The sequence below is a fragment of the Eupeodes corollae genome, chromosome 1, assembly GCF_945859685.1.
Source record: "Eupeodes corollae chromosome 1, idEupCoro1.1, whole genome shotgun sequence".
Lineage (NCBI taxonomy): Eukaryota > Metazoa > Arthropoda > Insecta > Diptera > Syrphidae > Eupeodes > Eupeodes corollae.
The window spans coordinates 13,852,500-13,923,337 of record NC_079147.1 but is presented as its reverse complement, the minus strand read 5'-3'; the positions used below and the strand labels follow the sequence as shown (position 1 = coordinate 13,923,337).

The following is a 70,838-nucleotide window of genomic DNA, read 5'->3' as shown; positions in this document are numbered from 1 at the left end:
AAGTTAAAAATTAATCGAATTCTACGTAAATACACAAGAATTGAAAGGGCAGGATATTTTGAAAATAAAATTAAAGCATACAATATGCAAATTGTTTAGTTACTCAACGAAAGTGAGTATTCTGATTGAGTCCTACGCAAAAAGTCGCTGGAGCAATTCGAAGAGAACTTATACATTTGTAAACATATTATTTAGTGAGGCAGCACATTTCCGTATTGATGGTTACGTTAACAGACAAAATATGCGATAATGGTGCTCCAACAACACCATAGTTTGGTGATCCATTTCAGCGAGCGAATTAAATGGCCCATACTATATTTTAAACAGCAGTGAAACTGTCACTTCTTCGGTGTTTCGGTGTTTCTGTTATCGCAATTGCAGCGTTGCCTAATTCATATCCCAAAAATGTTGTAACAATAAATTATTAATAACTCAATTTTTGACAAGTTACCCGTTTATGGCACAAATTAGGCTTGGTGAATAATATCTACAGAAATACTACCGACAAAAGTTAAAGTAAAATCTTACTACGGATTGGTTTTTTGACATTTAAACGAGTTTCGAATGGATCTTATGTGATTTCGTTCACAATGTTGGTAGGATTGATATTGCATTTGTATTTCGATGGCTGTGTTCCTTTCGTTGAGTAGTTGTGCATTTAGAATCATGTGTTTTCCATTGGATAAAAAAATCAAATTGTTACTGTTGATATTATTTAGTTTTGTTAATGAGAATGGACTTAACTCCTCCACACAGTTTTTTCTTTACACATTTTGATTCAACTCGTATCCCCAACCGAAATCGGGTTCGAATCAAGCTAATTTCAATTTCATTCAGGTATATAAAGAATTGAGGCGAACTTTAAGCCCGCTTCAACACCACATGCTAATTTAGTAGTCTTCGATCAAACCCACTCCTTGAAGTTTTAATTTTATGTCAAAGCTCCAATTGTTAAATGAAGTTTTTTTTTATAGAATCTAAATTTCCAGATGTTTTCTTACCATTTCTTCTTGAAAATTGTCCACTTTATTAGTTTTAGTTAGTTTTTTTTCCTGAAGTTAATTTTAACTTTGATTTTCACAACATTTTCTTCTATTTGTGTTCTTATTATTATTACGCTGACAGGTCTTCTTTAAGTTGAACCAATTTTTAAATATAAAAATCTGGCTACTGTCGTTGGGTTTTATTGGAAAATTTCTTCTATACTATTTATAGAATGCAAGAAAAACACCGGTATTGTATGTGTATATACGATTATTTAAAATCTTTTGTAATATTGATGAACGAATAAAAAATCATGGTACTCTCTCGGCTGAAAAAATTGGAAAAAGGCAACAATTCAAATACCAGTATTTCTAATATTACGGAAGCATTATTTTCTAAGAGTTGTACCCGTAGCATGATGGTTAGTGCGTTGGACTGTCATGCAAGGGGTCTTGGGTTCAATCCCTGCCTGTGCCACCTTAATTTATAAAAATTAATTTTCGCGGGTACTGCCTCTTGCGAGGAATTGACAAATCCTTCAAGAGTAATTCTTGTCATGAAAAAGTGCTTTCTCAAACTAGCCGTTCGGATTCGGCCTTAAATTGTAGGTCCCTTCCATTCCTGACAACATTACTCGCACACATGAATGGTTGAGAGTTGTAAGTCACTAGGCCCTGGTTCACAACGGACTGTTGCGCCACCCCATTTGATTTGATTATTTTCTAAGAAACTTAATTTTAACTTTAAAGATTATTTTAAATAATTTCTAAGAGCCACAAAAATACTTCTTTGAACATCCGCCTTATAATGTTTTCCAAACTATAACTCTTACATGCCTTTCAGTGTTAAATGACAAAGTTTTGCAAAAAAAAGTTTCTTCTAAAACGCTTCTAAAGTCTCACAATAACTTGATAGGAAAATATGTTCAAGGACCAGTCGATAATATCGATATAAAATTATATGTGAAAATATAAAAACATTCCTTTTAATTTAAGAACAAGTAAACTCATTAAAAAAAAAACATTGCAGATATATAAAAAGGTACATACAAAAATATACGAAATACGAAGAAATCAAAGTCTCAATTGGCTATTAAATTATTATTATTGACAGATCGATAAGATCACGATTGAGAACGTTGAATAATTTATAGACATATTATACATCAACTCACATATATTCAGATGGCAGGCCACATTCAATCTGTCATGTTGTTAAAGTCCAACTTACAAATGTATCTTAATAATTAATTACTATAGAATCCGGAAAAAAAAACACATCTTTTCCTCTCTTACTCGTACCTACATTTGTTTGGCATTTAAGAGTAATGTAAGCAAAAAGTAAACCTACACTTAATTAATTTGTTCCATCACATGCTATTCGTCAAGTTGAACTTGTATGGTTCTAATCCAAGTGGGGTAATCTATCTTTGAAAGAAACCACAAAAAAATAACCACGTTAAGAAAATAAAAGAATCATCGCAATGTTTCGGTATAGAAACCCACAAAGAGATGAAATTGTTTTTGTACGTTAAAACGTTGCACGTCTTTACCACAAAACGTTGCCACATTCACCTGTCTATCTTTTATCCTTTAGGTATACAGCAACTTGATTGCTGGAGCATGTTTTATTTCTATTGTTTCTTTTTTGTATGGATGAAGGAAGTGGGGATGCTTACTTACGGAAGTAAGTACCTATGCAATACCATGGTTATATTTACTTTTTTCTTCTCTTCTCCATCTCCAACTCTAGCGCCATTTTCATTCGACTTTTATATCCGGAACGAAAAAGAAAGAACAACAGACGGAAGTAATTGGATTAAGTTGTGAAGTATACGCGTGCAAACACCAAAACGGGTCGATAAAGTTATAAACATTTCACTAAATGGAATGAGTTCACAAATCCGCAAAGGAGATAAAAAGTTCCTTCATCCTCCAAAATGATTATAATAATCAGATATTAAAATATTAAAAGCCAACATAAATTTACACAAATAAATTATTAAATATAAACGACAAACACCCGTCGGCTGCGGCAGCGTCGGAAAAAACAAACCTTTTTGTATTTTTGGTAAAACACAATTTGTAATTAAAATCTTACCCCTATTTAATGAGCGAGGGTGCTGTAATTAGCACTTAAGACATTTCAATTTGCCAAAGGAAGTAAGTATGGTCATTCCCATTAAAATTCAAAGTGATTCGTTTGAGAAATTTTGTGGTGAGCGGCCGACGCTACGGCGACGCCGACGACAAATCCAAATCCACAAAAGGATTTTCTGTTTCATGTTTTCTTCACTACAAACCCGTTTTTAGGATATTAAGATTTCAGAAGATTAAATCTTAAAGAAAATTTTTCTAAGTATAATTTTATTGAAGAATTATTTTAAGACTGTTTCAATATAATAGTTAAAGAGTGCGTGAAAGACTTTTGATTCACCAATTTTCATAACTTAATTACATAAAATGACAAGAATATTGAAATTTGTTCGGAAAAGTTAAGAAATGTTTAGTACTTTTGCCGGTTGGTCATGAATATCAGTTTTGACAACTTTTAAGTCAATGTTGTCATTGTATTCCGTTCAACGACAAAACATTTGCAAATAGAAACTTATTTTCGGATACCATTTTCTATATTTCGACCAATTTCCTCTTCTTGTTTTATGAGCAATGCCTTGAATAAATTTGTTTAACTGGCTCCGTAAGTAAAGGTCAACTTAGCCCAGTTTTACAATTTAGGCAAGAACACACGGTTAAATTTAAAACTCTGAACTGGCCACATAGATGCAGCGTTTTGACTGAGAGTTGAAGGTCTAACTTAAGGTCATGGTATAAAACTTTAAAATATTTAAGTGAAAAAATGCAAAAGTCAAATAGAAAACAGGTTTTAGAAGATTCGTCTAAAATATACTTTTTCTCAAGTTAATGAGAAGGATTCTTGCACCTCTTTTCTTTTTTTAAATTGTGAATCCTTTGTTAAAAAGAAATTTGATCTGAGTCAGAAGGTGTCGATGGTATATCCAATATTGTACTATGACGTTACCTCAGGAAGCTGTGGACATTTATACTACTATGTTCAACAACGTTCTGAATAAAGCATATATCCGGTCCGTTGGAAGACAGCTGTGGTACATTCTGTCCCGAAAAAGGGAAAGGAAAACTCCAATCCGGCGAATCTCCGGTCGATAAGTCTTCTGCTGGGTATCAGTAAGGTATTCGAGAAGGTTATAAATAGAGCTCTGTCTAAGTGGGCTGAGAACAACAAAATAATTTCGGATAATCAGTTCGGCTTTATGGCGAGACTTGACACTATTCATGTTGCGTCCAAGCTTGTTTGTGATATCCAGTTGGACAAATCTAAAAGACAATTTACGGGTTCTTGTCTGGTTGAATTGGAGAAGGCGTTAAACACCGTATGGTTAAAGGGTCTTTATGAAAGTGAGCCAGACTTGTCATAAGTAAACCACTTTTGTATACGTTGAAAATCAACTTTCAGAAATTCGAAACTATTCTGTTCAGGAGCATCAAGAGATACGAAAAAGAACTGGACAAATATAGTGGTCGTTGGACCAAATCGACAGCCACTGGCGAATAAAAGTGTAGTAAAGTACCTTGGTCTCTGGTGGGATCAGTACTTGTTCTTCGACAGACATGTGAGTGCTGCTCTGTCCAGAGCTAGGGAAGCCTTTGCCCTGACAATTTTTTTTTTAGCAGCCATCTTGACAGCAAGGTGGAGGTGATTTGATACATGGCCCTTTTCTTTCTTTCTTTCTTTCTTTCTTTCTTTCTTTCAGCTTTCCTCTATTTATCGGTTCCGCTAATCGACCACGTCAGCCGTAAAACTGTAGATAGGTTACTCCTTTACAGTCGAGAGGTCCTAGCACTGGACGGTGCCGAGCGCCTTCAGTTCATTAGGACTGTTTCCGATAGGGACCGAAGAGATAGGATTAAGCAGGAGATTCAGTTTTGGTGGTTTTAAATTGAGAATGTCACTACTAATAATACCTTTATTTTGTATAGAAAGAATTTATGCCTCCGTTCTCTACGTTATGACTTAGATGCTTATACGATAATTACTATTAGTGTCTTTTTGAACACATCACATAACCGAAAATCTTAAAGACAACAAACACCTTAAAATATTTTAGTTCTAGTGGTTGTGATGAATTTTGAAAAAAAAAATGGTTTAAATCTCTTTCCATACTTTAAATTATCTTTAAAATTTGATTGTTGTTTTCGAAGTTTCCTGACAAATTAAAATGTCCCTACGTCTTGACTATTTTCAAAAAGGGGAATAAAAAGATAAAAACAATATTTCAATGTCTTTTGAAAAAGTTATAAAAACAAGAATTCTGAATTAACTACAAAATATAATTTCTTTCAACTTGGTTTAAGGGAAGGCATGTTAACTAAAGATGCTCTTTAAGTCTTCAGTTTTATTATTTACAAAAGTTTAGATGACAAACAAGTCTGTGCTTGACTTTTGTCGATATTTGGTAGCTATATCCTTATAGATAAGTGTTACATATCGTTGCTTTTTGTAGCTTTAAGTTGTGTTAGCTTTGCTTCTTACCTCGAGGATATGTGTCAGAAATTCAGAAAAAATTGTAATTTAAATGATTCTGGTTGTTTCGTTAGTACGAAACTTTATAAAATGAATATAAAATCTTAAACATTGAATTTAACTTTAAATTAAAATACATTTATATCAGTTAAAAAATTGCACTATTGTGAACTGAATTGTATGAATTGTGAACTGTATTGGTATAAATTTCAAACTTCCCGCCCATCCGGCCATATTTTATTTAAAATTTAAAATTAAGAAGAAAAAAAAAGAAAATGAAATGAAATAAAACCATTCCACACGATAGTTCCGCACACTCAACACGCATTTTCTTTAATCCGCATTTAGTCGCTTAAGTTTAAATTCTCTTTAATTTGTTATTTAACATCTCAAGTAAGAGCTAATTTACAAAAAAGCTTGTTAAATTTTCACTGGTTTTAATAATGAGGAAGCTCTTTAAGTTTAAGACCTAAGGGCTTTGCATTTTCTTAAGTTAACCAATTCATTATGCTCTCAACGGTCAGAAAGAAACCAGACAGCTTTTGTGTATGATCTAGATATTTCTTATAATTCTTCTAGTGCTCTCCATTTTGTTGGTAATACTTGCACGATATCCGCTTATCGAGTTTCTGGTTCGTAATTCAGAAGCTAGTTATCAGTATCAATATCAGAGGTAATATTTTTGACTATAATTGTAATTGTAATAGAAGTAACATTGAAAGTAGCATAAGTTGTGGTGGCTTTGCTATCGAAGTAGTAAGCAAGTCCAAATACTTAAAAGTGTTTATAGATCAAAATTTGAATTGGATAGACCAAATTTCATATTTAAAACACCATTTTTGTATGAAATGTCTTTTTCCTTCTCTAGAGAACATATTTGAATGACCGAAAACTCTTGAATGGTCTTGAACTCTAAAATCGGTTTACTATGTAACTTTTCATTCTATGACTTCTATATGGTATTACTTTTTATAGTGCCACTTATACGACTTACCTTAAATGCTTTTCGCTTTCTTCTTAAAGCAAATCACAGAAGACCATGTAAGTCGCTTTTCAGGAACTTAAAGATTTTTCCATTAAAGCATTTGTTTTACTTCAATGTCTTCCAAATTTTCTTCTCAAGGAATGGTTATTTTCGAAGTGCTTTAGCTGACGCATATTATTTCGTTGTTCAACAACTATCATGAGATCAATAAATAAAGGAACAATTTAAGTAATAGTTAGTTACACTTTTTATCAATGTTTATAAATATATTGCCCTCATTTGGTTTGAACAATTATTTTACGAATGTAGGTATAATAAAATAATTGATGAAACGTTATTTGTAAGCTGACTAATAGTTTGACTAAAATGTTTGCTCATAATAGTTTTATATGTAGGTTAACTTGAAACCTAAAAATAGATATCTACAAATTACAACATTAAAATAACTCCATCGCATTTTCATATTTTAAAAGCAACAAATTCTTGACGACCTGTCTATAACAATAAAATATTTAAGCGTCTAAGCTTTTACCATATATACACTAAAGACACATTGATTTAATTGACAATTTCTATGTCAACCATACCAAATTATACCTATTAAGGCGTCTCAATTAAATGGTTCTATGAATTTTATTTCGAAATACCATTTCTATAAATTACAGTATGTTGATAGTAATGATAAGCTTCTTTAAAAGGTATGGACTGGTTTTAATGTATTTCAGTAATAATAAATTCAACAACAAAAAAACTAAACTAAACTAAATTTAACTTTTCATTTTGTTCAAAACACAAAGGCAGGTATTTAAGATCATTGTGATTGATAAATATGCTTATACAGTGAAATCTCTCATGAGCGTATGCATGGTGACTCATTCTGAGTCATTCTTTTAAGACATTAATGAAATTTGGGTATTATATTTGTTTCAATATTTGAAAAAGCAAATGTGAAAAGTTGTAAGAACGCTCGGATAATTAATAAAAATATATTGAGAAGTGTCAACTATCAATTGACAGTTGATAAATATCAATTTTAAAGACTTAACTACACGGAAAATGTTAGACTTTTGTGACCATACAAACAAATGTATATTTATAATAATTGTTATTAATTTATCACTTAAAAGTTTATTCTTTCCTTAAAACTGTAAATTTTAAACACTGAATGTCGATATTTTTATCCAATATCAAATTATACCCGTAGCATGATGGTTAGTGCGTAGGACTGTTGGCGATCTGAGAACCGCGGTTTCATGCGGTTCAATGACGATTCCTTGGCAAATGCCATAATCGCCGAGCAAACGGGACCAAGTCTCTTGTTAGTGACGAAGGTTGAGTTTCAGCTTATCTTCAATTCTATAAAAAATAAAAAGTCAGCAGGTGTCGATGGTATATCCAACGTTGTACTAAGACATTTACCGATGGAAGCAATTGACATTTACACCACGCTCTTCAGTGAATGCACTGAATAATGCATATTATCCAGTGCGTTGGAAGACCGCTTCATTCATCCTCTCCCGAAAAAGGGAAAGGACAACTCCCACCCGTCAAATCTTCGGTCGATAAGTCTTTTTCCAAGCATCAGCAAAGTTTTCGAAAAAATCAATAATAGGGCTTTGACTAAGTGGGCTGCGGACAACAAAATAATTCCGGATAATCAGTTCGGGTTCAAGGCGAATCATGACACAATTCAGGCTGCGTCTAAACTCGTTTCTGATATCCAATGGAATAAATCAAAACAACAATGCACAGGTGCTGTCCTGGTTGATTTGGAAAAGGCCTTTGACACCGTATGGTTAGAGGGTCTTTACCTAAAACTGAGCAGACTTGGCATAAGCAAGCCATTGTTGTATATACTTTATGATATGTTTAACGGTAGAAAGTTTGTTGTCAAAAGTGGCAATGTAACTTCTACCACAACATTCTCAATTAAAAATGGTCTTCAACAGGGAGCGGTCAATTCGCCGATTCTCTTCAGCATTTACACCAGCGATCCGATAGGTAGTCTTACAAAGGCAATTGCGTACGCCGACGATCTAATTGCGTACAGAACGGCCCGAAAGGTTGAGGTTATTAGAATTCTCTTGCAGCGTGATTTCGACAATATTCAGCGATATTGCGACGACTGGAAACTGAAAATAAGTGTCCAGAAGTCGGAGAGAATTCTGTTCCGGTCTCCATTGATAACGGCCACGAGGGATACGTGCAAGAATTGGTCATCGTTGATCTACACGGGCAGCCATTAACGAGCAAAAGTGTAGTGAAGTACCTCGGTATCTGGTTAGATCAGTATTTATATTTCGACAGACATATGAATGCTGCTCTGACCAAGGCCAGAGGAGCCTTCGCTCTGACGAAACGGCTGTTTTTTAGCAGTCGGCTTGACTCCAGAGTGAAGGTAATTTGCTACGTGGCCCTCATACGGCCAATGATCATTTATAGTTGTCCTGTGTGATTCAACGTTGCCCCTTCCCAGATGGAGAAGTTTCGGGTGTTCGAGTGGGAGTGTTTACGACGCTGTACCGGCTTATATCGAACAGCCGAATCTGCTTATGTGCATTACTTTTCCAACGAGTTCCTATACAACGGGGCTCTAATCAACAGAATTGACAATTTTGTGATAAAACTCGTTCGAGGTCAAATTGCAAGAGCTATGTCTTCGACCAACAATTTAATTTTCGGGGTGTTCTATCTGAATGAAGAGTATTTTGAAAGTGCACGCTTGAGCGGCTTCATTCCACCAGAGGCATTCCTCTTTCTAGACAAATGCGGTCTGATACAGGATAGATTGGCAGTTCCGTTAATCTACCACGTCAGACGGAGAACCGTGGATAGGCGACTCCCGTACAGTCGGGACGTCATGGCACAAGGCGGAGCAGAGCTCCTTCGATTCAGTAGGGCTGTGTCCGAACGGGACCGAACTGATAGGGTGAAGCAGGAGAACCAGTTTTGGTGGCTCCAATCGGCACTTGATATTGGGTAGTCGGGATGGGGTTTTAAGCCTTGGCCGGCTTGCATACTTGTTTTATAGTTTTAGGGTTTAGTTTTAAGTAGAATATGCATGGTGGCACAACAAAAATACAAAAAAAAAAATAAAAAAATAAAAAACAATAAAAATAAAAAAAAATGGAATATATAAAAAAAAACAAAATTAAAAAAAAAAAAACTTACAAAAAAAAGACAGTAAAATATAAAAACAAAACAAAAACGTAAGATTTGCTGCTGTGGTTGTTCTAGTTTTAAGTAGTTTATAGTTAGAATAGGTAGTTTAAGTTAGTTTTAAGTTTTATATTAGGGACCTTATTTAAGTAGTTTTTAAGCAAAACTAAAAAGGATATTGATATCAGTTTTTTTTTAAATTTTCTAATTAATACAAAAATAAATAAAATTAAATTGAAGTTAAATAAATCTTACCTAAGGCCGAAAGGCTTTATAATTAAGTATTATTCTTTAACTTACAGTGTCCGTATGGGAACATTAAGTTAGTTGTAAGTTATGTATAATAAGGCTAGTTTTATGAATTTTTGTCTAGCATAAGAATGAATTAATAAAAATGAATTTAAAAAAAAAAAGTGCGTTGGACTATCATGCAAGGGGTCTTAAGTTCAATCCCTGTATGTGCCACCTAACTTTTTTCACGGGTACTGCCGAGGAATCGACAAATTCTCCAAGAGTAATGAAAAGTCTTCATTTTTTTTAAAAACAGGGAATTGTTTTCGTTTAGTGTTCACCTTAAAGGGAGGTTCTACTGTGACTAAAATCTATTGATTCTTATGTTGTATGCTATTAAGATGTTAGGCACTCCGATTTAACTTTTTCTTCAAGACTTCAAGATCAATAAATTACAAATAAAATCAAGCTTCAGCAGTTAAAACAGTGAGTTGGTAGGTGCATTATACACACAAAAAATACTCACATTATTTAACACGTGTTATAATTTATTCCGTTTTCATTCGCACCTTCGTTAAATTTATCTATAAATGGTGCGGTCTGTGAAGTCTTATAAAATATCCTACAGACTGTTGTTGAGTATATCTTTTTTTATAGGCACACAAAATGTTGTATAAAAACAAACGTTTATCAATTAAGAGCTGAAAAGTTAATAAATTACTTTTTACTGGCGTAAGCATTTTTGCCAAGATAATGAAATGAAAACTCCAACTCCGCCCTCATAATGCCTTCTATATCCAAACCCATGTATGACTATGAGGCCGTGGCTTAGGTAAGGTATGTACATTTATGAATGAATAACACTTCTAAATTTTGAATTAAGCTGTTATCTTTTATTTGAAAATTGGTTAAGGCTGAGGGGGTATATCTTATACCTTTGTTGGGTACATAAATAGATATACCTTCCTTATAGATAGATACTTTTTAACTTTACCTACCTTAAGTCCTATACACACAAAAAGTATCTTGGGATTTTGTCCAAAAATATAATGTTTCTAAAACAAAGATAGAAGAAAATAAATCTTCGAGCTAATTGATTAGGACGTTGTAAAATGTTGTGGCATTAGCCATTGCACTTTGATAAATTGCTTTTGTTTGGTTTTCAGCATCTTATGGATAAACTTATTATGTTAAGGTATATTGTTTGGTTATGGAAAAGGTATGAATATGTATGTTCAGAATATCTTAAGTAAAACATATACATATATAGTTAGACTTAAAAGTTTACAAATAAATTGGGGTCTGTTTATAAAGTTCTTAAGAGTAATTGCATATGGAAAGGTAGTTTATCATTTTTGTATACCTATTTTAGGGTTAATACTCAATTTGGGAGTAAGAAATTAATTAAGCAAATTTTTGACTTCGAAATATGGAGACATGAAAATGAAAATCTTTGGTGGTTTTTGGGGTTATCGTAATGGTTTTTAGAATTTTTTTAAGGGAGTAAAATTTAATTTATTTGATTTATTAAAAATTTTAATGACATTGTTTTAACATAATCTAATATATAAACGTGAACGTTTCATCAATACCCACTTAAGGGCAAGTATTAATAAGTCCCTCCTTTCAAAGGCTCAACACGCGTACAACAAAGGGAAATCAGTTGAAACGGCTCTACGCATTATAGTACGTACAATCTAATATTCCCTCCATCATAAAAGTACACCTTAGTTGCCTTCCTAGACATGCAGATGCTGATAAGCGGGATTATCAATTCGAAACTGGGGGATTTTACTGCATAAAGGGGTGTCAGTAGAGGTACGCCACAAGGTGGTGTCCTATCCCCTCTCCTCTGGAACTTAGTAATAAACGAATTACTAGAAAGAGAGGGATACAGAGTGTTTGTTAATGGGGACGATGTTGCTTTTGCTATTGTAATGGGTAAACATCCCAATATACTAAAAGAACTCTTACAAAACGCTTTAAATAAGCTCACCAGATGGGCAAATCGGTGTGGACTAGGCGTTAACCCACCCTTGTCCTCTTCACAGGAAATACAAAGTCCCACTCATTGACCCCCCCCCCTCATAAGCGGTGTACCACTTAAATTCTCTGAACAAGCAAAATACTTGGGTCTCATTTTTGATAAGAAATTAAGTTGGAAACCGTATATTCAAGAGGGAATTAACAAGGCCATAGTAACCCTGTTCTCCTGTAAAAAGGCCATGGTAATAAATGGGGCCTACAGCCCCGCATTACACACTGGCTATATATCTCGGTCATAAGGCCGATCCTTATTTATGGAGTAGCGGTATGGTGGACGGCGCTAGATATAGCGACAAATCGCTATAAACTCAGCAAAGTCCAACAGCCTGCCTGTGTATGGGAGGAGCACTTCGCTCTACCCCCTCCTCCTCACTTGATGTTCTGTTCTATCTAATACCGCTGGACATTTTCAGCAAGCAAACGGCAGCTAATACAGCTATATGGCTTCAAGTCTCCTCTCTGTGAATCAATAATGGAAATTGCCACACCACTATTTTGAACTCGTTCAGAACTATAAACAGACTACACCATACCACAGTTTATTAACTAAAGCTTCAAAGTGACTATACTTCCCAGGTCTTCTTGGGAGAATACATCATTTTTAAACGATCATCCTATAAACTTTTATACAGACGGATCAAAACCGGAGGATGGGGTTGTAGGAGGCGTATACTCAGATAGAGTAAACTTTAGTCTCTCCTTTCGTCTACCCGATCATTGTAGCGTGTTCCAAGCTGAAATCCTGGCTTCAAAAATAGTCCTATCATGGCTTAGAGAAAACGTTATATCAACTAATAATATACGCAACTTCTCGGATAGCCAAACTGCGTTAAAGTCGCTGGACTCTGTCTCCACTAACTCACTAACAGCCCTAAATTGTCGATAATCTCTTACGGAGATTGTTACACAGTTCAACATTCAACTTTTCTGGCTGCTGGGCCATAGAAACATTCCAGGAAATTGCAAAGCTGACGAACTTGCAAAAAGCGAAACAACTTTATCTCTGCTGGCTCACACTGCTAGCATAGGTATCTTGCTTTAGCATGGGTTTACATGTAGCTAAGGGAGAAAACAAACTTCAGGTGGAATAACACCTCCACCTGCTATCACAAAGACGTAGAATCCACCTTGGGCTTGTAGACTACTACTTCAACGATACCATCGTTCTAAAAAATCCGAACTTTATTTGTCTCCTACGCTTCATGCGGTTATCCAATTAGTTCTACGAGTTAAGCTGATCAACTGATCCATGTGGTATCACAACGGACTTACAATTTCTTGGAATTTCTTTGTTGTGCCATCTTCATTGAAGATGATCGACAGATATGAACTGTTAAAGAGTTTGTAGAGACAGAGTCCAGAGATTTGATAGCGGGCTTACTATCTGAGAAAATACGGATATCAGATGTTGATATCACGTTTTCTTTAAGCCAGGACAACCCTTCTTTTATCGCCAAAAGTTCCGCCTGGAAAACGCTTCAATGATTACGAAGGCGGAATAAGAGACTTAATAGCAGTCGGTCAGAGTAGACACACCTCCACTAACCCCTTCATTTGTTTTGACCCAGCATTTTAAACATGGACTGACTCGTCTTCCAGGAATGCTCTATTGTCCCAAAAAGATTCGGAAAGTATAGAAACCTGGAAGTTTCTATCAAATTGCAGTTGGGGGATGGTGCAGTCTTTGTACTTTAGAATTAATTCCAAATACTTAAGAATTACGGAGTGCCCAATATTGTTGTTAATCCACTACGATGAACCTTTGAGGCGAATAGCAAAATGTGCAGCTATTAGTTAGATAGGTTTATTAAGAGGTGTAAGCGTACCTATTGCGACAGATGGGGTCGAACGAAGCGGTCCACTTAAATAATAAATTAATACAACTTAAAACCTTAAAAATATAAAATTATATATCATTAATTTTTTGCAATGATTTAGGACAAATAGCAAATGTTAAACAAACAAAATTTCCTACGTCCTTATTTTGAAAACTATAAGAAATAAAATAAATCATTATCAAAGATTGCAGATTGACAAAACACAAATCTCTCTAATAATATTGATTAAATTACCCTAAATCACGCAATCATTGTTGACATCACGATAATATCATAACTTACCCTATTATATGAAAAAAAAACAACAAACTATTTTAATTTGTCATGTGTACTTAAAACTTCTTTTGTAAAGGAAGGTACGTGGAGGATATAAAAATGTAAATAGTTTTCTTTGTTATTTTGTTGCTAAATAAACTATCAAGCTATTAACTAAATTTCTATTTTATTTGTTTTTGTTGTTTATTCTTTTTTACCCTTATAATTGCTTCTATGTGAGTTGAAACGAAATGTAATTTTCGCCTTATCAGTAATCAAATTAAATGACACCCGTGATGATGGAATTTGCTTTCACCGCCAACCACCGCCGCCATATCAGAAGTAAGGGATGGCAGCCATATTTAAATCATTTTTCTTTCTATACGAAAAAAAGCAACCACCCCCGCATTTATGGAACAACAAGAACTTGTATAAAACAAAACCTCATTGAGCAAATGAGGAATTCATGTCAGAACGCCATTTTTGTATAAATGGACATTACATCATGCCAGAGAAAGGGCAAACCGAAAGGCAACCTTCCCCCATATTTGTCATAACAAAAGATTGGTGTGTATAGAAGGTATAACTTTGGTTGGTATCTTAAAGACTCACAAGTTGACATGTTTGGAGAGAATTAAATTGCTCAGCTTATAATCTGTCCACGAGTTAGTATAATGTCTAAAGTAGTAGGTAAAGTGAGTATAGCTATAATGATTAAACTTTCATGTTGTGCAGTTTTAAGGGTTGATAAATATTTAATAAAGGTTTTTATTTAGCCAACCCTTATACATTTAAAACACAAAAACAACACAAAAAAAATACTATAAACTTTATCTAAAAATTCAAAAATGCTTTATACCTGCAGGGTTGAGACTTAAAAAACTGAATTTTCTGTGTGTTGACAAAGCAACATGAGCTTTGCTTTACCCCAATACTTTTCAAGGGTTTTTCAACCCCTATAACGATAATCTACTCCCATTATCTTCTCATAAATATTAAATGACATTTTAAAATGCCGAGGACAAAAAAGTAACAACTTTTATGTTTTTATATATATTTTTAAAGTCTCCCGCTCTATACCGCCACCACCACGTCCGCACTGTGGGGGTGGACATACGACCCAAACCACTTTGCTAAACAAGCGACAAATTCAAAACAAAAGCAAATTATAAACACGTACCATAAGAGAATTACACCGTAAAATGTTCCGTTGAAAGTTGAAATGGCGTCGTCGTCGCTGTCGTTGTCGGTAACGGTGGCGCGGCGGCGGCTGGAGGCTGGCAGTGGTTGCTTTTATATGTTTGAAGTTATATCTCAAACTTTAAACCCATACCCTCTTACACATAACTTAGTTTTTTTTAAGTGGTTTGACACAACTTTTTGGGGGACTGACTTATTGCTACAAACTGTTACAATCTTAGAAATATACAATGAAGTCGAAACTCACCTCCATTTTGTTCTTCGATTTTGAAACCACGTTTTAACTTGAGCATCTGTCATTTTTAAACCTCGCGCCAGTGCAGCTCGTTCCGCCGATGCTAAATACTTTTGTTTGTGAAATCGTTTTTCCAGCTCGGCAACTTGAATGCGGGTAAATGACGTTCGTGGCTTTTTTCGCTTTGGGGGTGTTCGATTTTGATAAGGATGACCGATTCGGCGGGCAATAGGAAACGCAGCTAAAATTAAAAAGAAAATATATTTAAATTTTTAAAGTTATTAATTTATACTTAAACAAAATTAATTTTCTATTTAATCATTTTTCAAAAACATATTTTTATTACTTTCTATAAATAGCCTTGATCCTTATAAACGGGTTAGGGTAACTTTATTTCCACAAATCATAAAACCCCATAACCTGATAATTTATACACCTAACATCAAATGGGTATTTTTAATACACTCATAAACACATATTTTTACGTGACTTGTAAGGAATTTTTCAAATCCCCTTTTAGTGAGAAAAATAGGGTCCAATATATGGACGTATCATAGATTTTATGTAATCATTTAGCCAATAAATCCAGGCCCCCAATAAAAAATCCATATATTGACATTCAAATAAAGTAACATTTTGAAATATGAACGTGTGTCGAACATTCTAAAACCAACCCTTTTCATAAAAATAACCCTAATTTCTTCCCCATTTTAAAAGAAGATATCCACAAAATTTCTTACCACACCACGCAAGCTTATCCATAATCATTTTTTCAATAACACTTTGAATAAAAATCTATTTGCGGGAACACAATTTTCGAAAATGTTTTCAATTCCAGGAAAAGAACCGAAAAAGTTCTCATGTCATCCCCCGGGAAGTGCGGGAGTATGGCAAAACCACATCGTCTTCTGTTTTATATGTGCACACATATATACGAAGCTTTTGCGGGAGGCCTTAGTGATAGGATGTTATTAACCCCAAGGTATTTATTAATATTTACCACTCTTGACGGAGATTCACGAGAGTGATGTTTTCTACCCTCCCCACATATGAGTATAGGTACATGGGGATGATGTCTGCATCTCCATATCCTGGAAAATATCTTGTAGATCCAAAAGTCAATAAAATACCAAAATAAACCTATATTCTCCTGAGGGATGGATAAGTGAAATATGGATTTTTCATTCATGTGAACTTTTTTTCAGGTAGGGGTACATCTTATACCTTCTCGTACCTTTATAAAACTCATGCAAGTCATATAGAAGGTACATTTATGAAGGTCTAGAATTCTGTCCCGAATAAAAAAAAAAAATAAGAAAACATTTTAAATTTGCAAGTCTTGATTTAGACAAATTGAAAACAGAATATAAAATGATATTCCGACACGTTATTTTTATAGCTTACTTGAGGTTTTGAATATAAACATTTTTTTCTCTTATTTTGGTTGAAGCTTGAAATCCATATGGATATGGAGTATAGTCATATCACTTAAGGAACATTAAAAGTTTATAGCATCAGGCTTGGTTTAATGTGGTGCATATGATATTGATGGTTGTTTATATTTAAATAAAAATGTATGTAAGAAGTCAGCAGTGAACTTTTAAGTATAAGGACCTTGTTAATGATTTTATTAATATAATGATAATTATTATCAGAGTGCTTACCAACAATAAAAGTGATGCTTGAGAGGATATTTAATTTCTTGTTTCAAGATCACATTTAATATTATTTTTTAATGTTCGATTAACATTTGTTTGTTTTAAATTTATTGAAGGTTTGTAAAAACGACATATATATGGTGCCCTGTGAAAAAGGTACTTTACGTCCAAATAAAGATGACCTTAAGATCTTTTCAAGAATGTTCAACAAGTACCACGACATGTCTTCAATATTTGAGCTAAATTATTTATAATAATAATTTATATTCTCGCAGATCAGTGGATATTAATTTCGCAAGCTGATGTTTCGAAAAAGTGTTTAAACAAAAACCAAATATTTAGATTCTTAAGAAGAAACTTGAATAAGAAATTGTCAATTTGATATTAAGTTCTAAAAAAACTTAATTTTGTTTTCAATTTCTAAACATACAAAAAAATAGCTATAAATTCCAGAAACTCTTCTGTAATTCTATGTAAGTTTTTAACGAACATAAAGAAACAGTCTTTCTTAAAGGTATTTTTTTTTTTTCAAAATTGATTATCTAATACTGGGTTTCCCAAAGTGGGCTCCGTCGAAGAATATCCAAATGCTCCGCGGAAATATTTAAAAAAAATATATACAAATTCCAAGATGGACTAGTAATTAGTGAAGTTTGGGCTTCTGATCTTGTAATTTTCATCGCAGCCAGTCGAATTTTAAATTCATAACTAAAACCAAAAATCAGCATAGGTAACTACAAACAAATTTCAAATAAATTTTGACATTTGAATTCTGTCTAGGAGAGTCTAGTAGGTTATAGGACCACCTGCCCAGACTTGGGAATTGTACTCGAGTTTCGGACGAATATAGGCTTTCTAGATTATAGCCAGATCAGTAGGGGTAAAAATCTTCTTGCATCTTCGGAGCGGCATTTTTGGCGATGTCAAATATGAGATCGCTTCCCAACAAGTGGTTTGTTATGCACATACCTAGGGCTGAAAGCTATTCGGTCTTCTCGATACAAGTACCACTCATAGGATAGTGGTTACGCTTTTATGTGTCAGTAGACAGCATTGAGTTTTTGAAGCATTAAATTCTACACGGTTTTGGATGCTGTCAAGCTCAGAATTTAATGAGCTCATCATACGCTGCCGTTGGTAGTTCACATCACAAGAACAAGGATGAGAATTTAAAAACGAATATGAAAAGCTGAGCGTACTTTCATCAGCGAAGCAATTATGGGGTTAGAAGTTTCAGACAAAAGATCATTTATAAAAATAAGGAAAAGTGTCGGAGACAAAACGGAGCCCTTGGGCACACCAGACTTTATTCTAGAATGGATTATTTCCATGCTGAGTGGTAGGAAGATTCGAGCCTCTCTAGGCAATATAATCGCAACAAAACACGTGAGTAGGGGAACACCCCAGGATGGTGTTCTTTCGCCTCTTCTATGGTTTCTGGTCATGGATACAATTCTTGTTAAATTAGAGAGATGTGGAGTGAAGGCGGTAGCCTACGCGGATGATTTGATGCTATTGGTGTCAGGAAAGTACACCTTCGTGATTAGTGAAATCACGGAGTCAGCTTTGAAGAAAGTAAGCAACTGGGCCACGAGTTGTGGACTAGGAGTTAACCAAAGTAAAACTGAACTGTTGCTCTTTACCACCAAAACTAAAGTACCGCCCTTCACGCTACCTCGACTCAACGGTCAAATCCTATAATTGTCGTCCAGTGCAAAATATTTGGGAGTTATACTCGACCCTTAACTAAACTGGAAGCTAAATATTGAAGTACGGGTTAAGAAGGCCTATGTTGCCTTCTACGCCTGCAGCAAAACTTTTGGTAAAAAGTGGGCACAGCCGTAGTACGTTCAATCCTAACATATGGTCCGATTGTGTGGTGGCCTGCTCTAAGCAAAGCCTATAATATTAATAAGCTAAAGAAGGCTCAGAGAACAGCTTGCGTGGGCACCACAGGGGCCATGCGTACTTGCCCAACGGACGCCTTAAACGTTATTTTGGATCTTCTACCAATCGACCTTTTTATTAAAAACATAGTTTCCTGCAGCGCTAATAGGCTGAAGGAATCAAACAGCTGGTTGTCAAAACCTTATTGTCATAGCAAACCAACGAAATTGATTACCTCAGATATTATCTCGGTAGACACTAATTACAGCACTCCTACTTTGAGCCTTAGTAGGGGTTTTAAGGTTATTTTCCCATGCAGAGAAGATTGGGAGGATGACATCGTTTCGATTGGTCTACACAACCATCTTTACTGACGGCTCAAAGATGGAGTGCGGAGTTGGTTCTGGAATCTTTTCTGAGTCTCTAATTGTAGCTAAATCCTATAGGCTTGCTGACTTTGCTAGCGTTTTTCAGGCTGAACTTCTGGCAATAAGGGAGACATGTAAGATACTTAAACAAAATCCAAACCAAAACCGAAATGCGGCTATCTTTACAGACAGTCAGGCAGCTGTCAACGCCATTAACTCGGCCTAATCCTCATCTAAATTGGATGAGCTTGCGAACCTGAATATTAAATAAATATTATTGAATATTACCTACCTACCTGGGCACACCAGCGTTTATTTTGTGGATATCAGATTTGAACCCGTCCAAGACTACTTGAATTGAACGGTCTGAAAGGTAATTTCTAACTCAACGAAGAAGGGATTCATCAATACCAAATGCACGCATTTTCGATAAGAGAGCCTGGTGCCAAACTCTATCAATTGTCTTTGAATTATCAAGTGCAATAATCGTACTTTCTCCAAAACGATGTAAAGATTTGTTCCACTGTTCGGTGAGATGAACCATGAGATCACCAGTGGACCTATTGCTACGAAAGCCATACTGCCGGTCATTAAGAAGCTTCTGTTCTTCAAGATATTTCTAAAGCTGAAAATTTATCAGCGTTTCCATGACCTTGGAAAAAAAGGAAGTAAGTACAATTGGACGATAGTTGGATGGTGAGGAGGATTCGCCTTTTTTAGGGACAGACTGGACAAATGCAGTTTCCCATCCGCTCGGAAAGAGACCAGTGGAATAGGACAGATGGAAAAGCTTACGCAGTGGTTTTGCCAGTCTGGACGAACATCTCTTTAGAACAATTGTGGGGATACTATCCGGGCCAGTGGATTTGTGAATGTCAACATTTGTATGTCGAATTCGACATACAATACAATACAAGGTTTTCCTTCGGCTTTTTTGGTCACTTTGATCGTGGCAATTAAACAAGGTTGTTACATCATGTAACAACCTTGTTTCATTGCCACGTTAATTATCAGTTACATGTCGTTTGGAAATATCGAATTAAAGATTTCGTTCGGAATCTGATCTATTCAAATAAACTGGACGATACCCGTTTGATTGATTTCATGATTAGCACTTTTTTCGGTTCATAAGCAAACAACAAATTATCATTTCTGTTAATTCCAACCAATTTCATGCTATTCGTAATTGAAATTAGAACGTAGAATATCAGTAGGCATGAACTTTAAAAAAGATTTTTCCCTTCCGGACCAGGAATTCCTCTCGACGGTTAGGTACTATATATGAATAAAATACCCACTGTCAGATCAGGTACTGTCACCAAAATATGGAAACATAATTTTTGCATTAGTTCCATTTTTAAATATCTCCTTCCGCAAATCGCAAGTACCCTAATTAAGAAGTCGCCTCGAATATCTTCTTCCGTTCAATTAGGATCACTTAAAATCATAAACCTATTCAACCACTCAGACACATCCGTATAGTCGTCGTCGACGTCATTGTCACTCGCTATTGTTAAACCTACTTCCTGTTTGCAATAATAAAATACTATCACGATATCAACTTAAAGTCACTTAACTTAAATGAGTATACCTAACCTATTCAATCAATACCTGTTCTTCAATTGACTTATCACTCCCAAAAATTTTTCTATACTCCTACATATACAAACTATATATAAACCTGTTCAAATCTCATCCAACACTTCCATTTCACAAAAAACGTAGGTAAGGTACGTATAACGTCGACGTATCACGGTTTCCTTCTTCCCAAAGGTCGAATAATGTACTGATTGGAAAACAAAAAAATCAATTAGTCCCAAAAACAAAGTGTTTAACCCAAATCAACAAAAGCAATATCACACGCGACATACTTTATTGCCGCAGCAACTCAAAAAATGACTCACAAACTTGTCTAAGCAGGAAGAAATTTTTAAAGCAAAGTGTATTCGAATGAAAGTATACGAGAATATTCGAGAGGAAATCCCTTCGGGCATAAATCGAGGTTAGGTAGAATTTTCAATATCGTGATATGGAAAAATAAAGGATTTCTCTATATTGTATGTAGATTGTAGATCCTTAACCCAGCAAGCGCAAAGTACAGACTATACACAAATTTACTTACTTACAAACTTATAATGCCCTCGGGGAAGACAGGAGATTCATTCACTAAAGATGGAATGTGACAGACCTTTTAAAAGTTATTTTTGAGATAAGAGTTTTCTCTCAGGACATCGACGACAACGACGCGACGAAGACAACAGCAAGAACGACGAAGACGCGGTGAAATTGTTTTGGAGACACAAACTCTATGGTTTGGTCTTTATAGAGGTGACGCGACGTACATATTACTTGGCTGGATTTTTCGTCTTGGAGACCAAGATATAGCTTGGTAGGTATTTAAATACGCTCTTTAAGAAAAAAACAAACACCAGTCCGCGAGTTTTATCTTAATAGCCTGGGAGAAGTACAATTATTGGCGCCTCAGGGAGATGCTATATGAAACGTTGGGGTCTCATTTGTAAGGCATAACAAGCGTATACGTGGCGCACGCTCGTTGCTTATATTGAGACAGTTTTTCATTTGCCAACTTGACACTGGCAATTAATTTGTATGTTTTGCTTTTGACCCTGGTTATATATGTATGTACTTATATTTGCTTATATGTGAACCTGGTCCGATATGAAAAAGCCTATAAAGAGCCCTGAATGTGGCCTTTGGAAGAAAGTGAATTAGATTGGCGGATTTTGCACCCAAGTCTCTGTGTCGAAGCTGCTGCGTGCAAATGTTTAGCGAAAACCCCCTGAGGCTGCTGTCAAGGATATTTAATGGATTTCTCTGGCAAAATAGATGAAAAATAACTAAAACACTGTCTTAGAGATTTAGTACTCAATGCGAACTTAAAAAACTTTTTTTTAATAATATGGTATATAAAGCGATGTAGTTTTTGAGGCTTACAGAAAGCTTTTATAAATATCTGCATGCTTAAAGTGTCAAAGTCCTACGAGTTTAATAAAATTTGACAGCTGAAAAATTTCACATATGTTATAACAACAATTACGAGGTGTGTTATTATAATACTTTTTCCAAAAATGAAAAAAGTTGTTTTTTAAACTAGATTTGACTCTTTTAATGATCATCTCTCTTTAGTTTGCTTGGCATGCTATTAAGAATTACATTTTGTCAAATTATCACATACATTCATTCCAAGAAGCATTAAAAGAGAACACTTTTTGATCAAAGTTTTTTTTTTTTAAATCTTTGATTTTCACGTACGTAAACAACAATATAGGATTTAATACCCAAAATGATTTATTAATCCTTGATTGACAAATAATGACAGAAATCTAAAAATAATGTCCCAAATATTTTTCCAAAATCAAAACAGAAAAAAAAAATAATTTTTACCCAAAATCAAAACTGTTTTCGAATGTTTTTCCCCAAATCTATCAATTTTACAAACAAAGTCAAAAAAAACTTATCCCGTCGCCCCTCCTAAGTATTTATAGTTTCTAGAGCATTTGGTCAAAATAAGTTATAGGTTTTTTTTAGCTCATATATAATTTTACACTCAAAAGATTGTAACACTTTTTTCGTCAAGTTTATACATTGGGTTAAAACGGTTTTAATTTTTGTTGTATTGGTTTATGTATGGACAAATAATTTTTACATTTTTTTTTGAAAACTCCCGAGAAGTTTATTTTGTTCGAGTCCGTAAAGCTTGAAATACCACCATTGAATTTCAGAACTCTAATGATGCAGAAATGTTGGGTTCTTGATCTCTAATCTTTTTTTTTTAAATGTCTCCCTTATAAACTTGTGGTGATAGCAACATTACACCTAAAAACTCAAAGCCTTAAAAAAGTGAGAACATTTGGGGCTGTTTTTGGAATGCTTAGTTCTGGGTGCTAATAATAATTCAACAACTGAGACTTTCTTAAACAACCAAACAAAATAAAAAAAAACAAGTAGGTAATGGGGAAATTAAGAGCTTTTTTTCTTGAGAAAATATATATTAGCCCGTCTGTTAACACAATTGAGCATGTTTTAAAATGTGTTTGTTTTTTGAAAAACGTACAAAGTCTTCATATTTTAAATTAAATTAAAGGCAAATAACCAAGCATAACATTGCCACCAAAAATATTTATGTCATCACACATTTTCTCAAGATACAAGCTGTCAGAGGCATCAAAAAAGAGGCTGGGACCCAGACTGATAACTTCAAATTCCGTCTGTCGACGAATCTTAACAAAAGATTTGTAACAGTATTTTGTGTAAGTTAAATAATTTGAAGTCAATATCTTTAATTGTTCTTCAAATGATTGAGTCAAAAACCATTTCTTATCAGTTTTTTGTTGTTTTAGTAGGTTTTAGTGTTTCGTTGAAAAAGTTGTCAGTTGAAGTTTTCTAAAAGATTGACTTAAAATTACCAACAATATTTTGTATATGAAAAAATATTTAGTTTGATTCCAAAAATATATTTTTATTAGTAAGATTTTAAGTCGAAAACCCATTTTATTTAGAATCTTAGATGCATTTCTTGTAAGTTGTTATTTCTTAACCTAAACTTATGCAACCAACACTAACTAATAAGAGAAACGAAACTAACAGATTAGATTTTTTAAAGAATATCAAGCACAGAATGAAATAATTTTGAAGTCAATACTTTCATTTATTCACTTGATATCGAGAACAAAACATCAATTTTTACCAAATTTTCGTACTATTTCTTGTAGGTTTTAAACTGACAAATGGATTTTTATAAACATTTTGGACTTAAAGTTGAAAGCTATATATTTTATGTAATATAAAATTAGTTTGAAGGCAATATCTTCAATTCTTGAAAAAAGTTATTTTATTAGAAAACCAATTTTGACCAAGTTTTATAAATATTTTCCGTGATGTGACGGTGCTCTTATCGTCGGGGGTTAGTTGTGGGACATTTAGTCAAACCACATAAAAGAAAGCAGCTTTGCTGTGCTTCATCACTGAAAGCGTCTGAACTCCGTATTTATTGCGTACGCAGTTCCGTATTTCAAAGATGAATTTCTTGATGCACCATTCTCGACTACTGAGCTAAAAAATGTAATGGAAAATACCAAAAAGGGTAAGGCTCCGCGTGAAGTTTTTTAAGAACTGTTCCATAGAATTCTTATCCGTATTGACAGAGGAGATCAACAGGATTTTTGAGAGCTCAGACGTCACTGAAATCTTTAAGAGGTTAATACCCCTTACACAAAAAAGGGTCTTATGATGTACCGGAAAACTATAGGGGCACCTATTTCTTGAATTCTTCCGCAAAGCTTTTCAGTACTCTAATTTTTACACATTGGACCGAAGAAAAGAAAATTCTTAATGGATTTCAAGTAGGATTTAGAAAATCTATTCGACTATACACCAAGTATTCAGTTGGATAAACATTGCAGAGGACTCCAAAAGAAGGAAAAAAGACTACGCCTTTTTTGTGGATTTTCGAACTGCGTTTCATTCAATCGACCATGAAGATCTTTTTTATAAGCTTTATAAGCTTGGAGTATCAAGTACAGTCTACCCTTGTCAGAGCGATGTATGAAAATAATGCGGCCTACGTATGGGATGGGGAGTATGCATCTGAAGAGTTTTCAACAGAAATGGGAGTAAAACAAGGTTTATTATAATAATATCTTGGAGGAGGTCGGAGGAGGAATCCAGTTCAGAAGTACTCGGATTCCAGGATTGATATTTGCGGATGATATTGTTTTTTTTTATCTGAATCGGTGGAAGGAATGCAGCGTATGGTGAACAGACTTGAGACATAACGTGAAAATTGGAATCTGACAGTTAATTTAAGTCTAAAACTATGATATTTCGGGGCGGAGGAGGAAGGTATGCAAATAGAGTATACAAATACGAGAGTACAAATACTTAGGGGTTTTAATAACATCTAACCTCAAAATAAAAAAGCATTATGAGGCCAACCTAGTGGAATCCAAAAGAGCAGTTACTTCTGTGTGGGAACGTTGCATCGATAATAAAGGTGTCGAGCATAGTTTAAAGCTAAAAAATGTTCATGCGACAGCAGATCCTATGATGTTTTATAGCATTATAGAAGCAATAATCCCTAAGTTTGGGGATATTGCCAATACGAGGAGGTGGAAAGGGTTCTCATGTATTTCCTAAAGCGAATTTTTCGGCTACAAATTTGCACTCCAATTTATATAATACATTTGGAAACAGCTTAACCTCCATTGTCCTTAAGGACCCTAAAACAACACTTTGACTACATTATTAAGGTGATGGAAATGGACGAAGAAAGATTGCCGAGACAAGTTCTTATTCATCAAATTATTATGAAGTTTTTTTTCATAACTTTTTGTAAGAACTCCCTGAATTCTGAATACATTTTAAATCACTTCAGTTCCTCACTTAGTTTTCGCAATGTCTCATTAGTTATAAAAGGACTTGTGGATTTTCATTGAATATAATTAATTTACTGTTTTAAATAGTTTTCTGGAACCGTTTTAGCATAAGCACTTCTGCGTTCTTTAAAGGTTTATACGAGAAAGGTAAAATAAATTTAATTCTTCTGTCTTAATTGAATCACAGTTATGTTCTAATGTTAATGTTGTTAATTTTGTTCCTTTAAATCAAAAATTCAAAAACACCAATTTAGTTTAATAAAAGTTTGTCTAGGTAAAAACAATTTATTAGATCTAGGAAAGAGTACGAATTCTTAAAAAGATTTACATATAAACAATATTCGAAGTGTTTTTGGTCAAGTCTAAATACTAAAAGAAAATCAATTGGAATTCTTCCAGTATTTTTTACAATGGTATTTTTTTTAAATATACAAGATATAACTGTGCTTTATTTTTCCAATCGAACTTTTCTGATTTGGGTTTAGATTATAATGTATTAAATGCTTTATCGTCACTTGATAACAGTTTCTCTGCCGCACCGGACAATATTCCACCTTTAGTTTTGAAATTTTGTAAATATAACCTTAAAACCTCACTCTGCTTAATTTTCAATTTGTCCTTGAAACAAGAAGTATTTTTAGATATATGGAAACTTTCTCTGATAACTATAAATAAGCATAAATTGGGTGGAGCAACGTCCGTTTGAGAACTAGGGCCTAGTGATTGAGAACTCACAACCATTCCTGTGTGCGAGTACTGTTGTCAGGGATGGAATGGACCCACAGTTTTAACCCGAATCCGAACGGCAAATTTGAGAAAGCACTTTTCATGACAAGAATTACTTTTGGAGAATTTGTCAATTCCTCGCAAGAGGCAGTACCCGTGAAAAAAAAACTTTAGGTGGCATAGGCAGGGATCGAACCCAAGACCTTTCGCATGACTTCAATCTTACATCGCACTAACCATCATACCACGGGTACTACATTTTTCTCTGATAACTCCTTTACATAAATCTGATTCTAAGGCATCTGTGGAAAATTATAGACCTATTCCTAAGCTTCAGCTAATCCTCAAATTATTTGATGCAATTGTTAAAATTAAATTTTATAGTTTAATTCAAAACCATATTCTCTTTCATCAGCATGGCTCAATGAGTGGTAGATCTATTGCAACAAATTTAGCAATTTTTACAAATTACTGTCTTGGTTGTTTAAAAAATCGTACTCAAGTGGGTGTAATCTACACCCATTTTCCCAAGGTGTTTGATCGGGTTCGACATAATGTTCTCTTGAAAAAACTTGAATTTCTTGGCTTCCACTCGAATCTAATAAAATGGATCAAAAGCTATTTGGTTGGACTGGTTCCAAAGAAATACAAACTTTTCCGGTGTACCACAAGGTAGTCACCTTGGGCCATTCCTTTTTATTTTATTTATAAATGATTTACTGAATTATATTAAAAGTTCTAAATGTCTTCTACATGCTGATGATCACAAGATTTTTAGTTCGTAAGTTCTTCATCAGATGGTAGTAACATTCAATTGGATATTGATAATATTACCAAGAGTGGTGTTTCATAAATGGTTTAAATTTCAATGTAAAAAAGTGTAGTATTGTTACGTTTTCTAAAATAAAGGATCCCATATGTTTTCACTACACAATTGAGAATCAGTTCTCAGTGAGGTTAACAAATCCAAAGGACCTTGGTGTGATTTTTCACTCGAATATCAATTTTTCTCTCCAAATTGATAATGTTATTTCAAGAAGTTCTAAGTCATCCGAAGATCCTTGTGCTTTAAAAACTGTTTTTGTATCACTTGTAAGACCTTTACTTGAATATTGTTGCATAATATGGAATTCCTTTACAACATCAAGTATTTTAAGGATTGAAAAGGTTCGGAAGAGATTTACAAAATTTGCTTTACCTTATGAGACCAGATGTGCTTTAAGTGACCTAAAACCTTTAATATCTAGATGAAAATTGTATTCAGTACTCTTTGCTTAAAAAAAAAGGGTAAAGTCTAACAAATAGTGAGAATTTTTTGAAAAGTGAATAAAATACTGAACACTGAACATTCAAAAGCTTGTTGACCAATTTAATTATTTAATTTATTTAAGCTCTTCAATGATATTTTTAAAACATCTTCTTTCGTACTGCTCTGGGCCTTCGATTTGTCAACTGGTTATTTGAAGACAACCATCAAAATGACATCAAAAGACATAAAAGCTTACCAATTAATTTCATGACAGGAACGTAATACAAAACAGAACTTAGAATTACTTTAATTAAGTCCAATAATATTTATGTATCTCCAAAAATAAAAATGGTATAAAACTAACCCGTGTAAAGATAAAAGTTAATTTAATAAAATTAAACTTGACTATATGCCGACAATTTAACTACCTTATTCGGGCTTCTTGTTTTACAATATTTTAAATGAAACTCTCCGCTCATCGCAACAACTCAACTCTCCCTTTAAACATCATCAATTTATCAAAACTAAAGACTATAAACTTTAAAATTGATGTCTTATAAAGAGAATGTTCATGGTTTTGATGATCGAACAAAAGTCGTAAATAAAAATGTTTGTGTTTTGTTCTTTTTTCGAAGCCGCTTTTGATTAAATGAAAATTTTAATACCCAATTTTAAATTAAAAGCAAAACCACAACCATTATATGAGTCTTACTTCAATAGATATGATGTTGATTTTGATTTGGGATTGGAAATTGGTAGAGGTCCAACAATCACCGAAAAAGAGGCGCCACCTTATCCACATCGACACTAAAACTCGGCAGCATAAAACGGCTGACATAAAAGTGAAACCGAATGACTATGACACACACATATCACCGCGCCGCGCCGTCCGTCGCGCTGCGCTGCTCGCTGTCTAGAGTATTTGCAGTTAACTAAAAGCCTCTTAAGACAGCGGGAAGCCATCATCAAGCCATTGATAAGCTTAGCCTTTTTGCATACTCATTCTCGTCTTTACTGCTGGCCGCGTAACAAATAAACGGATACGACCGAAGATGACTGAAGAAGTGAACCGACGGTCGACGCGACGCAACGGACGTTGGACGCGACATCAGGCGGTTAACAATCAATAAATTAAAAGCAACACGGCAGGCAGGTAATTCGTCTTGCTCTTCTCTGTGTGAGGGGACTCAGAGTTGAGCAGTCTTCTTTAATAACAGGCCGATAAGGGCTAAAGCGTCCAAGTGTCCGAACGTCCATCCTCCATCGAGTACACCCGCTAATCAAATTCAAACGGAATCATTCCGCTGCTGCTGATGCAGACCGCCCAGCGAGTAATTAATTCTTTTTGCTGAAATTAAAAAGTCATGTTAACCACCTAATTAAAATGCCTTAAGTATCGGCACTGCCTTGATGGCGGTGATCGGGTGATGTGGCGGCCGTGGCCGGTGGTTTAAGCAGTGGTTGCAGCGCGGAGGAACGGCGCGCGGTGCGCAGTCCAGTGGTAGTGGCAGGATGGTCATCATCACCACCGCACCGGAAGGCTAAAGGACGGTAAATGGCGGTATGTTAGTGGTTCGGTCGGTGGTCGCCGTATAGATGTCGATGTCCAGGTGAGACGATGTGATGCTGATCGCACTTCCTGCAGTCCTTTTTGTTTGCATATGCGTGAGTCTGAGTTCTTGTTAAAGCTACAAGTGCCCAACAGTCCCTGAGGGATAAACAGGCTTCAAAGCATGGCGAACGACGACGTATGACCAGGCCCTCACTACTACAACGATAGCCAATGAATAACAAGTGAAGCTCATAATGTAAACAAATTAGTAGACGCATCCTCTTCGGGGTGGTGGACATGGCTAACAATTTGAAAGGCGAACACGTTTTTATACTTTGCCGAAGCTGGTTCTGATGTTCTGACCACCACTGCCGTTGCCGCTGCATCAGGCTGATCGAAAAAAACCGGGCCGGGCGGAGACACAACAATATTAAAAGGTGATTACGAGAAGTGGGGCTGCTGAGTGCCACTGTGCTACTGGAATTTTGCATGAGAGGACTTTTCTTCTTCTTCTTCTTCTTTCCTGGATCTGGCCAGCAGAAGCCGTCGCACCGTGCCAAAAGCACAAACAACCAAATTAACGACCAACCAACTACAGGTAGGTAGGTTAGGTATATATATGATAGTTTGTATAGTTTGTACAATCCGACAATCGACAGCCAGTGGCGGATTTAAATCTTTGCCATTTAATATTCTGGACCACATCATCTTTGCCGAAGCTTCTTTACTTTGCGTTTGAGACAACGACGACGACGCACGGAGTTCGGGGGTTGTCATGTCCGTTTCTATCCGCTTAAGAGTTTTCTCTGATCGTCCTTATTAGTGTGAACAACAGTAGCGATTCGGGTGTTATTTCTTTCTTTGATTCCTAATCAATGCATTGGCAAGATCAGGTAATGATCGGTTGTTTGGTTGCTCTAAAATGCGGTAGGCTCTCGGAATAGGTTAGGTTAGGTTATATACGGTTAAAAGAAGGCATCCAACATCTATCGAAATGGAATGCGGTACATAAATGGATTGGAAATTGAGTTGGTTTCTACTTCACGGACTCGGAGTGGATAAACATTTTTTGTTGAGTGTTGGAATTTAAATTGTTTTTGTTTGTATTATTTTTTTTTTTACTCTGAGCCTCTTTAACGGGATGGGATACTTTTTGGCTTTAATTGAAGATAATTAATGGAAAATTAAATCAATCGATATCTTGTTTCTGATGTGCGTTGAAAGTTATACAATTGCTTTCATAGATCGAAAAGACTTTGACTTATCTCAACACATCGAATTCATAGAAAAGTATTAAATGATTCAAATTATTGAACACTTTTAGTGAGTATTTTAGAGAAATAATAATAATAATATTTTTTTTAATTAAATTGTCAAGAAATATTCAATGTTTTCTATGTTTTTTTGTTTTCTTTAAGTTTTCACGAATCTTGATGTATTGACATCCTAATTCTTAATTATTTCATAAAGCTGGTAAAGAAACCTCAGGAAATTTGTCAAAAACGTAAAAAACATCGCATTAACAGGCCGTGTTTTAAGCAACTTACACCTAAAGGTAACAGAAAATTATGAAAGATATAACTTGTTAACAAGTTGTGTCGCTATTTTGCTTGAACTAACATCGTTTTGCAACAAATATAAAAAACATAGAAAAAACATAGAAATTATACAATTTGATGTAACATTTTATTAAAGGAAGATTGTTAAACAGAGGAAAACGATACTTCACTCGTTTGATGTCTACCTACGTACAAGTGAACATTATGTATAAAAACATAGCATATGAACATAGAAAACATCGAACGACAAAATTCATCTTTAAAACTTAAAAATGGGAAATTTAAAATTCTCTCTGCTTCTTCGTTCGAAATATTTAGTACCTTGATCTAAATAAAACTTGGAATTATTTCGTATCTAACCTAAGAAAACATAGAACCACGCTCAATACGCAGCGATTACAGACTACAACAATTTTATTTGATTTCTAGTACAATTTTTAATTCATAGTACTAGAAAACCAGTTGAGGAAGTGTTTCTAATTTTTATTATTTTTGTTTGCTGTCATTAAACTATTCACACGTGAACATTAAAGAAATGAAAAGAAAAACTCACCAGCTAGACGATCTTTTACAGCTTGATGCGCTAACGCAGCATGATGCAACGGTGGCAATGCCCACGTCAATGGTGATCTTTGCGGTGGCACCCGCAGCACATGACCAGATGAGTACAAATGCGGATATGAATATAAAGCAGTGGCAGCACTGCCATACGGTGAAGATGCAATACTTGTAGCTAATTTATACGCTGCCATTGCCTCACTGTCGATTTGATTGAGATCTTTATCGGGACTTTTATTATTGTTTTCATAGGGATTCGATAGCAGGCGGGATATGCTAAATGGCAGGTTCTCACTGGAGGATGATCTTGTTTGTTCTGATTGAAGAGATTCACTGTAAAAAAATAAAATAGAAAATAATTCTCATATTAATCAAAAATTTACATAAATTTTAATTGAAAAGAAAAACATGAGTTTTGATTGTAAAGTGAGTATAAAAAATCAACGAGGCGTTAAGTAGTTGAGTTGTTGAATTAATGTAAAATTAATGAATAGCTTTTTCAGTCAGAGACTTATAAAATGATTATAAATGTATCTTACCCCAAACAATTATTTATCTTTTCTTATATAGAAAAACAGAAAAAATAACGTCAAAAGTCAGTGAGCGGAAAGAGATGAGTGTTTTCATGACCCCCGCATAACAAGCAAGTAAATTTATGTAGATATAAAAAATATCATAAACAGATATTTCTTATGTTAGTTTTAAGAATATAAAGATTTATTTTACATATTTTGAAAACGCTTTTAAAGCTAAAATAACTATTTTTCTTATACATATTTTAAATAACAAAAAAATTAGTTTATTCCGACTTTTTTATTTACTAACGTAAACTTGACACTCTAACACAATGTTGAGAGTTTTTTGAATTTAAGATGAACTTTTTAAATGGAACAAAATTCTTAAACGTATAAGATTTTGTTTTGCTACGAAATCAATGTTTATTAGCAAAATTTATTGTTTTTGAATTACAAACTGCATCCACATTTTTAAAGATGTTATAATTTCTAACTTTTGTGGTAATTTTTAAGTTTTTTTTAAATATGAACGGCTCAATCCTGAATCGAACCAAGTTACAAAAGACGATTTTGTAGGTAAAAAGAGGTTAAGCAAAGCAGCTGCGAATATTTGCCGTCTATAGAGTGGTAACATTTTAGGGGCCGATGCTGAATGTGAACCCAAACGTCAAATTTTTGTCTTACTTACTTACTTAAGGTGGCACTACAGTCCTGTGTGAACTAGGGCCTCACCCAACAAACTTCTCCATTTTACTCGCTCCCTAGCTACATGTCTCCAGTTACACGCTACAAGTTGGGTGAGGTCACTTTCCACTTGTGCGCCTCACCTGATTCGCGGTCTTCCTCTACTGCGCTTTCCTGTGGAAGTGGATTCGAAGACTTTCCGGACCGAAGCATTGGTTTCCATACGCTCCTCGTGACCCAGCCATCTTAGTCGTTGGACTTTTACCCTTCTGGCTCAGCCTACGGCACTGTACAGCTCTTACAGCTCGTCGTTCCATCTTTTCCTCCACTCCAGTTCGATGCATACGGGACCGTAGATCACACGAAGAACTTTTCTCTCGAAGCGACCCAAGGTGCTTTCATCCGCTTTTGTCATAATCCATGCTTTTGCACCCTATAGCAGGACGGGGATGATAAGGGTCTTATATAGCGACACTTTGGTCCCTCGAGAGAGGACTTTAACAATGAATTGTTTTCTTAGCCCAAATAAACAGCGGTGGTGTTTTTTTCTGCGTTTACAGTGGAGCCTAGGTCGATGTTAACGTTTAAACCAAGACGTAGGTGTTGCAGATACTTTCTTAACGACAGCATGTACTTCGTTTTGCCCTCATTAACCTTTTAAACCCATTTTTGCCGCCTCTATCTCAATACTCGCAAAAGCCATATTGACATCACGCTGTCAATGTTATCAGCATATGCTAGTAATTGTACAGACTTTTGAAAGATAGTGCCTCTAGTATTGACGTGTGAGCTTTGCATTATTCTTTCAAGTACGATGTTAAAGAAGTCGCATTACAGCGTATCACCTTGTGTAAAACATTTTTTGACATCGAAAGGTTCTGTTAAGTTGTTTCCAACCTTTGAGCAGCGTGAGTTCTCCATGGTCTTCCTGATGCTGTCATATTCGGCTTTGAAATCGATGAAAAGATGGTGGGTGTCGATTTGGTGTTTCTTGGGTTTTTTCCGGGATCTGCCGTAATGTGAATATTTCATCGACTGGACTTTCCTGGTCTAAAACCACAATGAAAGGGACCTATCAGGTTGTTTGCGATGGGCTTTAGACGTTCACATATTACGGGAGAGAAGATTTTGTAAGACATGTAAAGCAGACTGATTCCTCTATAGTTGGTGCAGTTTAGAGGGTCTCCTTTTTTCAGAATGGGCAAACAATACTGAGGTTCCATTCATCGGACATGATTTCTTCCGACCATATCTTACAGCTGCCTTAAAGAACTCGGCATTCAAGCCATCTGCTTCAGCGGCTTTATTAGACTTCAGCTTATGGCAATCTTTGTTAACCTGGGACAACCATATAAATATTGCCGTTGGCAAGTCTTACGGTCATTGTGGAAGACACAATTTCTTACTCCCCTGACTACTAGAGTTATAATTGCTAAAACTTTAATTATGCCTATATTAACTTTTGGTTGTGAAACATTTTCAAAATGTAGCTTTGCTAGTAAGCAAAAACTGAATGTTGTTTTCAATTCCATAATACGTTACACTTATGGTTTACGCAGGTATGACAGGATTTCTAATTGTTCATCTCGTTTGCACCAAACGCCGTTCAATAGTCTTTTTCAGTTTCGTACCCTAAGTATTTTCTCAGATATTATGTTAACCCAGAATAAGCCATTTTTCATCAGGCAGAACAGGACTTCTAATTTTCCCTCTTCACTCATCCTTGGTTTCTGAACGTCAATTTTTCATTGTGAAATAATTTGCCTCGACATCTTAGAAGGATAAATAACGCAGCACAGTTTAAGAAAGATCTTAAGACATACTTTTCTTGTTGAATCACTCTTATTAAATACAAAAATAAATATAAAAAACATTATTAAATATATAGAAATATAACTAAGTAGATTTCTATTTATAAATTGTTGTTATAAATGTGTCATCAGCGGCCGTGAGATTGTTTCACTTAGGTCATTTTCAATCAAAAATTACGAGCCCATATATATGGTTTATTATGCATTAAAGACTTAATGATGAATGATTATTATTATTCGTGGAGTTTAGAGAGACAGTTCCTCTTATAATTGTAGCAATGGATAGTTCTGGGTTCTAGCTCGTTTTGCTGTCGGGGTTTTGAAGCCGAGTTGGTGTGCTGGAATTGGATGGTGCTGGACTTCCTTGACTAAAATGACTTTCGCAACGTAGTGGAGTTCCATCTCTGCTTAGGTCAGTAGCCAAAATTTTAGGGCGCCCACTTTTCCGTGCCGTTATAATTTTTCCAGATTTGCATAGGTGTTCGGAGATTGCTTGCTTGAAGTCAAAAAGAGCCATATATAATTCTGGATTATTCCTTCGCCACAGAATCCATTAATTGACAATATGAAAGAAAATTTTCTTATACCATTTTTTGGACCGTAAATGAATTCTATATAAGCCAAGCATAGAATCCAATAAATCCACGCCTCCCAAATGCTGATTGTAAACTGTTATAGCCTGAGAGCAGTTAATATCCTCAAACATTTTCTCTTTTCTAAAATATCTTTTTTTGTAGTAGCTGGCTCGTTTTCTACATATGTTGAAAGCATATGAACTGGCTTGTTATCAAACCAAGTGACAGCACTTATCCGAACCCCTTCTATGACAACAACTTTTTCAATGTAGAATCCTCCTCCCTTTTTCTTAAGTTCTTTTTCTGAAGCCATTTCTAAATTGGGAACACCTGAACCTGAAGTTTAGGACTGTTGAACTAATTTTCAAAGAAGATTTTATAATCGACATTTCTAGGTACAGTTGCCGTGAGACGAGTTACGACATTTCCACTAACACATAAGTCAGGAGCGCCTTCAGGACGAGTGTTACTTTGATCAATAGCAAAACTGTCAAAATCATAACTAAATCCAGATACCCTACTCAAGACTTCATTTTGGTATCCCAATTTATGAGGTATTGCGGGATTGTACTGTTTGAGGTCATGTCGAACTTTAGTTGGAATTATTTGTTCATCAACTTTATTTTTTTTTTCATTTTGTGGAACTTCCCTGTTTATTATAAAAAAAACTGTATCAAAAATCAAACTTTTTTCATGGAAATGCACTTGACACGTGCTCTTTAAAGAATGAGCTTATTGGAGAGTGACAGATCTCTGGCGAAAAATAAAAACTGTTTTATCATAGTAAAATAGACCTTATTTAATTCCACATTGCATTTCCGTACCACTCGTGCAATAATAATAGAAATAAATTATGTTGAATTTGGTAAACCATGTATGGGTCTGCATGCGCTAGAGGGCTAAACATTTTAGTGGTTATTATGAAGGAAAACCAAAAAAATATTTTTCTTTTTTACCAAAACCTACAGAAATATATTGTTCTGATTTAGCGTGTTTGTGCATAATTTCTATCACCGTAGCAAATTAATTAAAATTGTTCGTTTAAATTAGTTTGAGAATTTGAGTTGGAAATTAATTTTGTACCATTTCTGTTTTTTTTCTTTCGAACCATAATGGATATTTGATTACTGCACATATTCTCATATTTGGGTGAGGTTGTTTAAACTCCAAAACCCCTACCCTCGATCGCTCCTGGATTTTTTGTTATTGGTTCCACCAAAACAATTTAAATTTGCATGTGATTTAAAAAAAAAAATACAAAAGAGCTGACGCTCGAACTTCCTTGTGTAGATTTTTAAAGTTTTAAAATAACCTAAATACTATTTGAGTGATTTGATAGTATTTTTGTTTTTATAATATTTATATTTCATATTTTGGTTAATTATGTTTAAACCTATGAACACAGTTAAGTTAACAACAAATTAGAATAAATTCAAATATTATAATGTATTTTGTAAATTACCTAGAAACAAGTTATTTGTGAGTGCTTATCTCCTTAAATAATATATAAAACTTATACAGTTCTCAGCAATTTAATTTTGAATTCAATTAAACAATTTCTAAATAATTAACTCATTAATTAGTATTATTAACTTCAGTTGCTTAAGTACTTGAAATTCCAAAAATACTTTAAAATATTTCATTTCGATTATTTATGAAATAATATATATTTGTTGTCTACCACCTATAAGTTAATTGGTTTTTTTTTTGTGTTGTCAATTAAAAAATATTATTTTCACACTTCTGGATGTTTAATGGAAATTGATCTCAACTACTCAAACGTCAAGCTTGTACTTCTATGCATGTAAATACAAATTAAACAAAAAAAAAAACAAAGCCAAAACAAGCGTACCTTATAAAACTTTAAATAATGCCCGTTTAGCTTTAAAAGTATCTAAACGAAATGGAATTTTAATTAAGAGCATCTCATAAATAAAAGCCAATAAGGCCTCACCTCAATAATTGCTTATCGTGTTGTCTGAGTGTTTTGTTTTGTTCTTTGTTTTTTTTTTTTTGTTTTTTTTTTTTTGTTTTGCTTTTAGCAACATCACAATGGCAATCAATTAAAATGCAAATGACCCGTGTTTAAAGGTTTTTAATCTAATTTTGTTGAAGCGAAACTACTACACATAATATGGACTTTGTTTTAATAAATGATGTTTTGTTAAAAAGTTGAAAGCTTAAACGATAATCATAGTTGATTGACGGATCAATTTTAAATTAAAAAAGCTACTCATCGTTCAGTTAAGTGGATTTTGAATTACATTTATATTAAAATTGATTTCTTTTTGTAGGTATACAAGTTTGGGGTTCTATTTTGAAACAAAAACAATGAAGATCTTTAAGTTAAACAGTTTGAACCAAAAAAAGGTCATGCTTTTAAGAAACGTTGGGTTATGCTATTATGTGCGAATTAGTTCCAATTGTAGTACGTTTGGGATTTTCTAGCTTAAAAGTACAATATCTACCATTCTTTTGATAATACTCAGCCATTAGTGAAACTTAAAATTCGAAGACAGAACAAATGAGTACCGGGTTATTTAGAGACGCATAAAACTTGTGTAACTTAAGATAGAGTGTATTGGATTGTATTTATGTAAAGAGAGTTCTATTTACAAATATATAATTGAAATACGAAAATGTGAAAAAAAGTAAAATGAAATAGATGAGGGCTTACCTAACAAATAGGTATTATCAACGATTTGCCAAATATTTGAAAACTTAAGATGTAAACCTAAAGATGTATAGCGGTAGGCAGGGAGTTCCAAAGCGTGTAACATGGACAAAAATTGACACTCAGTAATGAGATATTTAAATCGAGGTTGTATAAGGACAAAAGACCTTGATGATCTAGGGAAGCACAGCCTGTTATGTAGATAACCCGGTTGTTGAGTTTGAATGATTTCATGCAGATAGCTCACCGATCGGAAGTTTAATAAACTGTCAAGACTACGTTGTGCAAAGTTTGATATGTGGTCATACCGTCGCAGATTAAAGACTTATCGGGTAATGTTATTATATGCAACATTTAATTTGCGGCTAGTGGCAGAGTTCAAGTTGCAAAAAAATTCACTTCAAGAGTTTTGGCAAGTAGCAATTTAGTTCTAGTTGGGATGAAACTTCTAGTGAGCTGAAGAGCACGAAGACTACCATAAACTTTTCCAATGGCACTATTAAGGTTGTCGTTCCAAGTAAGGGTACGATTGAAAATTATCCCAACATTTCTGGCAGTACTGACAGTCAATGACTTCGCTTTCAAGCTTTAAGGTGTTTAGGACAGAAAAATCAAAGGTTTTGCGATAGATCGGGAGAGCTGTTGATTTGACAGGATTTAAGCAAAGATGGTTCTTTTTGGACCATTGATCTTAAGAAAAGTTCAAAAAAACATGGTGTTATGACTTTAAATTGTTTTTTCAACGCTGATACTACATCACACTATTCTTACGCCGACGGAAGGTAAGGTATTACCTATGTTTCTTCTCTAAAGAGCCATCTTCTGCATAAAAACAAGATAAATCTGCTATTTCGTTTTAACATTTATATAATAGAGACTTTTATTCTTGCATTTCAATGCAGAATTGAAACTTCAAAAATTCTGTTAACTGTAAAAATTACCGTTTACAAGTTTGCAAGTCATGACTGACGATAAAAGTGGGGACCTACATTTTTATACCGAATCAAAACGGATGATCTGAGAAACCACCTTTTAGGACAATAATTATTCTGGGATGATTTGTCAATACCTATCAAGAGGCGGACCCCGGTAAAAAAAAAATGGCATAGGCAGGTATTTGTACCCAAGACCTCTGGTATTACAGTCCTTACTTGTTCCAAATGAGACCATTATTACCTTATACCCGGCTAAAAGTATTTGTTTAGTTTTCTTGGTGTCATGTGTAACCTTGCTGCTAATGTTATTGTTAGTACCTTAGAAACTGACTACCTTAAGAACTAGTTTTATTAACTTTAAGCTTTAATGTTGCCACTGACTCAATTTAGTTTTGTCATCCGTCAAATTATAGGGTTTTATTGATATTTTCCATAAAACACAATAATGGATGGGAGATGCTGGATCTCTAGGCTTTTCTTACCAATAGTCGCTCTGTTGTTTATGTTTCACTTCCAGGCAGTAAAAATACAACCATTTAAAGTTTAGTTTTCTAACTGCAACACAAAGAACCTTATAGTTCCTATTACTTCTTACACAGTTTTATCATATTTCTAGAATAAGTTTAACTTAAACTATATTTCCAAGAGACCTTCAGACATTCTCTGTTCCTTAAAAACGATTCAAGATGTACCCTAAAGCTACTCAAACTACGTTAATTCATATGTTATGCAAATTAAAACGAACCTTAAAGGAGTTTCCGATTCATCATAACAACTGCCATCCAAGTCAATATCCGATCCTGACCCGCAGGACATTCTTGAATCCGAATCCACGTCCACATGAATCTCCCGCTCGACATCATGGTCATCATCTTCGTGACCGGACATAATTACAAAAGTTATATCTATTGGTATTTATTTAGTCCAAATTTGTGTTGTTGCTGCAGACTTGAGCGTTTGTTCGTCACGTCACGTTACTTAACTTCAATTTACATACATATGAGTTAAACACGTGAAATATTAATTTAATTAGTTTAATCAACTATAAAGATATCAATCTCCAATAACATCAGCTAAAAAATGCCAAACACTTTGAATTAAAGTTAAAACACCACTCACAATATCCACAAGATACAATTCTTTGACAGTTCGAATTGTCACATCAAAAGTTACCGACAATGAACTCGAATTAAATGCAAACATTCGCATAAATTTGCATTGCACTTTAATTATATAGATTTTCTCGTTTATTGACACTCGAATTCGATAAATAATTAATCACTGGCGGATTGACAGATGTGTCAAATGAGCGACGGCAATTTAACACCACATGTAAGCAAAGCTTTACTCTCATCGGATGCTATTGGTAGTGGGTCATTACTTAACAACTTCACAAAAACAAACAAAGCTTCACCCAAAAGCGAAAAAATTAGTATCTACTGCTTCCTTTGATTGATGTTCACAGGTTCACATACAAATCGTACCGCTCAAAGTCAATGCGGGGAACATAAATCTTGACAGTAACACATTAAGTTCCTTTCCGTTCGCAGAAACCAGAAAAAGTCCAATAACAATAACAAAAGAAAAAATAGGAAGAAGATTCAGATTCAAATTTAAATTCAAATTCCGACGCTGACTTAACCGCGATCAGGCAACTCGACAAATTGACGTGTCAGCGTTAACTAAACACTCGCCCGGTAAAATTGGCAGACAGCCTACAGCCTACAACATGCATCATGCGTGTTGTTCTTGAATCGAAACAGGTTTTTCCGCTTTCCCCTAACAATAATTTTAACGATTTTCATTTTACTGTTTACTGTTTCTCACCCCCGGCCAATATAATGCAGGTTAATCTTAATATCCCTCTAGGCCACTCCCACTTTCCTTTGCATCTCTTCACATTCGGTTTGGTGTCTCATTCTCACTCAGATGTGTGGCGCAATAATTGACGTGGAAACAAGTTTAATGGTTACCTGACGAAACTTGGCACTGAATCGCTATTCCACCGTATGACAGATGCCAAGTTAGGCGGAGCTTGTGCGTCGGACAATGCGCAATGGCTCCATGATGACAGCTGGTTGCAGGTTGTTGGCCACCACAACTCTACTTCCACCGCACCAACCGTTGGAAGAGTATAGCAGTAGCAGATTAACAGACATTGGATCTCGCAGAGGCTGTTTGAGCTAAGCTCAGCTGTGGAACGTGGAAAAAGTGCAAATGTGTTGAATTAATTGGAATCCTCATTGTCAGTTAAGCAATGAAAAGGGGGTGGGGTCACGTCATTTTGTTTGGTGGTTGCTTTTACTTCACTTCACAGCCGTGGTTGTTGATGGTGGCGTTCACTTAGCTGTTTTTTTCTTTTTTCTTCTTGACTATAGGTACAATTTTTCTTTTCTATTTTTATATTCCATTTGAGTCGCATTCGCCCCTGCAGTCTTCAATGGACCTTTGGCAGCCGTTTCGTTAGTCGTTACCTTCTTTTGTTGTTATGTTTTCATTTTTCTCTTTTCTGATATTGCTACTACTCGCTCTGTCTGTCTCATGCGTTTTAGGTTAAGTCTTTTTGTATTGCTATCCCATTAGCCATTATGAATTGGAACAAATACGTTTTTCTGTAAATTGTAATTGTTTTACGATTTTATATGGAAATGGAAATGGAAAGGTATGTTCACCTTCTCGTGAGTGAGGGTATACGACGACACGAGCGACGTACAAAGTATCTTCTAGCTATGAAGGGGAGTTAAATGGCATCTGATTTCGGTGACACTCTTCAATTGAATTGGACTAAATAAAAGAATATGGGGGTTGTGATTGAAGATTAATTTTGATGAATGTTTTTTGTTAGGTAGGTATAGGTCTACATTACGACTTTTATTTCTACATTACATATCAAGCATTAAGTCAAATGTATAGGTTCTAGAGTAGGTACGTTTAAATCCATATAAAATAATGTGTAGGTAAATTATTGATATCTTACTATTTTAGTTTAGTGAACTTTAAATATCGTCCATCTTATGACAACCCTTAACCTACTTATTAATTCAATTTACTTATTTGGATAAATACTGCGTGAAATTTCTTTTAGGAATTGTTGACTGATCATTGTTCTCCTTGCTATTTTAGCCAATTATAGGCACATCCTTTCTGTAATATAGATCTGCAGACCCGATTTACAGAAAGGTACCTACTTTTGTTAGGTTAAAAACGAAGAAACTAATAGACTTCATCTCTGGGACTACTCGCGGACAGGAATGATGCTCTACGAGCTGTTTCTCAACCTAATCAATTATTTATTTATATCATGGACTTAGATTGGTAAATTATAGTTAACAGTCTGTAACAACTTTAAATGTAGGGTGTTGTTTTTTAGCTCCTTGGGAGAGTCAAGAATTGTGATTTGACAATTGAAAATTTCAGACTGTTTTGATATTAAATTTTATAAATTTACTTTGCAAAAAAATACATCTGTTTTCGAAGTTTATAGAGCATTTTGTAGGGTCTACAATCTTTAATTATAAATATGATTTCCGGTCAAATAGCTTTATTAATTGGCGTATGTGGAGAGAGCAAAAAAAAATGGTGGTTTACATGCTAGTGGCATCAACGGTCCTTATTTCTTTTGATTTGAGGAAGGATCTAACGTAACGGTGAATGGCAAGAAGAATTTCATATCATTCGCTAGATTACAATGTTACTGTATTGTACACAAAGGTGTACATCACAATGATAGCTAAGATAAAGAGAGAAGGTCCTAAATGATTTCCCTGCGGAACTCCTTATTTGGCAATAAAAGTGTTGGAAAAAACAACTTCTGAATTGCCTTCAGCTTAAATGTTATGATATCATGAGAAAGTTAGACAAAAGCTTTGGAATAATAAGTTACAAATTAAATCGAGCTCTTGACCAAGTTGTACGGTAGTTGAGCCCTTATACAAAAATATAAGTAGATTAGTAATTGTCGAACGTTTTCGCATATAAGTCGAGATGCTACAACTGATTTCCATTTTTTAAGCATATTGGAGGAATTCAATCGGATGCAGAGAAATAATCATCTTTATTAGTAATGAAAAGTACTGCAAGACTTTATTTAATGTCATTTGAACATTTTTTAATGTAGTCTGGGGACAGCCTCACAAGTACAGAAAGATTGCTGGAAGTTGTTACCGAACGCGTTACGAATTTCTAGAGTACTTACTAAGTTATTCTTAAATAAAAATAAATAAATAAATAAATAAAATAAAGGGTATCCTTCATAATCTTTATTTTGTTTTTAAGTTTTCTCAAGAACTAATAGACCGATTTCAATAATCTTCTCTTGTTGTTCAAGTTCTTGCCGATGATGAAATGATCAAATTGATGATCAAAATTGTAATTTTTTTGTTTTATTTAAAAAAAATATAACTTTTGTTTACAAAACTCGATATCTCAGAAAGGGGTCAAAATTCGTTTACGAAATTATATTAATATATTTATATTTATAAGCACTATACATAACTGCATACCAAAAATATTTAAACAAAATTTAAAAATGGTCCGTCATACAGAATGTCATTAAGGGACAGATTTGATGATGTCTTCGCCGAAGCATCAAAAACGACTCTTAGTTTTGTGCTACTGCGTTTGAATGGTTTTTGGATCAATCTTAACCATATGCCCTAATTGGATGTGCTCGTTCATGAATTTAATGTATTGATCGTATAACTCTTGGTTTCGTTTTAACTTGTGCTCCAATGCATGGAATTGGCTCAATGCTATCTCACTAGGCGCTCAAAGTTTCTCTGTGGTGTTTGCAAATGGTAGGTTGACAACGAACCTTCCAGTTCTTCACATCTTTCCTCTGCAATTGTACATTTTGATGTGGAGTAAGGTAATTCTTTTAACTTCCAAAAATTTGCAAATTGATTGTTAAAGAGATGCTTCTTCGGCCGTGTATATTCCGCATGTGGTGGTTGTTGGCGACTCTTCATTTACCTTTACAGTAACAATCCCCCCTAATAACGTATTTGTAATAGTGGAAGATTACTTCCTAACTTAATTTGCCCAACACAGAGCAGTTGATGGAAAAACTCAGCGCCTATAAGCAGGTCAATGTGACCAGGCAGATTGAAATGGAGGTCGGCTAGTTTCATATTGTCGGGAATATTCCATGCATTTACCTTAAATGCTTTTGTTGGCTGTGTAGCGACTATTTGATGCAATACGACTGCTTCCAGTCTGGTGGTGAAGTTAGCAGTAGCAGAATGCAAACTTATATTTGCTCTACGTTGTGAATTTTTTGTGGATTTTCCGACCCGTTGAATGATCATGGGGCGAAAAGATAACGGAATATTTAATTTCTGAATCATTTTTTCAGATATAATGTTGATTCGTAAACCAGAATCCAAGATTGCACCGCAGTTAATAGAAAAACCGCCTTGGCCAGCTAGCTTGATGATGACTATACTCAGAAAAACGTAGCCATTCTTCTTGTTTTTGCTTAAGGCTGCTAAAACCGAGTTCTCACTCCCAAATATATTTTTTGCTTCTGGGTTTGATGTCAAGAGATTTTGTTGATGGTCAGTTGATAAGTGGACGAACGAGTTGTGTTTTTTGGAACACTTTACACAACCTCGTAGCTTTACACAACCTTGTAAGTGGTGTGTCCGGATTGGAGACAGTTTACACAAAAATTGTTTTTTTCTTACGTGGTTTAAAAACGTGCGACACGCGAATTACGGATGCTGGAGCTTTGCACATTGAGCAACTTTTCTTCTGCGTGGTAATAGAGCTTGTTGCTTTGTTGTGATTTATATTGTGTCCTCTTTCGGTATCTTTTCTTTAAATGCCTTTAACCCCAATTGCTTCTAGTGTCTGGAAACGGGTTTCTAAGAATCTGACAAAATTTTCCATTGTTTGTAAATCTTAAGGATTGCTCATACAGTATAAGGGTTGATCTGTCTAGCTTTTTCGTACATATGTAAAGAAGCATTGGGTCCCAAGTATCAATTTTTATCCCAAGATTGCGAAGGCCATGCATACATTCTTGGATCGTGTCATGTAGACTTTCTACTGCTGAAGCCGCTGCCGATTCTGAGGAGTGACATGTTTGTGATAGCAGTCGGTTGAATAGAGGGGACACCTGCAGTCTGGGATTGTTGTACCGTTCTTGCAGCAACTTTCATGCTGACACGTAGTTGTCAGCAGAGAGACCCACATGTCTTATTACGCGTTCAGCTTCTCCAGTTAAATTTGTTTTTATTTTTTTTTTTTTTTTTTTTTTTTTTCACAATTAGACATTGATCGCTTCTCTACCATTTGATTAAAAAGGTCATGAAATTGAGACCATTTTAAATATGCCCTGTTGTTGTGCAAGCTTGATTAAGGCACTCTGTACCTCTTGCTCTAAACTTACGTATCTGGTTGAGTCGATGCTCTTTGGGTCTTCTGAATATTCCAAAATTGAGTTATGGATGGTCTCAATTTGCATCCAATGTCTTTGGATGGTCTTTTCTTGGAGCTCATAGAACTGTTTTGACTCATTTGATGAGTCCGCAATAGCTAAAGCTCTTTGCATAGAAGATATGATAGCCTCTTGCTTTCTTATAAGCCACGTCATGTCATTCATGTAGTTTGACGTCAGTGCTACACTCTGATCTGATCATCTTTAATACAAAGTCGAAAGAAGCTTCGGAATAATTTTAGGTATGTAGTATGTAGGTATACAAATTAATTTAAAAAAAACATGCTCTAATGATTTTCGAAAAAATTAAGTTAAATTATGAGAATAACTTATTTTTCAGGTACATTTTTAAATATTAAAATATAGGTAATATTTTTAAACAGACTTTTTTGAGAAACTAAAAAGGTTTAGCGGCCCACACGTGCATTTTATTTCTTTTAAAATTGATTTGCTGTTGAATACAAAATATTTTAATATTCTGAAGTGAATTTGCTTTGGATGTCCCATAAACAGCAAAAGTGAAATGAATTAAAAATCTAAAAATACAAAACATTAAAATACATTTTTAAGCGGTGAGTAAAAACTCATCTAAAGTAACACCCCCTGAATAAAAGTCTGGATCCGCCCTTGGCCCTAAGGGTCGATTTAAAAGAAGAAGAAAACTAAATTCAAATACAAAATAAAATATTACCAACGTTTGACTCTAAGACGATATTTGCGGTTTTAGCTCGCTGATCATTTTCAGGAATATGTCTTAAAGTTCTTTTGTCAGGACCGGTTTCCGAAAAAATAGACATAAGACTAGGTTAATTTTCTTGAGATGAGAAATAGAAATTGATTTTAAAAAGATATTCTGAAATATATTTTACAATAATAAACATATCAATCTAACTATTTTTCGTTTGAGCTCGTGATACACTAATTAATTTGTATATACCATCGTAGATTTCACAATTTCTGTCGAATTTTGAAAATGATAATTAAGTTCAAAAACAACGTTTAATATTAAAAACGCGAAAAATGTGCGTATTCAAATTGTATTCAATATAAAAAACTAAAAAGTCGGATAGATAAAAAAGCTTAAACAGTTGTTTTGCCGCCATTGAAGAACATCTCTTGAGAAATGTAGTATGGATACCTTCTTTTCATACTATACTAAGATTAGTTTCAAGTAAATGATTTACGCTCTCAAAATGTTTTTTTATTTGTCCTTAGTTGAGATAACAACTGATGTTAACCTACATCTTAAACCCTAGTAACCTTTATAAACCCTGTTTAGGACAAAAGTTAGCATTCCCATCAGAAGAGTTAAATTGTTGTTAATATTTCATAGATGAGTTTCTGCATTATTATTCCAAGCCTTATTCACTCGTTGATACTTTAAAATTTACAATAATTGTATAACTACCATTTGATTAAATATATTTACATTACATTTAAACAAGTATGTGTAAGTAAAATAAATTAAATTACAAGAAACAAATAATTCAATCAAGGATTAAAACTAATTTAAATATATACATTATTTGAAAAGAGAGGTATAATTTTAGGTTATCTGAGCATAAGCCTCCCCCAGACTTCTCCAACTTCTTCTATCTAGTGCTTCTCTTCAATAAAGTGGGCATATTTTTCGGATGTCATCCTTCCAGCGTTTATGTTGTCCACCTACGCTTCTTTTGCTTTCTAAGGGTATCCATTCGGTTACTAATTTTGTCCATCGATTATCAGCCTGTGTCTAAAATTAGTTTGACTTCTTATATTCTGATGGTTAATTTGCTGATCAATATGAACGTTCAAAATAGCTCTCTCCATTGCCCTCTGACATGATTGGAATTCCATTACAGTGTTTTTCGTGACTTGCCAAGTTTTGCACCCATAGGTGAGGACTGGAAGAACTGTTGGTGTTGAGTCAAACACATATTTCCTTGTTTTATTCGAAATATTCAATGTAAGAAGCTGCTTAACGTTCCAGAGCTAACTGCCTCCAAGCGTTCGTCATTCGCTGCTCTATATCCTTTTTTTCTTTATCTTTGAATGAGATAATCTGACCAATGTATGTGTAGTCTTCAACGTATTCTAATATATTGTTATTAACACTAACTGGAGCAGAAGCACCGTTCGTTCAGCATCGTTTGAAGTTCTTCTGTGCTGTTTCCGATAATTATAATGTCATCGGCAAATCGGAGGTTTGAGAGACATTTGCCATTTATTTTCAATCCTTTGTTTGCCATTTATCTTCAATCCTTTGTCTTCCCAGTCTAGCTTTCTAAATACTCATTCTAAGGCTGCGGAAAAGAGTGCTGAAATTGGATCTCCTTGCTTTACACCTCGCGATATTTTAAAATCTGGTCCGATGCATTCCGTTTTTATGTGGGATGTGCTCCTATCATACATTTTCTTTAGGATTCGAACTATTTTTTCGTCTACACCTTGATTGAGAAGCGTCTTCCAAATAAAGCTTTGCTCTACTGTGTCAAACGCTTTTGCAAAATCGATGAAGGCAAAGTATATTGTGATGTTATACTCTTTGTATTTTTCTTTTATTTGATTAATTGTTTGTAGATGATCTATTGTCAAAAAACCTGACCTAAAACCGTTTTGTTCAAAAGGTTGATTTAAATTAAGAGTGGTTTTTATTCTCTCAAATAAACACTTCGCAAAAACCTTGTATATCAATGATATTATGCTAATCGGGTCATAATTGTTGATATCGTCCCTGTTTCCTTTTTTGTGCATGAGAATTATTTCCGATTTCGTCCATTGGTCTGGGACTTCCTCGGGACCAAAACCTGATTGAAAATAGTAGTCAACTAGTTGACCAGTGAAAAGTTGCCGAACTTTAGGTATTCAGCTAATATCCCATCGTTTCCTTTGCTTTTTTCATTCTTTAAACTATTTATTCCTCGCTCCATTTCACTTTTAAGAAATGGCGGAAAATCTTCTTACTGGTTTTGTCGCTCTAGAAATATATCATCAGTGTCTACTATACGTGTTTTGTATAGATCAATGTAGAAGTTTATAGCTATTTGGTTAATATTCTTCCTTCCGTGAATTCTTTTACAATAATCCGCCATTGCTGTTATCCACTCTTCATAATCTTGGATTGCATTCTTTGCCTTTTTTATTGATCTCGTTTCTTCGATTTCTGTCTTTACTGAATTTTTGGATTTCTTCTTGACAACGTTTCTTGATGTTCTTCCGTATATTTTTCAGATCCTGTTTTCCTTGGGCATTCAGATTGGTCTTTTTTCGAATACTATCACGGAGATATTTAGAGTTTAACTCGATAGTTTTGCGGTTTTTGAGATACAGCAGTAAGAATATACCTTTCTGCAGATTCTTTTATAGGTTTTTCCATTTTGTTTTATGCTATTTGAGTAGGTTCATTTAACCTTGATATAATGTTACATCGTTTTTGAAGATCAGCATTATAACTTTTGATGATATCTGTTTGTGCATATTCCCAACTCAATATACACTTATAGCTTGGTAGTTAGTCAAATTAAAGTTCTCTATTACCTTTCCCACAAGAATAAGCAAATGTTTTTATAAATTATGTTTAATAAGACAAATATAATAAATAAAAAAACATTTTAATTCACCTGTTCAACTTTTATGAATAAGACTTTCTAACTGCTTTTTAATATTCCTATACCTAAACTTTAAATCAACTACTGACAACTTTTCAATCAAACAAATTACCATTAATCATTTCTGTTATGGGAACAAAGGTACTTTTTTTTAAATTACCATAATGTGAGTAGAATTTACAAATTAAAATAAATACGCTCCCAAGTAGGTTTAGTTGGAATACAAGACATCAAAATCAAGTTATAACTTTCGTACACAGCTTCTTTTAAAAAATTTAATTCCTCACATTACCAAGTGTAGGTAATTGATGATGCTTTCTCGGCGACTTAATTTATTTCAATCTCCTTCTTCTGGTGTTGCTTGCTGCTGCAGAACGAATGTCTCGAGTCTCTGAGCTGAGATGTCTTCTGCAAGGTCCGCACATCCAACAACTTTGCAAAACAATTTAACATTCTTTTTTTTGCTCTTTTCAATTAAAATAATTTTTCAAAAGTGGTATATCTTCTTGGACGGAGACGAAAACGCAACTGAAGAGAGGAAGGAAGGAACCTGAAGGAGAAGAAAAAAAAATCAAATTGATGTAATTCACTCGCAGTGCATTAAGAACATCACAATGAATCTGAGGCCATTAAATTGAAATGAACAATCCAACCGAATCTATGTGGGCGCTAGCTATGAGTTCCGCCCCCTAAAGCGCGGTTCGCTGGCATCTGATGTGATGGACAATCCATGGAGACCCCATCAGAGTTCTGTTTGCCTTGACGATGCTTCTATACTTCTCCATCTCCTTCTCATGCTGTTGTAGGTCCCCAATTATTTTATTTTTCCTTTCCTCGAATAAAGAAGAAAAACAACCGGAACGGGCGGCAAGGAACTTGTTTAACAACTCCAAAGGCAGTTTCAGTGTGGCTGGCTGTGGCCCAATCCACTTTGTGCTATTGCAAAATGGCTGACTCTACAGAGCCTACTTCTTATATTGTTGCAGGTTTTCACAAGGTTTTTCATTTTGTCATATAAATACACACATAGTACCTTTGAAGCTGTAACAAGTGGTTAAACAGGAAACTAGATGTGGTGGGGAAGAGTGAGTTCAGTTCAAGAAAACGTTAAACAAAAGTTACACAATTGAAAGGTTGGATGAATATCTAAAAAACCATTCATATAAGCACATAGAAATGTAAAAGTGTGTTGCTTTGACCATAGACTTTACATTTTATTCAACTTCTTAATTGATTCCTGAGAATTGGGAAACAGAGATTATTTAAATAAAAATATTTCTCTTTTACAACTTTTTCTGGCTTTTTAATACTTAATCGTGACTTTAAAATTAGTTTAATTAGAAATTAATTCCTCTCTTACAAACAACAAGAACATTATTAAATAGGCCGGCTTTACATTATGCTATATGCTTAGTAATTTTAGTTGATACTCATTAAATCGCGTATTTGAAAATCTGCATTTCAAATTTAAATCGTTTCCATTAGTGGCTTCTATCATCAGAAAAAAAAACGGGCTGAAACCATTTTAACCACAGTAACGAAAGTTAGGCCTATATTCCTTTATAAAAGTTTATTGAAATGTGAATTTTGTAATAAGAATAATATTCTCATTTTGTTGTTATTTATTTAAAAATTTATCACATTATAAGAACAAAAAAAAATTAAAATAATATTGTGAGCATTATGAGGCCTATCGGAAATTTTGTTTCGATCTTAGCACGACTTTAAAAATTGGAAGGGATGGTAAAAGTTAATTGATCTTAAGATATTTATTTTATTTTAAAGTGAATTCAAGTATTCAACTCATAATGAATAAAAAAACAACGCGATTATTTAAAAAAGTTCATATTAAAATTAATTTAAAAAAGTAACCAATTATTACATTGAAAGCCTTATGTTAAAAGCGTTGTTAAATGAAATCACATTAATAAAAATTACTTCAATAAAGTCTTTAAGAAATTAAATAAATTAGGTGCTGCAACAGTTTTAGAGAACGATGGACTATTTTTATTGTTACTTACAGCTCTTAACCATTCCTGAGTGCGGGTAATGTTTTTAGGGAATGAGGGACTACAGTTCCGAACGGCTAATTTGAGAAAGCACTTTTCATGACAAGAATTACTCTTGGAGGATTTGTCTATTCCTCGTAAGAGGAAGCACACGTGTAAAACAACATTAGATCGAACCCAAGATCTCTGGCATGACGGTCCACACTAACCATCATGCCATAGGTACTACTAATAATAATAAAGTCCTGGAATGGAATAGAAAACATTTTAGAGTTAACTATATATTGGAAAGCAACTCAACCAAAAAACATCCCAAACATCTTCAAACTAAGGTTAACGTGTTAATAATACGGTGCCGAAGCCACTCCAATAGCAGAAAGGGAATATTATCTAAAAACCGACTTTAGAAAATTACGATGCAGTATATAAAAAAATAAAAGAAGTTAATATGAAATACTTTGGTAATTTTTTCAAAGGTTATACTAATGTAATTTCTTCGTCGAAAAATTCGTTCCTTATTTGGAATATTTAGAGCGATTTATTTCCCTATTGTTTAACTTAAAGCAAAGTTTTAATATCATCAACTTAGAGTTTATTACTACTCTAACGTTAGAGCTCAAGTTGAAACTTCTTTTTATTCACTAATTTGTTTCTTAACTTAACAGTTTAAAATCAAAAGTTAACCTTTGATTTTAGAATTAAAAAATATCTCTTGCATGTTTTTGAAAATGAAGCAGAAATTGCAAGTTTCATAGTGAAATCTTTTTTGATATAACGTGTTTTTATTAAAATGAAGTTTACTTATCAAAAGTTGGCACACGATGCATATTGCATACCTTCAAATTTGTTGAAAAAGGAAAACTTTTTTGACTGTAAAATTTCACTTTTCTAAGTATTACAGCACGTTGGGTTTCTAAAATGTTCATTCCTAAATTTGATTCGCTATTTATAATGAGATTTACAAATATTACGAATACAAAATGATTCTATCTCCAAAACAATTTTGTGCAACGAAAAATAACGTTTTCAACAATTGTTAAAATTTTGAGAAAAATCGAATTGACTGTTTTTTTTATAAAAAAATAAAAACCTAAAAAGAATTACTCAAAGTTGGTAAAAATCGAATTTCGGCTCAAATATCTTTTCAAAACTTTGAGATATTGCTTTTAATTTACTTTCATATTTTAAGAAATATTGTTGTCAACATTCATTAAAATTTTGAGAAAAATCGAACTGACAGTGTTTTACAAAAAATAAAAAGCTAACGAAAAAACAAAACTAAAACTTGGTAAAAATTTACTTATGACTCAAATAGCTTTTCAAAAATTAAAAATATTTTCTTCAAACTTTTTTTATTTCACAGAAAATATTGTTTTCGATATTCAGTAGTTTCTTTTTATAAAAATCCAACATGAATTGGTAAATATTTGTTTTCGACTAAAAATCTATTTGTTAAAACTAGAAAATTTTAAAAATAATTCACTTAACAAATTTAATAAACTTTTAAGCAAGACAAATCGACTGGCGGGACGGGAAGTTATCAGTGTGAGTCGCATCCCAGCATTTATTTTTAATTATTCATTATTTTTTACAATTTACTTTTATACTGTTTTTTTTTTTTTTTTTTTAATTTTCACTTCTTCTTTGTATATGATGGATATACTTAGGTCGCCCGTTCTTTCACTAGCTTGCTGTTTGTAAACAAATCGTTTAATTTGTGTTAAGCTTTCCCTAAGAAAGTCACTTGGTCACCGCGAGACATAGCACCAGATATCTTCTGGTTTGCTGTCAGGGGCACAAATAAATGTATGCCCTGTTTTATTTCGCTGTTCAATTTTTCTAAGTGTACAACGGACAAGACTTAGGCCGGCTTTATTAGACTTCAACTCAGATAAGGCAATCTTTACTACATTTAAGTCGGAAGGACTGGACGCTATGCTTCCTCGAAAGCGACGTAGACTCCAGTGCATATAAGATTTCTAGTATGATTCATCTGGGAATGGAAACGCTTATCCCGAATAGGATTAAAAGTATTAAACCCAAGGTTAAATCATGGTTCGATTCGAGCTGCAAAAAAGTTATCAAGGAGAAAGAGGTGAGCTTCCGGTCTTTTTAAGCCAACACAACTGAGGAAAACCGAAAAAAGTTTAAGCAAGCCAGGAACGCCTGCAACGCCTATATTCGAAGGACCAAATTTTTACATGACCAAAAATTACGGCGAATAATACTGCAATGTCCCAAAAGCAGTAAGAATTGTTGGTCATTTGTAAAAAGCATGATGAATTCTTCTTCTTCCTCGACTCCTACGCTTGTTGTCAATGACACTCCTTTAGTTAGCTCTATTGATAAAGCCAACTTATTTGCAAGGCAGTTCGCCGAAAATTCCACCTTACCAGGTAGTGTCATGACTGCCCCAGTTCTTGAACGCGTAAATGATTCTATGGAACCAATCTTTTTTCGTACTCGTACTGTGGCGAGAGTTCTTACAGATCTCAACATTCATAAATCCGCTGGCCCTGATGGTATCCCCGCTATTATTCTGAAGAAGTGTTCTTCATCGCTAGAAAAACCACTGCGTAAGTTTTTCTATCCATCCTATTCTTCTGGGCTCGTTCCAAGTAGTTGGAAAACTACGTTTGTTCAGCAAATCCCAAAAAAAGGGGAATTTTCTTCTCCCACAAATTACCGACCGATAGCACTAATGGCCCTTCCTTCTAAGGTCATGGAAACGCTGGTTAATTATAAGCTTAAGAAATATCTTGAGGAACGGAAGCTTCTTTATGGTCGGCAATACGGGTTTCGTAGCAATAGGTCCACTGGTGATCTCATGGTTCATCTAACGGTATCGAGGAATCTCTTCTTCATTGGATTAGAAATTTTCTTTCGAACCCTTCAATACAAGTTGTTTTGGACGGATTCAAGTTTGAAACTCATAAAATAAATGCTGGTGTGCCCCATGGCTCCGTTTTGTGTCTGACCATCTTCCTCATTTTTATGAATGATCTCCTGTCTGCTAATTCTAATCCAAAACATTGTTTCGCTGACGATAGCACTCTCAGCTTTTCACATTCGTTGAAATAGCCAGTTGCATTAGAGAAAGAATTATTCTATTAAATGCCTTTGAAAAATCCGTGTTAATTTGATCGGTTTGATGTCCATCTTCGAGATTATTTAAAATGAAAGTGGTAAAAATGTAAAGATTGGCCGTTGTTGATCTTCCCGCGGCGAAACCACGTTAGAGCGATGAAATGTGTTCCATAATTAAAAATGTCGAGTTCTCGAAGAGTTTTGGTATACACGATAATTTACAAATCAATTGTTACATTAATATTTGCTGCTCAGAGCTTGATCTGTCAATAGTGTTTAAGAAGGATTTCTTCCAGGGTGGACAAAAATTCTCCTTTCTCGAGAGAGATCTTAAAATTGAGAAAAGCGGTAAGATGGAATTTCATCTGGACCTGGTTTATTGTCATCATTTAAACTCAAAAGGTTATCTTCAATTTCTAAAATATTTAATTCAAAGCAATCAATATCTGTCTTACATTCACAAGATAATTAGTTAGCTGAACTTACATTTTAGAATAAGCACAGTTTAATAGTGTGCGATAGAATCGCAAACGCTTTTTAATTCGAAAATATTGAACCAAGTCAATTCATAAAGCTGGGAATGCTTCTTTAGAATTTTGTTTGCTTTTGATGTAGAACTTAAAGGAATTAATATTTTGTTAAGGTTAGATTCAATTGATAAAATGTAGTTTTGAAATAAAAATATATTAATAATATCGAATTCTCTTCCTAATTTAATGCAACTAATTTTTAAGTTTATCGTTATTTTCTGCCCTGCATAGACTTTTATAAGCTTTCTTTTACCTACTGCTTAAGTTATAAATAAATAGCCTAGTGACTTACAACTCTCAACCATTCCTATGTGCGAGTAATAATAATAATTACTCTTGGAGAATTTTTCAATTCCTCGCAAGCAGTACCCGTGAAAACTTTTTTTTTTATTTATGTGGCACAGGCAGAAATCGAATCAAAGACCTCTCGCATGACAGTCCAACCCACTTTTTTTTTAAATTCATTTTTATTCATTATTTCTTAAAACTATCTTAAAGCTAGACAAAAATTCATAAAACTAGACTAATTATCCATAACTTACAACTAAGTTATTGGTCCCCTACGGAAACTCAAGTTAAACAATAATACTTAATTCTAGTGCCTTTCGGCCCTAAGATCTATTTAACTTCAAATCAACTGTATTTATTTTTTTATTCATTAGAAAATAAGAAAAAAGCTAATATTAATATCCTTTTTTATTTTTACGTAAAAACTACCTACAATTAGGTCCTTAAATAAAACTTAAAACTAACTTAACATACCTATTCCACCTATAAACTACTTAAAACTAGAACAACGGCAGCAGCAAATATAAGGTTTTTTTTTTGCCACCATGTCTATTCTACTTAAAACTAAACCCTTATACTATTAAACAAGTATGTAAGCCGGCCAAGGCTTAAAACACCATCCCGACTACCCACTATCAAGTGCCGATTGAAGCCACCAAAACTGGTTCTCGTGCTTCACCCTATCAATTCGGTCCCGTTCGGACACAGCCCTACTGAACCGAAGGAGCTCTGCTCCGCCTTGTGCAGCCATGACGTCCAGGAGTCGCCTATCCATGGTAGATAAGCGGAACTTCCAATCTATCCTGTATCAGACCGAATCTGTCTAAAAAGAGGAATGTCGCTGATGGAATGAAGCCGCTCAAGCGTGCACTTTCAAAACACCCGTCGTTCGGATAGAACGCCCCGATTCGGGTCCCGTTGTATAGGAACTCTTTGGAATAGTAAAGCACATAAGATTCTGCTGTTCGATATGAGCCGGTACAGCGTCGTAAACACTGCCGCTCGAACACCCAAAACTTCTCCATCTGGAAAGGAGCAACGTTAAACCACACAGGACAACCATAAACGATCATTGGCCGTATGAAGGCCATGTAGCAAATTACCTTCACTCTGGGGTCAAGCCGACTGCTTTAAAACAGCCGTTTCGTCAGAGCGAAGGCTCCTCTGGCCCTGGTCAGAGCAGTATTTATATGTCTGTCAAAATATCTAACCAGATACCGAGGTACTTCACTACATTTTTCTCGCTAATGACTGCCCGTGAAGATCAACGATAACCATCTTGCGCCAATTCTTGAACGTATCCCTCGTAGCCCTATCCATCCGTGGAGTCCGGAAAGAAATTATCTTCAAACTCTGGAAATTTATTTTCAGTTTTCAGTCGTCGCAATATCGCTGAATTTTGTCAAAATCACGCTGCCAGAGAATTCTAATAACCTCAACCTTTTGGACCGTTCTGTAGGCAATTAGACCGTAGGCGTACACAATTTCCTTTGCTATCAGATCGATGATGTAAATGCTGAAGAGAATCGACGAATTCACCGCCCCCTGTTGAAGACCATTTTTAATTGAGAATGTTGTGGTGGAAGTTACATTGCCAATTTTAACAACAAACCGTTAAGCATATCATACATTATATATAACAATGACTTGCTTATGCCAAGCCTGCTCAGTTTTAGGTAAGGACCCTCTAACCATAGGGTGTCAAAGGCTTTTTCCAAATCAACCAGAACGGCATCTATGCATTGTTTTTGTAATTTATTCCATTGGATATCAGAAACGAGCTTAGACGCAGCATGAATTGAGTCATCACCCGCCTTGAACCCGAACTGTTTATCCGATCTGATCTTTTCGAAAACTTTGCTGATGTTTGGAAGAAGACTTATCGACCGAAGATTTGACGGGTGGGAGTTGTCCTTTCCCTTTTTCGCGAGAGGATGAACCACAGCCGTCTTCCAATGCACTGGATAATATGCATTGTTCAGTGCATTATTGAAGAGCGTGGTGTAAATGTCAATTGCCTCCATCTGTAAATGTCTTAGTACAACGTTGGATATACCATCGACACCTGCTGACTTTTTATTTTTTATTGATTTGAAGATGAGTTGAAGCTCAACCTTCGTCACTAACAAGGGACTTGGTCCCGTTTGCTCGGCGATGATGACATGAAACAGCATGCGGTTCGATGACGATTCCTTGTCAGATCGCCATTGTGTCATATCATTTCGAAGGTAAAAGTAGGGCTATGTTTTCGAGGTCGTGGTTGGGGCGAATGATAAAATTCACCTTACTTCGAAGAGTCCAACGAACTAACCATCATTCCACTGGTAATACACTCCTTAAGTTACTTAGCTGTTAATTTATCCAAGGAGGCTTCGTTTTAATATTGACTTTTGGAACATACATTTCTATTGGCAAGTTTTGAAACAATGTTTAAAAATCTAAAATTTTAATTGTTGTCAACAACTTTACTTTGAAAGCAAATATAATGTGGAACATTATCTTAAAAAAATTGTTAGAAAAGTGGGTATTGCATACCTTTAACAATATAGTATATCAAAGCTAATAAATTTGTTCTGTAAGCTGTAAATAGCATTCTTTTTTAAAAAATTTAGAATCTCCATTTTTATTAAATTTTTAATAGATTCAGATGAACGTTTCAACCAATTTTCAAAAAATGTTTGGTTATTTAATAAATGTCATTATGGTTAAGGTTGTGACTTCAGTTTCATCATTGAGCGTATTAATATAAAAGTCGTAACAAAGAACACAATTGTATAGTTTTGTCTTAGTGTTTTCTGCTTGTCATTAGTACGCCTGTTGTTGCCGCCTTTTTTTTGATACCTTGGGATTCCTTCATTTTATGTTTGATTGCGTTAATTTTGTTTGTAAAAAGGAGTATCAATTTTTATACTGACAGACGAAACAGTAGCATCATTCAGGTCACATATGTTTTATCCATCAGTAGGTTATGCTCTCGGTTCATGTCATCGTCGTCCCAGATGGATCGTTTGAAGGTTCTTCCTTCTGTTTACTTTGTTGTTAAATATCGATTTGTCATTATATCGGTCATCATTTGGTCATCATTAACGTTTCCTTTGTTTCCCATAAAAAAAGCCACAATTTCGGAGGAAGAAAAACAAAAACATCGACTATAATTTGAGGTGATGATTTAGTGTGTTAACCGAGAAGAGCCTCTGGTCTTGGGCATGGCTATCCAACAGCGGCGGCGAGGCGCGGCGGTGTCTTTTGCGGTTTTTTTCACGATGAGATATAGAATCAATTATTGTTCTTTTTTTGTTAGCACATCCTCCCATTTTTTCGGAATTGGAAATCAATTTCGCAACAGACCTTTTTCCCGTCGATCCGATTTGATTTCCGGGCATTATTTTTCAGTTTGTTGTTTTAAGATTTTTGAATTGATATATTTCGAGTATGGACAAATGTTCAGTTTTTTTACTTTATCAATTTGTTCACATGATTGGAAGTTGGTTAAATATTTGAACATGCTTATTTTTGAGAAAGACAATCTTCGATGAAACAGTAATTGGTAGTAATAATGTTAATATATGATATGATAAATAAATAAAGAGCTTACAAGGATATGTTCATACAATTTTGACCAACTTTTAGCTTTTTAAACGATTTTAGCATCCTGCTTACTTTTATCATTTAATCAAACACTTAATCAAAGGTAGCTCGCTACAAGTTTCTGAAATATCAAATCGTAAGGTCCACTCCCCACTCATTGCGTCCACTAGGCAAATAAGGAAGGATTTAATATACCGGTTCACATTGATCTTAAAGTTTTGAAAAAAAGAAATCCACATTCTTGATGTTCTTCAACGAATACTTCACAGTACGTTTAAAACCGAGCTTAAAGGAGGAAAAATTCAACTGGATGATTTGACAGAACAATGTTTATAAAAATATAAATTAACTTACGAAGATTAAAAAACATATGGGTCTTCTATATAAAAATAAGAATGGGAGTAGGAGGCAAAAGAAGCATTTATTTTGTGAATTTAAGACTTGGTTAGGCAAATTTTCGTTATTTTCTTACTGCATTTAGTAACGAATTTATTGACAAAGCAATAAAGGTGGGCGTTTTAATGGGCGTGTTTAAATACAAATTAGTGTCCTTACTACTTTTCACAGAAAATGTTAGGAAATTTAAAAAACAGGAATTTAAGAAGCTTAGGATCAGTAATACAATAATTTATACAGTAATGATGGGAATCAGAGAATTAGAAGTTATTTTAAAAAGCCATAACTCAGTTTCTAATTAAGTTAGAAAAATTAATCTTGCACCATTAAAAAGAAAAAAGAAGTAAAATTTCTTGGTGTAGACATTTATTTAGAAAGCTTATAGTTTTTAAAAATGTGACGTGGATTCTAGCGCAGATATGGTTACAAATTCAATTTTTTGTTGAATGAAGAATTTTATCCCGAATGGGTTGAAATCTATCAAACCCAAAGAGAATTCATGGTTTGGTTCGAGCTATAAAGAGGTTATTGGGTGAGAGATGTAAGTTTGCGCTGTTATAAAGCCAACCAGACTGAGGAAAACCGGAATAAGTTCAAACAAGCTAGAAGGGCCTGTAATGGACATAGATCAGAATTTAACGCAAAAAATACTACAATGTCCTAAAAAGGTAGTAAACGTTTCTGGTCATTTGTAAAAAACGTACGAAACACCACGTCGTTCCAACGCTCGGCCATAATAATGACACTTTTTATTTTAGCTCGATTGATAAAGCCATTTTGCTTGCAGCAAAATTTGCTGATAATTCGACACTACCAAAAGCTGTCATGAGTCCTCCTGTTCTTGAAAGCGTAAACGATTGTATGGGACGAATATTCCTCCGCACTAGTTCAGTTGTTTGAGTACTGAACAACCTTGTCATACACAAATCCGCTGGCTATATCGCTCCAATCGTTCTGAAGGGGTGTTCTTTAACGCTGGCAAATCTACTGCGTAAACTTTTCTATCTTTCCTACTTTACAGGTCTCTTTCCGAGCGGATGGAAAATAGCATTGGCCAGCCTGTCCCTAAAAATGGCGAATCCTCCTCTCCCTTAAACTATTGTCCAAAAGCACTCACGTCCCTTCTTTTCAAGGTCATAAAACCCTGAATTATTATCAGCTTTAGAAATATCTTGAAGAAGGGAGACCCCCAGAATGGCTTTCGTAGCAGTAGGTTCATTGGTGATCTCATGGTTTATCTCAGCGAACCGTGGAAATACTTACATCGTTTTAAAGAAATTAAGATTATTGCACTTGATAATTCAAAGACATTTGATAGAATTTGGCTCCAAGCTCTCCTATCGAAAATGCGTGCTTTTGGTATTGATCAATCTCTTCTTCGTTGAATAAGAAATTACCTTTATAACCGTTCAAAACAAGTTGTATTGGATGGTTCCAAGTCTGAAATGAATAAAATAAATGCTGGCGTCCCAAAAGGTTCCCTTTTGTCTCCTACTCTTTTCCTTATTCTCATAAATGATCTTTGGTCTGTCACTTATAATCCATTAAACTCTTCAGCTCAGCTTATTATAATTTATAATCGTTTCTTGATTCACATCCTTGTCCTTCGAATGTATAACTTCAACGTCAGCGTATATGTTAAACTCATTAAATTCTGATCTTGCCAGCATTGTCCTTTGGTTAATCAAAAACCATGTAGAATTTAATGCTTCAAAAACTCAATGATGTCTCCTGTCATTAAAGCGTAATACACCCCCTATGACGCTATCTATGAATGGCACTTCCATCCAGGAAACTAATCAACTGTCAGTACTCGGTATGTACAGATCACCTCTTATGGAATGATCATAGATAAGATTTTGCCAAAAATGGTGCCAGGTGGTTAAGATTCCTTCGACCGTGCAAGAAAGTTTTCACCCCTTCTGATCTGGCTGTAATTATACAAGGCCTTCATTCGTCCAAAGCTTCAATATAATTCGTATACAAGGGTAGATGCCCCTAAAACAAGATTACATCTCTTGGATAGGATTCAAAAAAGTGCTTTAAAAATGATAAGCGATAGAACTGTAATCGAAACATTTACAAAAGTAACTCTTGTCATAAAAAAATGCTTTCTCAAATTTGACATTCGGATTCGGCATATAAACTGTAGGTCCCCTCTATTCCTGATCACATTACTCGCACACAGGAATAGTTGAGAGTTGTAAGTCACGAGGCAATAGTTCTCAACGGAATGTTGCACCACCCAATTTATTTTTATTCCACCCTTTAAATGATTCAGCTGTAATACGCGCACTTCCATTAATGCTCATCAGATTACTCTTGAGATCAATTTAAGGGGTATTGTCAAGTGTAGAGATTCTTTCTTAAATCGCACATCAAGAATGTGGAATGCTTTGGCTAACTCTGTTTTTCCCTCCCATTTTGATGTTCAAAACTTTAAGACCAATTGCACCGGTATATCCTCTTAAATCCTTCTCTATTTTCCTAACGCTCGCATACTATATAATAACCCCTTGAGCACCTGTAAATTATTTAAACAAAATTGAGCAAGCGCAAAACAAAACTTCTGTCTGTAGACTTTTAATTAAAATGTTGTGAAATTGAAAATATAAGCTCTTCAAAATCCTGCGGTGCAGTTTCATACACTATGGACTTCAAAAAGTCGCCTCCACAAACAAACTTTATTAACTGCTGTCTATAGGTGTTAACCTTTCCGTAAAAAATAATATAAGGACCGATGACGGCCCATGTCGCTAGTCCTATTACCAAACGATAACTTTTGGCGAATAAAGAGGCCTTTCTTGCATCATGTAGGAGCTCTCTTCAAACTTGTAACGAAGATTTTGTTTACTTACGTCACTGTTCAGGTAAAAATAAGCCTCACTTGTAATAATAATTGCTTCTAGTGAGATTTAACCGTTCAAATATTATTATGGCGAAAAAACACTTTGCTACTGCAGATGCGCGCTGTTTGACAGATCAGGCCTTCCTCTTTCCAACGTTGCAAGATTCGTTCCCCTTACTCCAAAAAAGATGGGTCATTGATTTTTCTTTTTAATTTTTTCTATTTCTCTGAAACACCCTGTGTAATGTAATGTAGGATTAAGGTAAGTACCTGAATCCATGCAAATGTAATAAGTCTGTATAATTGATATAACTTAATTCGAAAAGCGTATCTGCCTTAATTAAAGTTTCATTCGTTCTTAATTCGATTCTGCACCCCTAGTTTCTTCATACAATATGAGCGTTACTATGCTATAAACTTCAAGACCTATTTATTCACATTACCACATCTATAAATACTATACCCCCATCCAATCTTAATAGCTCCCACTCTATTCAAATGATATTAAAAGCTCTGTAATGCTTATCCTAATGATAGTTTTTCTGGAATTTTAAATGCACCCTCTCTCCCAAAATTGGTCAATTATATGCCACAATCAAATTAACAAAACAAACTTATTTCCTAAGTGAAGCAATCGTCTATTCATTAATTACCTCCTGACACTCTCGAACATTCTATACTCGTTTTGGCCAAAAAATCCAAGCTCCCATTCCCGAAAATCACTGCGAGATGAGAACCACACAGAAATAGAAATCACAGACCATTTTCTACTTCTTCTTGGTCTTGGTCGTAGTCGTCGTGGTGGTGGTCGTCTAGCTCTGGATTTGGATTCGCCCCCATCTTTGGTTTTGAAGATGGTTAAACAATATCGCATCGCCATCACCCACATTATGCTTCTTGTTTAAGCCAATATCTAAGGAATCACATTAATAAATTATTTATTTAGAATGTAATTTATCGCATACAAAATTGGATCGCATTAAATGGCAATTGCCATATTTCGATGGGCCGACCCGAAGCCCCATCCCTGGCCTAAGCACTTGAAATAAAGGAAAACGATATGTTCCTCCAATCGCATAGTCGCCATGATGATTAAATATTAACATTTTGCTGGGATGTTATTCTTGGGAGGCAACTGGTTGGCATTCTGGGCACATATCTTCGAGAAGTACCCCAACCTGGCATCCCAAGTAATGGCTTGTCCTTCCAATGCTATGTTGCCGTGGCTTTTTCTTTGGAGTCGTAGTCGTCGTCGTCGTCGTCGTCGTCGTGGGTCTTGGTTTAGATTCATATTCCATGGTTGTAGATGAGTGAATGACGATGATCATGTTTGGTATTCGTGTGCAAAGATGATTTTACCACCGCGCCGTCGCTTCTGCCGCCACCACGGTTACATGAATATGGGTTTTATAAGCCTTAAAGATGCAGAAAGATGTCTCTCCTCTTATGCTCATAGATTGAAGTCACATACAGCCCGCTCCTATACCTTCATGAGGCAGGCATCAGAAGAGTGAAATGATGATGATGCCTGTATAGGAAGTCTCTATAGCTGAGACACGAATGCGGAGCTCTCCATATTGCAATGGAGGAGATGAAATAAAAATGAATCTTCAATTGTGTTTTGTTTCGTTGTTGAAGTGTTTCATGTGGCTTTGGAATGGAGCAGCAAATAAAGGCAACAAATGGAAGACTCCTTGTTGGGTCGTTTATTCCTCATTCTCATACCAACCTGATGCTTAGATACAAATCCGAATATACTCGTACACATACCCATCTTCAACTGATGTCGAGTGATATGGGCTATACGTACTCGGAACATGGTTTGGGAAGATACGAGGAGCTTCAAATATATGTATTAAGAAACTGGAATCAACTTCTAAATAAGTAAACGAGCTCATCTCGCATTCATATGAAGTACCAATTGAACCTGAGTGTGATGGTTTGAGAAGGGGGTGGGGGGAATGGTTGCGGGAACAATAAAATCGGTGGAATCCAATTAGTGGGAGAGGAGGCATAAGGCACGTTTCGTTTATTCTTTTTTCCTTTTCTTGTTTTTGTGTTTTTTTTTTAGGTTGCTTTGCTAATGTCAATTTAAAGAAGAATTGCATCTCAAGGTATGAAGGATAGAAAGCAGCCTCTTTTTGTTTCTTCAATGGTGAAAAAAAATCAATAATTTGTTAATATATATTCAAAAGTTAATAGCAAAATTAAGAAAAAACTAACAAACAGTAATTGCTAAAAGCTTTCCGGGGAAACTATTTAAAGCCAATTAAAACATTTAAAAAATGTGAAATTAATCTAGTAAACTAAAGGTTTCAGTTTGTAACAAGAAACCAATATTTTTAAATTATTTTTGCCCATTCAACATTCATATTTTTTAAAATGCCCCCTTCGCCTAAACGGAAGTAGATAGACCCCCCCTCTCATAGTAAAAAATGCTTGTTTTTAACTCTTCTATACAAATCCGTCATTAAACTTTGTTGCCTGAGTTATCGCAATCACCTCCAGCTACCTTTTATATTCTAAACATTGGGTATAAAATCTTATTAAATCTTGTGTATGAGTCGTTTTAGAACCCAAAATAAAACAACTGTATAAGGTTTTAAAGTAACTAAAAATGTCTCATTTTGGAGGTTAAATTTTAAGGGCCTATGTTGATTTTGAACAAAACAACACATAACCACCAAGTGAGAGAACACGTAAATTAAATTTTTTCGCTTAAAAGAGTCATTGTTTCCTTAGCTGTGTGGCAGGTGCCACTATCCTGTAGAAACCATACAAAGTTCATTAAGATAACGAACACCATTCACCAGTAACCGTCTGATAGACCAAAGACTTAATTTTGGAAAAGTTCCGATGATGCCGCCAGCCCATAAACCACATCAAACAGCCATTCTTTGTGAGTGCATTGGTTTTTTGACTACACTCTTGGATTAATTATCATTTTCCCAACAGGTAAAATTCTGCTTTTTGACGAATCTACTGAGTTGAAAATGTGCCTCATCGCTGATGATGATGTTCTTCGAAAATAGATCATCCACTGTTGTCACTTCTTGTCACCATTCTGACGCTTGACGACGCTTCAAATGATCAAGAGGCTTTAGTTCTTGAGCCAACTGCACATTTTTATAACGTTAATTAATGACGAGCAAGAGACGTACAATTGTTGTGCTCAAGAACGAGTTAGGGGGATGGTTCTTCAGCAAAATCATCCGAGCAGCAGAAATATTTTCTGCTGTACGAGCTGTAGATGATATTCTGGTGTTTTAACATCTGCTTCAGGCGCGGTTTGCTCAAATTTTTGGATTTTCAAAATTGTACGCACATTTAGTCGATTCAATTTGCCGAACAAATAACGAATTGATTTCCATCCCCGCAAAAACACTTGGGGATTAGTTAACATTCACATTTAACATCGGCCTTTAAATTGTAATCACTCTTCATAAAGGTTTGTCCAAAAATAAGACAGCTTTCAGTTTTGAAACTGTCATCTTCCTATCTGAAATAGGTAAGGTTTAAATGCCTCCTGGTTTTCTTTGCGATATAACAAATATATTTAAGAATCTTTCAAAGGCGTTTAACTATTTGAAGCTTTATTATAATTCATTTGACAGAACTAATGTTGAACATTGTTAAATCACTGAATTTTTGCTGTATAGAAGTCTCCTCGATGAACTAGGGACTAATGAACTGTCTCCTTCATATCTTCATCCGTGCAGCTTCTGTAATAATAATTTCTTGTTATGATACGTTGTTTCTCCAATTAGTCGTTCGGACTCGGCTTAAAATTGTAATTCCCCTCCATTTTGGTTAACGCTAAATAGCTCACGAACCAAAAACGATAGAAACTAGAATTAAGTTTTTTATAATATATTGTAAAGTGACACCAAACAAGTTTTTTTTTGTAACATCCAATTAACGTTTTTTTCTATAAATAAAAAAACTGAAAACAAAATTTGTAACCTCGAAAATTTTACGAATACAAAATGATTTCATCTCCAAACGAATTTTGTGCAACGAAAAAAAAACGTTTTAAACATCTTGTAAGATTTTGAGAAAAATCAAATTGACGGTTTTTTTACAAGGCATAAAAACCTAAAAAAACAATACTTAATCATTTTTGAGATTATGGCTTTCAACTCATTTTAACTTAAAAAGAAATATTGTTTTCAACATTCGGTAAAATTTTGACATATATCGAATTTACAAAAAACAAAAACTTAAAGAAAAAAATTAATACAATTTGGTAAAAATTAAATTTAACTCAAATATCTCTTCAAAAATTTGAGATTTTGGCTTCCAAATACTTTTAACTTATAAGAAATATTGTTTTCACCATTCGAAAATATTTGAGAAAAATCTAATTGACGGTGTTCTTACAAAAAATAAAAACTTAAAAAAAAAAACAATACGATGTTTTCGATATATAGTGATTTTTTGTAAAAATCCAATAGTCTGTTTTTTCATAAAAAACTAAATCTACAAGAAATAGTACGGAAATTTGGTAAAAATTGATGTTCGGTTCTTGATATCTCTCAAATTAATTTCATTCATCCAGTTTTATAACAATTTAAGAAATGCTACTTGTATTGGTCAAAATTTCTATTTAACAAAATTAGATTTTTAAATTAACTATTGCTTTGTATGAAAAATATTGTTGTAAGAATAATTTAACTGACAACTTTCTTAACCCAACACAAAAACCTACAAACTTTTAAGCTAGACAAATGAACAGACGGGTTGGAAGTTATCAATGTGGGTCGCATCCAGACAGTAACACGTTGAAGATAGCGAGGTTTTTGAACTATCATTCTAGTATATCCCGAGCCCCGAATTGACATTTCTACTTATGTATTAAACTAGTATATATAAGATATAAATTGGTTGCATAACTGCAAATGGTTTTCATATGACAATCCGGATATTTGTTTGCATTTCAAGAAGAATTGGTTATCAACCAAACTGAACTTTAAGAGGTAAGTGTTTTTAAAAGTAGGTACTGGGTAATAAGCTTTATGGAATGTCTTGTTCCAAAGGTCGAAGAATAATCGACAAACCTGCTTTTTTAACATTAATAACTATAGCCGCTCATTTTTTGGAGAATTTTTAAAATTTCAAGTAATTTTCACTTATTCAAAGATGATGGTCTCAAACTTTTTTGTAAATTAGCTTATGATATAGATTTTTTTTTTAGCTGTGTGCATGTAGTTCCCCTTGAAATCACATATCGTCCACATCCATATCTTCCAATTTGGGCCATCACGCTGATTTCTTCCGATTATTTAAATGTCATCAGCATATGCTAGTAATTGGACAGACTTTTGAAAGATAGTGCCTCTAGTGTTGACGTGTGAGCTCTGCACTATTCTTTCAAGTACGATGTTAAAAAAATCACATGACAGCGCATCGCCTTGCCTAAAACCTTTTTTGACATCGAAAGGTTCTGTTAAGTTGTTTCCAACCTTTATGGAGCAGCCTGAGTTCTCCATGGTCATGCTGCACAAACGGACGAGTTTGGCAGGGATGCCAAAACCAGGCATGGCTCTATACAGCTCGTCCCTGTAGATACTGCCATATGCGGCCTTGAAATCGATGAAAAGATGGTGGGTGTCGATTTGGTGTTCTTGGGTTTTTCCAGGATCTGCCGTAATGTGAATATTTGATCAACTGTGGACTTTCCTGGTCTTAAACCACACTGATGAGGACCTATCAGGTTATTGACGATAAGCTTTAGACGTTCACACATTACGGCAGAGAAGACTTTATAGGCGATGTTAAGTAGACTGATTCCTCTATAGTTGGTGCAGTTTAGAGGGTCTAATTTTTTCAGGATGGGATGCAAACAATACTGAGGTTCCATTTATCGGGCATGCTTTTTTTCGACCATATCTTACAGATAAGTTGGTGCATGCTCCTAACGAACTGCTGGTTTAAAGAGCTCGGCATTCGAGCCAACCGCTCCAACGGCTTTATTTGACTTCAGCTTAGATATGGCAATCTTTACTTCGTCTAAGTCGGGAGGACGGCATTGTTGGCATACGTCGTCTATGTTGAATGGACCATCCTGACTGACAGCGGAATTCAATTGGTCGTCGCCGTTATACAGTCTGCAGAAGTGGTCCTTCCATATCCTCATCATTGACTGCGGTTCCACTATGATGTTTCCACTTTCGAACTTCATTCTTTAAAACATCTCAACATCTTCGACCGCACGCTTCTCATGACCTCTCTTTTTCCTTCTGAGAAGTCGGCGTTCCTCTCACCTCTTTTGCTCATAGAGCTCTCGTACTTTTATGCAGCGCAGCTTTGCGTACCTGTTGTTTGGCTGTATTTGCCTGCCGACGTTCCTCATCAAACCAGGGATTGCTTGTTGGTAGTTTCTTCGAACCCAGCACATCAGAGACGGCTTCTCTGATTGCATCTTGGTAATGGCGATACTGGTTTTCGATACATTGTGTTAGCGGCAGAGAACTTCGAGAGAGGTTACTTGTAACTCAGTCAGAAAATGATTTGGCGATCTCTTGCGATTGTAGCCGTTCGACGTTGTTCCTTCTCCCAGCATCTCCCTGTTTTGCTTTGGGTCTGGAAACCTGAAATACTACCTTGGCTACAACAAATTCGAATATCCATGATGAAGTAAGCGTTTGTCTGGCGTCGATCGCAATATGGTTAATATGGTTGACGGTAGATTGATCTGAAGAACTCCAAGTTCCTTTGTGGATGTTGAGGTGAGGAAAACGCGTACTGGCTACCACGCGCGCCGTTTCGCCCCGCATCAAAATCTATGAGCCTGAATCCGTTGTCAGAAGTGTTGTCGTGCAGGCTGTTGTTCCCGATTATTCCACCAAAGATGTCTTCCCTTCCTAGGACACTGTTCATATGTTTCATCTAAAAGCTCGAAGAACATAACTTTGGTGTTGTCGTCTTTCTCTTCTGTGGGGTTGTGCGCGCATATCAGACTAATGTTGCCGAATTAAGCCTTGATTAGTATGGTGATGAGGCGCTCATTGGTGCACCAATAGCTCAAGACTTCTTGCCTAAGTCTGCCTCCAATGACAAACCCGCATCCAAATAAGCGCTGTTGGTTTTCGCGGTAGCAGTCAATCGCAGTTTTTCATCCTCGTTTTGCCCGGCCCATCCCATCGTATTTTCTGGATGGCGGTGATGTCTGCTTTATAGCAGTCTAGAGCCTTCGCTTATTCTTCGGCCGCACGTGGTCTGTTAAGGAACCTAACATTCCACGTGCATATCCGAAGTTCGTTGTCCTTAATTCGTTTGCGTAGGTTGTCAACAGTAAGTCCGTCCGTATCCGAGGCTTGTTGGTGCTTCGCAACTATGAAAGCTTTTACGTGGCCAGGAAGTCACCCCGACGTCCCGAACCTGGAGGGTCAGATCTTTATTATAACTCCAAGGACGGGGAGCCAGATAAAACCACTCCTTAAAGGTATGGGCTCCGAATAAGTCGTAGAAGCCTTATACGATGTTAACTAAGTAGTTCAACTTTACTGGAACTGTATACGCCACCGTTGATTCCATCTCGGGAATTCCTCCGCTGCCGTCTGGATAAGGATAGATGCCTTAGAAGAAACACCTATACCCCATCTCTCGTTTGCTGCCCCTATCCCAATAAATCAGCCCGTCAATTAAAGTCTCAGAAAGCCTGCAACATTTGAGGAAAAATCATTCCTCAAAAATCTGAATAATTCCTTGTTTTTTTAGATTTGACCAACATCAATTATGTTTAAATTAAAAGAAATAATTTGAAAAATCTTTGAAAGCTGTGAAAGTATTCCCGTGTTTGTTTTTTGTCTGTTATTGTTGATGGACCAAAATGTTTAATTTAAACATTACTTCAATCAAACAAAAATATTCGTGTTTAGATTTTGGTTATTAATTAATTCGAATTATCCTAATGGATAAGTGATTTTAGCACAGTTGAATATCCGTCTTCTACAGGAAGTTTGACTATAAAGTAAGAAATACTTATGATTAAATTCAATTCGTTACGTGATGTAAATAAGTATTTGTATCTGTTACTGCATAAAAATTGAACCGTTAACTTATAAAATATCACTCAAAAGACTTGTATGCCGTTCCTTATATTGATTTTCTTCACATAGAGAATAAATGCACCTCATTAACTATTCAAGGCTATAATTCACTATTATACCTTTGATTCAGTTAAATGTACAAGAACAATCTAAACTTATTCTCACATTTACACGAAACTATACTATTGCACTTGTAATCGTGCAGAAATCTATCTTTTCCTTGAGAATTAAATAAATAACAATATACAACAATCTGCACAATCGATAAACTAATAAGATCGAAGCCCATTGAATTATCACTTTAATTCACTTCTGTTTTGCTATTTCTGCACAAATATAATAATTATATTATTATTATTGTTACGAGTATTATCAACTTTTATATGTAATGAAGGTAGCTCTAGGTAGTTACAAAATAATTGAGTCACCCCGCTCCAATAAAATCAGTAACGTGTCATTAATATCAAGGAGGAGGGGAAAGTTGGGGCATTACCACCGTCACGGAGCTCGACCCGAGGTCAAGTGTAATAAATTTCCTCCCAAGCCCCACACCACCGCCATGTAATACCTAGAACCTAGGTTAGCGAAACAGGGTTTGGGGTTGCACAATAATCAAATTACAAAACACTTTTATTATAATTTATTCATTTTCACAGATACAACCAATGCTCGAGAGTATCACCATTACCATCACTTCCTTTATACCAATTCTACAACCCCTTCCCAAGTCACCCCATTTGCAGAACAATTTCAAGGATTCAATTGTTTTTCGCGCGGCAAACGCGCAGTTATACTGATTTTTATGATCTTTTACGTAATAGGTGTGGATACAGGATACGGACGCGGCTGTTCCGAGGAGCAGGGCGAATGATGGGGTTGTGGAGGGAATACCTATTGTTAGTGCCCACAAACGATGTTATCCTTTTTGTTATTCCACGTTGTTGGTGAGTACAATTCAAATCGTTTTCATCCTCCCGTCCGTCGTCGTTTGTATGGCGCAGGGTGGCGTCGTCGTCGTCGTCGTAGTCAGCACCCTCAGTCTTTTCAACGAACGAACAAATGGCATTTGAAATTTTAGAGATGCGGTAGCTGGGAGCATATATGAATGTTCTCTGGCGCTATATAAGGTGATTCATATATGGATATGTGTTTGGAGATATTAAATATTTAAGGGGGGTGCCATTTGAAGCCTGTGAATTGCTTTTGAAATGGATTTTAAGGGCGATATGGCAAAAACGAAATACAAAATTGGCTAACCTCATGAGAATTTAATTGGAGAGAATCGTGTAAAGTGGGAAGTTGTATTTTCTTTGTTTGCTTTATTAAATTTTTATTAACTACGATAAGTATCCATTGTTCCTATTAGATCGAAA

The 70,838-nt window shown here is 34.9% G+C and overlaps 1 protein-coding gene across 1 annotated transcript; it reads right to left on the bottom strand.

Annotated features, from left to right (window-relative positions):
- Positions 1-15,501: 15,501 nt before the first annotated feature.
- LOC129940328 (T-cell leukemia homeobox protein 3) lies at positions 15,502-40,344 on the bottom strand. The gene is made up of 3 exons (XM_056048633.1): positions 39,385-40,344; positions 31,441-31,778; positions 15,502-15,734 (listed from the first exon to the last, which is right to left on the bottom strand). Exons 1-3 carry the CDS (start codon positions 39,525-39,527, stop codon positions 15,502-15,504), a joined length of 714 nt encoding a protein of 237 aa, XP_055904608.1. The 5' UTR covers positions 39,528-40,344.
- Positions 40,345-70,838: the final 30,494 nt, after the last annotated feature.

Coding starts and splice junctions, on each gene's coding strand:
- LOC129940328 (XM_056048633.1), bottom strand. CDS start 39,527: ATGTCCGGTCACGAAGATGATGACCATGATGTCGAGCGGGAGATTCAT. Junction 31,779..39,384: donor GAATCGGAAACTCCTTTAAG/GTTCGTTTTAAT, acceptor ATTTTTTTACAG/TGAATCTCTTCAATCAGAAC. Junction 15,735..31,440: donor TGTAAAAGATCGTCTAGCTG/GTGAGTTTTTCT, acceptor TTTTAATTTTAG/CTGCGTTTCCTATTGCCCGC.